The sequence below is a fragment of the Prionailurus viverrinus genome, chromosome F2 (assembly GCF_022837055.1).
Source record: "Prionailurus viverrinus isolate Anna chromosome F2, UM_Priviv_1.0, whole genome shotgun sequence".
Taxonomy (NCBI): Eukaryota; Metazoa; Chordata; class Mammalia; order Carnivora; family Felidae; genus Prionailurus; species Prionailurus viverrinus.
Genome location: NC_062578.1, coordinates 30,379,883 through 30,451,971, shown reverse-complemented (window position 1 = coordinate 30,451,971; position 72,089 = coordinate 30,379,883). Strand labels below are relative to the sequence as shown.

The 72,089-nt window shown below is 37.1% G+C and overlaps 1 protein-coding gene across 4 annotated transcripts; it reads left to right on the top strand.

Moving 5' to 3' along the window:
• The first annotated feature begins 18,831 nt into the window (after positions 1–18,831).
• Positions 18,832–60,928, top strand: SNX16 (sorting nexin 16). Of its 4 annotated transcripts, XM_047842779.1 has the most exons (9): positions 18,832–19,029; positions 20,771–21,018; positions 21,106–21,245; positions 29,643–29,729; positions 32,915–33,063; positions 46,752–46,821; positions 56,926–57,062; positions 57,811–57,930; positions 58,634–60,928. In XM_047842779.1, exons 2-9 carry the CDS (start codon positions 20,871–20,873, stop codon positions 58,728–58,730), a joined length of 948 nt encoding a protein of 315 aa, XP_047698735.1. In that variant the 5' UTR covers positions 18,832–19,029; positions 20,771–20,870; the 3' UTR covers positions 58,731–60,928. The 4 variants fall into 4 exon arrangements, with proteins under 4 accessions (XP_047698735.1, XP_047698733.1, XP_047698734.1 ...); XM_047842777.1 differs by having other exon boundaries at positions 20,771–21,245; XM_047842778.1 differs by having other exon boundaries at positions 18,832–19,257; positions 20,771–21,245.
• The last annotated feature ends 11,161 nt before the right edge of the window (positions 60,929–72,089 follow it).

Below are 72,089 nucleotides of genomic sequence, written 5' to 3'. Positions count from 1 at the left end.
ATTTCCTGTCTAGAGCATCAAAGTGCAGTGTAAAAGACTGCAGAAGAGAACTGAGTTGAAGGGAAAAGGGGAAAGGAACCGTAGGGTTATGAAATGAAATCAGAAATTTCAGTTCAAAACAAGAAAGATTTTGAAACAGTTACAACTATTTAAGAGTGAACAGGCTTGATGTGATTCTATGAGCATTTGATCCCAAATGCCTCTATTCTAAAAGTTCAACCTATTGAATTTTATACAAAAATTGGAAAGAAAAGAAGTATAACTGACACAGTTATATATATGTGTATCTGTGTGTGTGTGTGTGTGTGTGTGTGTGTGTGTGTATGTGTGTGTGTATATATATATATACACACACATATAAATAAGACAGTACCTACTTAAGAGAAAAAAGAGTAACATGCAGAGTATGTATACTGTAAATTGGTGACAGATGGACAGATAGGTAAAAATAGATATTGACAGGCAGATTAGTATTATCACATTGTTTTACCAAATGTGATAATTTTTCAATTTCCAAAATGTGGAAACCCAAGCAACACAAGACTCCAAGAGTTTTAAGGGCTATGCCTCATAATGAATTGCAGGGTCCACATATCAGTACAGACTGATATATACAGACTGGCTAACTCAGTCTGTACAGTGTGTAACTCTTGATCTTGGGGTTGTGAGCTTGAGCCCCACAATGGGGGTTTCCTTTACTTAAAAAGGAAAAAAAAATTTAATATATTTATACTTATATAGCATATGTATAGTTTCAGTTCCTTTTTAGGTAGTTTGCATCTCATGATAGCAAAAATGAAAATTCCAGAAAGGAATCAGACACCTATCTTCTAATGCTTATACATTATTTTGAAAAACAATGAATCCTGCAGATGAACAATAAAAATATTTTCATTTTTAAATCATTTATTTCAGCAGAAAGACAACCAAAAAGCTTTTTTTTTTTTACGTATATTTTTAGGTTATATAATGAACTCATTATTTCCAAAGAATAATTCTTCTTTCCAATTGCTTGAAACCACTGTCATAATAATTTGATTTAGATTGGAAAGTAACAGTCTTTTCAATTAAGAGACACACTTCATTTTCCAATACCTCCATTCTCTTCATTTCTTCTAAAACTCATTACAAACCAAATAATTTTATTCAGCCCAAGCAATTTCTGGAAACACAATCAAGGGTTACAGTATAATTGTGAAGTTTTGATGTCCTTTATCTTTTTCTTAGGAACATTTGATATTAATAGGTAGAAACTCCAACTTTTAAAAAATATTTCCTTAAGGTATAACATCAGCTCTGAAAATAAAAATAGGAAAACTAGCTTTCCTCCAGGATTAGCATGACACAGCACTACTAAAGCACATATTTTAGGACACAAATGTGTCAAGAAGCAATGATTATTATTATATAGCCAAAGAGAGCAATTAAAAGAAAGTTTTAAAAAACTACAGTGCCAGGTGTATGGCTTTTTAAAGTCAGCAAAATCAAAATGCATTTTTCCAAGTATATATTTTTTGAAATTTAATCTATAATTTCAGAAGAAATTATATTCTTCTGAAAATTTAGTTATTTAAGCTGGAGTTTGTAATAAGACATGTAAGGGCCCAAACAGGACTTACATTTTGAGGTATTAGATTTAAATAAAAATTTGATGAAGGAAAGGAAAAATAATTGAACATTATATAAGACTTAGCTCGTAGAAGTTCACCACACACTTTACATATGTAGTTGTCTTATTTATTACTCTTTCAACAATCCAGGAAGGTTGCTATCATTGCCTATATTTTATGGATGAAGAAAATGGAGGCTGAAAAAGAACAAGTAATTTAACCCAAGATCATACAACAAGTAAGTAGCAGAGTAAGAATTTCAAACCAGAGGTCAATTCAAAATCCTTCATTTATTGACATGGGGATTCTTTGACGTAATATACTATAATTTTCCTAGATCAATCACATCAAAGTCGGCATTAAAAACATACAGAGAAATATTGGTAGGAGTATATCCACATAGCCATTTTAGAGAATAATTTGCCAATATCTATCAAAATTTTAAACATTAAAAAGTATATCCTTTCATCCAGTAATTCACTTTCAGGAATCCATCCTCTAGAAATTCCAGCTCTGGAGCACCTGGGTGGCTCAGTTGGTTAAGAGTCCGACTCTTGATTCCAGCTCAGGTCAAAATCTCACAGTTTGTGAGTTCGAGCCCCATGTTGGGCTCTGCAGGGACAGGGTGGAGCCTGCTTGGGATTCTCTCTCTCTCCCTCTCTCTCTGCCCCTCCCCTACTTGTGTGCTCGCTCTCTCTCTCTGTCTCAAAATAAAATAAACTTAAAAGGAAAAAAGAAATTCTGGCCATCCACTAGTATGTCAATGCAACATTATAATTTCAACAAAACAAAAAAATAGGATCAATGTCCATGAATAGGGAATTGTTTCAATACAGTGTGCCCATACCACAGAACTATGGATAGTAATATAAGACTGTGGTAAATCTATATGTACTTACATGGAAAGATCTCTAAGACATATTTTTGAGAGTAAAAGCAAAATAAAATATTACAAGTAGCATAATATTAGTTATGAGTTATATTAAAATTATAATAGAGTGACATATTGAGGAGATTTTTCCTACCATGCAATGCTATATTTATTTTGACCTTGTGACCATGATTTACATTTATTCCTAGAAAACCAACCCATGCCACAGGTTAAGGACCAAAAATTAAACATCTCTATGTTTTCCTCACAGGTCTATCAGAGTTCCAGGACCAAAGCCACCATCACCCTTTTAATCACAAAGCACATTTTACATTTTAAACACTTTCACTTGAATTACCTAATCTGGTCCTCACAATACCCATAATCCAAGTATCCCAGAGCAGTTCAACAATAACAAAGTCACACTATTCTGCTATTTTATGCTAGTATGAACTGCTATTTTTAATTCATTTGCCAAGCATTTATTGAGAGTTTATTATGAGCCAGCTTCTCATAATAGGTGTTATCAGGGTAGAAAGATGAATCAAATTAGACAAGCTCCTACCCTGAATAAAATAAGCAGGGTAGTTATGTTGGTGGAGGGAGTAAGTTATAAGACACATGCACAAATAACATAATTAAAGGAAAAAGTGAATAGGTGACATTAGAAAGGTACAAAAAATAGGCACAAACCATTATCTTGGTGATCTGCAAATCTGGAAGCCTGGGGGTCTTCTGAAAGGTTCTAAACTCTGAATTAAAGTTGTTCATATAACTATTTTTGCTTATTTACATATAGTTTATAAGTAGTTCTTTTAAGCATATATATATATATATATATACATATGTATATGTATACATATGTATACATGTATACACGTATATATATATGCTTATTTATATATAGTTCTTTTAAGATCTTAATGATCTGGTAGCATTCTACAATGTGATCAAGTGGCAAGCACAGAAAGTTAGAGACAAGTAAATCTAATCTCCCATTGGAGCTGCTCCATTTACAAGCTGTTTGGGAGACTTATTTAAACTCTCTGAGGCTTTGTGTAGTCAACTGTCTTTTCCAAAAGTGGCTACATCGATATTTATGCTTCAGAACCTTGTGTCTCCTCTATCAAGAGAAGTCAGTTTCATCGCCTCTTGAAACTGGGCATTCTACATAGTCACACAGTCACTTAATAAACAGAATATGGCAGAACTTAACACTGCTATAACGTCCAAGGCTAATCATAGAAGTGATTTCTCTCTCTCCCCTCTCTCAACGCTTACCTTTAAAATCCACCTGCCATGCTCTTAGGAACTGCAAATTAGTCCACGTGAAAAGAGCACAGAAGTACTTACCATCCACCAGCATCAATGCCTGGACGTGTGAGCAGATGAGTCTTCAGGTGATGACAGACGCAGCCTTCAAGTGCTCCACCTGAGGCCTCAGACATTGCGAAGCAGAGATAAGTCATCCCCGTTTGAATCCCTGATCCACAAATTCACGAGCATAACAAATGTTCATTTTGGTGTAATTTGTAGAAAAGACATAGTAATGTGAACACTCAATTTCCTCATCTGGAAAAACAGAATAAGAACAGTATCTGAAGAGTTATTTTGGGGATTAAATAAGACAATATAAAGTGTTTAGTTTAGTATAGAGCCAGACACACTGCAGATTCTAAAAAAATGGATGTTACTAGTACCATGTTAGTCTCTCTCAAAGACTGCCCCCCTCTACTACATTACACATTACCCGGCCTCCTCTTTTCAACTCTCTGGCAAAAAAAGTACCCATTCTGAAATTGCACTCCTAGAAATATTCAAGAACTACATCATGAGTTCTTATGAGGAACTAGGTAGCTTTTAGCAAGCAGTTTGTATATTCCTAATCCCTTCCAGTAAACTTGAACTCTGAAGGTAGGAATCAGCAGGATGAAAGGAATGGTTGGAATAGCCAAGAGGGGGCAAAGTAAACAAAAACTCCTCTGTGATGAACCTGCTTTCTAATTTTTTTCTGTTGTCACTTCAGGCAGTAAGTACTTGTGTAATAACACACACATACACAAATACACATGCAAATTCACCATCTGAAATGAGCACTTCTGTGATAGTGATAGAATTCATGTGATAGAATTCTGTTATGAATTCATGACAGTTGGTATCCAGAGCATCAATTTAACATTTTATTTTTATATCCATTCATTCACTCATCCATTGGACAGACCTTCACTTAGCAACTTGTACATGCCAGATGCTGTGCAGGTACTAGTAATTCAAGAATATATTCTACATGGCTTCTGCCCTTGAAGATCTATAGTTTAAAGATATACACATAAAAGTTCTTTTTGTTTTTTTGAGTTCTTTCTGCCTCACAAAAAAACCCTTAATATTTTGCTTATGTAAAAATGTGTTTTAGTGAAAAGAGTAAAAATTTATTTATTTTTTAATATGAAATTTATTGGAAAATTGGTTTCCATACAACACCCAGTGCTCATCCCAACAGGTGCCCTCCTCAATGCCCATCACCCACTTTTCCCTCCCTCCCACCCTCCATCAACCCTCAGTTTATTATCAGTTTTTAAGAGTCTCTTATGGTTTGCCTCCTTCCCTCTCTGTAACTTTTTTTCCCCCTTCCCCTCCCCCATGGTCTTGTGTTAAGTTTCTCAGGATCCACATAAGAGTGAAAACATACGGTATCTGTCTTTCTCTGTAAGACTTATTTCACTTAGCATAACAAGGAGTAAAAATTTAAAACAAATAAGTTATATATTAATGCATTTTCAAGTTATATCGATATTCTCCTCCAGTTTTCACATTATCTTCACTTATCACTGTCTTCATCATTGGGATTTACATCAACCAATTCAAGTATATGTGAACAAAATTAAGTAATCACGGTATTGTCATATGGGTACGGATGCTACAGTGCACATGAAGTTATAAAGAGTATTTATATGTAGTATACTACACGTAAGAGTATGACAAGCAATTCATCCAGTATGTGGACTGAAGAGAGAGAAACACAAAATGAGGAATAAGGCTAGAGTGGTAGGCAGGGACCAGATCACAAAGGTTGTTGGGTGCCACTTGCAAGGCTAAAGAGTTTTGCATTTTATCTTCTAAGCGACTGAGCAATAATAAAGGATTTTCAGTAGGTGAATTATAATGCATCCAGATTTGTGTTCCAGAAGGCTCACTCTAGTAGCAAAAGTAGAGAATGAACGTCCTGTGTCAAGGATACCAATCTGGGGCTAATTGCATTGGTCCAAGGCAATATATGTGCATGCCCGAAGGAAGGTATTTGTTTGTAGTGGTAATGGAAGAGAAAACAGTTTTGAAAAGTATTTGGAAAACAAAGGACTGCTTCTGACAGGGTGTAAAGAACAGGATAAGTGGAAATATGGGACAATTCTCAAGTTTTCTGCTTTGGGTGATCTGGTAGGTAAGAATATCATCACCAATGAAAGTAGAGAGGGGAAGAAACATCAAGATGGGAGGAGGAAGGGCATTGAAGAAATGGTAGCTTTACAGTGCTGGCAGGACATTCAAGTAGAAATAGTCAGCCAACTTTTAGAAATAAATGTAAGTGGTGTGCCCCATCTTTTTCTGTTCCGCAGAGTATATTTCTTCACTTTTAAGGAAGAGAAAACCTGGGGTGGAGATCAACTTTCCCACATTTCCAGCTGGACTGCTGTCAAGAGGCAGATGTTCCTCATCACTAAACAGCCACAGTGAAGTTGATGCCTCTCCCTCTGATTGGCTAGAGAGGGACATGCACTTCCTGTCTGTATGAGGCACCACCTAACAGAACTCTCCACAATTGAATACAGATCCCAGTGGAAATATAAACTGATCTTTATTGATACAGAATTCTTCAAAACCATCCCAACCTTTCTCTAAAAGCTATATATCTTTACCTATTAACTGGGACACAATCTAAGTTCTTCGGCCTCTTATCTAGGATTTGCATGTATCTCCATCAATGAACACCCCTCATTGTGTCATTCACTCTCTTTGTAGAAAATATTATTTTTCAGCATTCCTGTTCCATTCTCTCTCCCTAACAGCATCCAGATTTTTCAGATAAACACCCCATCCCTCATCCAATCCATGTACTTGGGGTAAAGATAATTCAAGGTCTACCAGAGGTAGACTTAAGCCAGCAAACAGGTTTCATTCCCCTGGCTGCTGTCACTGATGTACTGTCGATCACGTGACTTAAACAGCCCAATCAGAATAAATTTCAGGACTCTTGCTTAGAACATTTAGATGGAAGTTCTTTTTCCCACAAGAATAAACAAGGAAACATATATACACTTGATTACTATTGGCAGCCATCCTACGTTGTAAGGCTAATTTGCCTAATACCACAGGAGACAAAACAGAATTATTAAGTCATCAGATCACCCTAAACCTAAAATCTGTCCTGCTTCTGGATTTTCTGGTAATTGTGCCAATACATTTTCTTATTAATGTTTCAGCAAGCGTGAGCCATATTTTCTACTAGTCCCACAAGTCATATTAACTATACTTGGTATTAAAATGTGAAACGAGCTGAATGAGAGAAGCATGGGTACATGGCATATCCTAAGCTAAGGAGTTGACCATCCTGATAAGGTTGAAAAACTGTTGATGAAACTGTTAGCTCTTGTGATGGGAAAGGAACAGCCTCTCTTCACAAACACCACATTCTCCACACCATCCTCTCTCTTTAGGCCTCTTCTAATACCACCTGAGTGAATCTGATGACTGGACCAATTCTTTGAACTAGCACCCCTCAATGAAAATTTTGAAGATTCCTGACTCCAGCTACTTGTGCACTGTACCCTTAGGACATGGAATACTTAGCAACTGGCATCCTCAGCTTTGGGATTTAGCTGCCATAGGTGATAAATCTCATTTATCATTTAGTTACATATCTTCATCTTTATGTATATCTCTATCTACACCCAAAGCCATAACCATCATCACATCTATACCACACACATGCTTATATCTGTATCGATATACATTTATACAGGCCTATACCTATGCATTGTCTAAATTTAAGTCAATACATCCACCTGCATACACAACACTATGCTGTTGTAACATTTAGGTTGTTATAGCAATTAAATGAGTTAACATATGTAGGTGCTCAATGAATATTTACTGAGTGAATGCAAAGTGCCCACAACATGTTAAGTTCTCAATAAAAGCTAGGCATTATTATTTGCATTCATTGTACTAAAGGTAGCAACAACTGAAAATCCCAACTTAAGCTTGTTTATCGATAAGTAAATTTATTATCTCAGAAAATTTTAAGATCAGAAGTAAAACAGGTTCTAGATAAAGTAAAATCAAAGGTTCAGTGATATCATCGAGATGCTTTACCCCTCTTCATTCTGCCATCCTCATATGGGGATGCATCATCCCAAAGTGATTCCCTTGCAGTTGCAAGATAACTGTGGATGGCAATCAGGACTCTGTGCCTCCTTGTTCATACCCAGTTGAAGAGAAGAAGAGAATATTTTCCCCCAAGCACGGGAGTTTATGTCTTTCCTTTTTCTCGGCCTTTCTTTTGGCCCTTCTCTTCACTTCCCTATATGGCAGGCAGCCAAAAGTGGCTCCATCCAATTTAAGGATAAAGAAATTTCAAAAAGAGATTGACAGCTCACAGACCATCCGGAAAGCCTGGGAACAATGCAGCCAAGGGAAAAAAAAAGCATAAAACTAGTCTTGTGAGGAAGCTGCCACCACTGAGCATTAGACTGTGTACCTTGGACCACCAACATGGAAGGCAGAGGAAAGGATTCATGTGATTAGCAACGCCTAGAGCATGTATCCATACGTTAGGAGCAAGGGAGGCTGAGAAAGCAGCTATCTGGCAGTTTAGCATTTTATAGTGGGAAGTCAACTCTGAACTCTCACTTAGATACATAAAGCAGGCATTCCCAGACACAGAGAGATTCAGATAGCTGGCAACCACTAAGGTCCACTATTGACAGAGCTATATTATAGGAGCACGCAGCCACCCACATGGTATGGTTCTCCCTGGGGAAAAGAGACTTTGTGAACAACACTGAAAGGGCTTGCTCACCAAACTCTGTAACACTTCAGAATCCAAGCAAAAGTAAAAGAAGAGTTCTCCATTTCAACTGGCACCCTGCTGCACCGTGGGTCCCCAGTCCAACAGACAGGCAGCATTACTGGAAGACCTCCAGTCTGCATTCGTGGTATGAAGAATTTGACTCAAGAGACACTGAATTAATCTCTGTTAGTGGAAAGGATGGTGTGAGGCTGTCAAGGCGAGCATGACTCAGCCAGCGGCAAAAGCAGTGACAGCAACTCATCCAACAACGGTGACAGGGAGCAATAACCAGAACAGATTCCCTGGAGCACAGAAGGTACCCCTTGAGGACTCTAACGATATGTAGGAAAGAATTCCTTACAATGAAAAGGGAGCTTAAAATGAGCAAGATTTCAGTGCTAATGTTAAAATCCAAGGTCTCAGAGACATGTGGATCACACATGTGATTAAAGAAACAAATGACATCTTATTTCCTGGAATCGGAGCTCTTAGAAGAAGGAAAAGGAAGCAGTTTTGCCAACTGGTTTCCTTTTTCCTCCAACTGATCATGTGAGGCAGCTTTCCTGGAATGCTCTGCCACCCAGTTGGTTCAACGCTGTTTTCTTCTAGACATTCAAATCTCAGCAATCAAGACACGTTCTCAGAGACGTCTGCTTTGATGCCTCAGTGTACAATTGCTGCACTTCTCCCTGGCCCCAGCCCAACCACTCTGATCATATTAGTTTATTTTCTTCAAAGAACATGAACCCAGCTAAATTCTTAAAACTTATTTCTTGTTTTGTTTATTGTCTGTCCCCATATAAACATTCACCAGAATGCGAACTCCAGAAGAGTGGCTTTGCATATTACTGTTACTGACAAATACCTGTATGCGTAGGACAGTACCTGGCACATATGGTAGGCACTCAACAAATACTTGCTGAATGAGCATGAGTATCTGGCTCCTCAGAGTTGAGGCTATTTGACACCATATAAAAATTAAAACTTTAGGGGCGCCTGGGTGGCTCAGTCGGCTAAGCCTCCAACTTTAGCTCAGGTCATGATCTCATGGTTCATCAGTTCGAGCCCCACATCGGGCTCTGTGCTGACAGCTTGGAGCCTGGAGCCTGCTTCGGATTCTGTGTCTCCCTCTCTCTCTGCCCTTCCCCTGCTTGTGCACTCTCTCTGTCTCTTTCTGTCTCTCTCTCTCTCTCTCTCTCTCTCTCTCTCTCAAAAATAAATAAACATTAAAAAAATTAAAACTTTATGTCTACAAGTCTTTAATTCAATTCAAACAACTTTGTCTCTCATTGTTAAGCAGTCTCTATATAAAATCCTCAACACCTTATCTGCCTGGGATACACCTTTTCCCAACTACATTCCTCACTTCCCCTCCAGACACATACTTCGCATGGCTAACTCCTTCCCAATGCCTCTGGTTTACACAGTCTTTCAATGAGGACTCTGAAAGAAGTGAAACATCAAAATCAATAATGCCAGAGAGTAAATGAGACTAACAACAGAGAAGCTGAGGATAGAACAGGCACAGAAAAACATTGGTTTATCAAGATCAATTATTTTAGGAGCGAAACCTAGGGTGCATACATTATACTAGAACTAGGTAATGGTCAAAGAGAAAAGAAAAAAAGAAATGAAATTATTTAAGCTAGCTACCGTAGTGTGACATGGGATGAAGACCCCAGGAGTTCCTAAAACTAAACCCAAAGACTTTGTTTTCAACCAACGTCTTGCCAAGTGTGGCTCTTTGAGGGTCTGGGATCTACCTGCGGCAATGACAGAGAATGCATGGCATGGTAGAAATCTGAGCATGGGCTTTGAAGACAAATAGAACTAAGCTTGAGTCCTAACCTTGCCAACCAAGACAACCCCTCAGAGAGTAACTGTCCATATAAAAAGGACAAGCTCATCAGCCTTTCGGAGATGCAATCTGTAAAGTATCACTTATAATAGTACCTGTTTCGTGGGATTATTGTGAGGATTAAATAAATTATTGCACATAAAATCAATAGTGCAATTCTCTGCCCACAGTTAACTGCTGTTCATTCATTCAGCAAATATCTGCACACACTATTATTAATATTGTCTATCTTTAAGCTATCTAGTTGACTCAAGAGATAATAATAGTTATTGTTTGCCAGGCACTGGACTAAGCACTTAAGAAGCATGATAATTTTTATTTTCCACAACTATAGGAAATAGGAAAAAATATTATTGTTGCATGTTATGGATAAAAAAAAGGTGGAAGTAATCCAAACAAAAGACCAGAGGTAACCTAGATAATTCAAGCCCTCCATGAAATGGTAAGAAGCTCACCTACAAGATGAGCCAGAATCCTGGTGCTGATGTAGGAGACTTGCTACTTCTTCCAAGGCTTTATTTTTCCCCTGAAGATGTATCTTTTTTAGAAGGATCCCTTACACACTAGGATGTTGAAATTTGGCACTGTGACCTCAGAAAACAGAATTCCTTCCCCATATTTATACCAGGAGTTGGAGCATATCTCAAACATAATTAAGATACAGACTTAAATGTACAATAATAATATCGATTCATTGGTCTATTTAACTTCAGGAGTTTAGCTTTTTTTTTTTTTTCATTCTATTTTTGCTCAGCCTAATGCCTTTTATAGATCTTAGCATTGTTAACCAGGTTGTGATATTCGTTCAGTTATCTACTTCAGGTTTCAAATGACACACATAAATTTATCAAACATTAGACCTTAAGTGGACCTTAGAAATCATCTAATCCAGCAGTCTACAAATTACTCTGAACAAATGAATGAATCCTTTCTCTTTAACCAAATGTTTCACTTTGTTTACAGAGCAAGTGTCATTTCTTTGAAATCAAATTCCACTGAGACTATGGATGCATTTGTTTGTTTTACATTAAACCACCAAGCTAATCCAATGAGAAAACTTTGGATTTTCATTCATTTATTCATTCAGTTTGGTCCCATGTATGCCAGAGTTTCTGCCAACCAGTGAAGAAGAAAAGGACACAGTCTCTGCTTCAAGGAGCACATGTTCTACTCAGGAAGGCAGACACACAGGGACAATCATATCCAATAGGAGTAAGGCCACAGCAGAAGCTTGCAGGGGGAAGTGTGAGGCCATGGGTGAGGGCGTTTCACAGAAGCTTCTGGAATGGTGGTCACCTAGAAATGGGACTCAGAAATGGGATGAGAGAAGATAATTCCCAGGCAAAAGCAACAACAAATGCTAGCAAGAGAGAAAATGAAGAGCTCAGAATGGGAAATAATTGATACGGCTGGACTTTGAGATTCACTGCATGTGATAGGTACTCAATAAATGGCTGGTTCGTTGATTAACTAATTAATTAAACTGGAGGAAATAGGCTATAAAAGTAGATAGAAGTCAGTTCACGAAGAGGCTCATAGGCTGACTCAAAGAATTCGATTTTATTCCCTAAAATAGAAGTTGAAAATGCAAATGTCTGAAGGGATTTTATAGGAAATGTGAATAAGTGGGCCAGGTTTAAAAATATATGGGGCGCCTGGGTGGCGCAGTCGGTTAAGCGTCCGACTTCAGCCAGGTCACGATCTCGCGGTCCGTGAGTTCGAGCCCCGCGTCGGGCTCTGGGCTGATGGCTCAGAGCCTGGAGCCTGTTTCTGATTCTGTGTTTCCCTCTCTCTCTGCCCCTCCCCCGTTCATGCTCTGTCTCTCTCTGTCCCAAAAATAAATAAACATTGAAAAAAAAAAATTTTTTTTTTTTAAATATATATATAGCAATTATGGGGACTATGCATGAAGTAACTGCCTTATTCAGGAACAATATAAGGTACTGTCAGCACACAGATCTAATATATGATCCTGGCCCTTAGGCTGCACATATAAATACATACGCAAAATATAATGTGATGATTACCTCTACAATAGGATACAATAGGATCATTGAGGAGAGGCTTACTTAATTCCATCTGAGGAAATCAGATAGGTTTTACTGATGAGATTCTATTTGAGACAACTTGAGGAATGAATATGAGCTCATCTTTCTACTTTTGGACTTTCAGTCCAATCATGTTGGTCTCCTCCTCACTGTCCCACAACACTCTACACTGCGTTAAGTCCTCTCTCAAGTCTTTGACTCTGTCTCATGTCCCTTACATTCTTTCTTTACTTAACCAATTCCTGCCAACTGTTAAAGGCCCATTGCATAAAATCCAGGAAGACTTCCCAGGCATCAAATGTTAATGGAGAATGTACCAGAGGCAAGAAACTATTGGAGGGCTGAAAGACGTTAGGACCCAACAGAGTGTAGAAGTGTTCAGGAAAGGGTGTGTTATTATTATGTGTGATGAGAAGCTTACTAGTTTGGGACTCCAGGATTCATGGGGTCTGTGATTACAGGCAGATCTTTTAGCATGTTTTCTTCAGCAGTCTTACCTCTAAAATGGAGGTTTATCCCCATTATCTTTATGGTCTCTTTCAGTTCTAAAATTATAACCGTGATTTTGTGAAGGAATGTGATCTCTTTGTTGTATTTCCAGTAGGACTTCCACATCTGCCTTCAAATTTTTCTTTATATAATATGATGAGTAGAAATCATTAATCAATGGTAGTAGTACTGAAGAGGATCTTCTCTCTGCCATTATAAATGCCATATAATTCCTACCATAGATTTAGGTGATTCCATAAGTCACAGGTTAACCGCAATAAAGGTGGCTATTGTGTTCCCCTGTTACTACTTTGGTCACCACCTATTAATTTAAGAATAGATCACTTGTTAGGGTTCCTGGGTGGCTCAGTCGGTTAAGCGTCCAACTTCAGCTCAGGTCATGATCTCACAGTCCGTGGATTCAAGCCCCACGTCAGGCTCTGTGCTGACAGCTCAGAGCCTGGAGCCTGCTTCGGATTCTGTGTCTCCCTCTCTTTCTGCCCCTCCCCCACTCACGCTCTGTCTCTCTTTCAGAAATGAATAAACATTAAAAATAAAAAATTAGAATAGGTCACTTGTGGTTCTTTCTCTGGACCCTTACAATTTCATGGCAGTGAGAAAATAGAAAATAGATTACAGATCCTGAATATTAAATCACAGAAACACTGCCTATGAAAAAGAACATTCATAGGCAGTGAACTCCTGAAAAGGAGTTTTTTTTAAATATTATTTTAGTTATTATAAATCTCTGAGAAAGAAGTGTTTGCATTTTATCCACTTTTAAAATTCATATTTAGTTTGCCTCATTCCAACTTGCCCTACTGGTTATACTTTTGGGTATGAGCAGAAGAAGCAACTCTGGCCAGGTGTAAGCAAAAAGCAAATCTAATGAAAGTACACTAGGGTATCTCATGAACTCCAAGTAAAAGTCAAGAATGGGGGGAACCAGCTCAACTCTAGTGACCTCAGCAGTGGGACTTCATTGACCCTCTTACCGTAGAATTTCCTTTATCTGACTTCACCTCCTATGACTTTCAGTCTGCATCTTCCTCCTACTTCTTTTAATTGCTAGGAGAGAGCATCCATTGGACACAATTTAGGTCAAATGTCCTCCTCAGACACAATCAACCATGACAACACATTTTAAGACTAACATATTACAAGGATGGCCACCAGGGGCCCAACCTTATAGTAGCAGAGAGTTCCAGAGAAGGGAGAAATGTGAGACTCTAGGAAGCCACCTCAAGAGATGTTTGCCTATTGCACATACTTTTTTCTGCTGTTCCTTTTTGTTTTTGTTTTTGTTGTTACCATTCTTCCCTCTCTCCCTAAACTCACCCCTTGCCCCATCATTACAAATATCTATATGACATTGTATAAAATTGTATCTAGAATGGGCTCAAAATATCCTGCTAGATGTATACATTTTACATAAAATTAAAGAAAGGGAAGGAAAATAGGCTGTTGTTACTCTGCAAACTAAAATGTATACAAATCAATTTGCTTGTATGTGCTGTATACAGTCATCCAAACTTAACTAAAATATTGCACAGAGACTAACCATTACATATGCACTATGATGATGTGACTTTTACTCTGACAACCACAGGACATTCTTTCATGATTAGTAAAGACATTCAGGAGCCCAGAAATAAAACCATATTTACACAATCAATTAATTTACAACAAAGAAACCAAGAATATACAATGGAGAAACGATAGTCTCTTCAATAAATGGTGTTGGGAAAACTTGACAGCCACATGTAAAAGAATAAAACTGGACCACTATCTTACACCATACACAAAAATTAACTCAAACTAGATTAAAGACTTGAATGTAAAACCTGAAACCATAACACTACTTAAAAAAAAAAAAAAAAACCCAAAAAACAAAAAACAAAAACATAGGTGGTAAGCTCCTTGACATGAGTCTTGGCAATGATTTTTTTGTAACCAGGCTCAAAAGCAAAGGCAACAAAAGCAAAAATAAACAAGTGGGCCTGTATCAAACTAAAAACCTTCTGCACAGCAAAGGAAATTATCAATGAAATGAAGAGGCAATTTACTGAGTGGGAGAAAATATTTGCAAATCATGTGGGATTTGTTAAGTGGTTAATATCCAAAATATATAAAGAACTCATACAACTCAATAACAACAACAAATCCAATTAAAAACAGGGCAGAGGATCTGAATAGACATTTTTCCAAATAAGGCATACAGATGGCCAACAGGCATATGCAGAAATACTCAGTTGTCACTAATCCTCATAGAAATGCACTTCAAAATCACAATGAAAGCAGGGCGATGGGGGAATGAGTTAAATAGGTGATGGGGATTAAGGAGTGAACTTGTGCTGAGCACCGGGTGTTGTATGGAAGTATTGAATCACTATATTGTATATCTGAAATTAACATTACACTGCATGCTAACTGGAATTTAGATTAAGACCTAAAAATAAAAATTAAAAAAAAAAAAAAAAAAGAAAAACCAGTGAGATATCACCTCACACTTGCCAGAATGGCTATTATCAAAAACACAAGAAATAAGGGCGCCTGACTGGTTCAGTCAGTAGAGCATGAGACTCTTAATCTCGAGGCTCTGAGTTCAAGTCCTACACTGGGTATAAAAATTACTTTAAAAAATTAAACTACACTCATGCATTACTGAAAAAAAAAAAACAAAAAAGACAAGAAATGGCAAATGTCAGTGAGGATGTGGAGAAAAGGGAACTCTCATGCCCTGTTGGTGGGAATGTAAATTGGTGCAGGCACTGTGGAAAACAGTATGGAGAGTCCCCTGGGTAGCTCAGTTGGTTGAGCGTCTTTTTTCTTTTTTTTTTTTTTAAGTTTATTTATTTATATTTGAGAAAGCCAGAGACAGTGTGACTGGGGGAGGGGAAGGAAGAGGGAGAGAATCCCAAGCAAGCTGCACACTGACAGCACAGAGCCTGATGTGGGGCTCAAACTCATAAAACCATGAGATCATGACTTGAGCCAAAAACAAGAATCCTACACTTAACCAACTGAGCCACCCAAGTGTCCTGAGCATCTGACTCTTGATTTCAGCTCCGTCATGATCCCAGGATTGTGGGATTGAGCCCCGTGTCAAACTCCGTGTTGAGCATGGAGCCCGCTTGAGATTCTCTCTCTTTCCATCTTCCCTTCTCTCCCACTCATGCTCTCTCTTAAGAAAAAAAAAAAAAAAAAAAAAAAAAAGGATAAGGGCACCTAGGAGGCTCAGTTGGTTGAGCATCCAACTTCAGCTCAGGTCACAATCTCATGGTATGTGAGTTCAACTCCCACATCAGGCCCTCTGCTGTCAGCACAGAGCCCACTTTGGATCTTCTCTCCCTTCTCTCTCTGCCCCTCCCCTACTCCTGTGCTAGCTCACGTGTGCATACTCTCTCAAAAATAAATAAATAGGGGCACCTGGGTGGCTCAGTCAGTTAAGCAGCCGACTTTTGATTTTGGTTCTGGTCATGATCTCACGGTTTGTAAGTTCAGGCCCGCATTGGGCTCTGCACTGACAGTGCAAAGCCTGCTTGGGATTCTCTCTCTACTTCTCTCTGCCCCTGTCTTTCCCCGTCTCTCTCTCTCTCTCTCTCTCTCTCTCTCTCTCTCAATAAATAAATAAACTTTAAAAAAAGAAATGTCTTTAAATAAACATTTTTAAAAAAAATGAAAAAAAACCAATATGGAGTTTCCTCAAAAAAATTAAAAATAGAATTACCATACAATCCAGCAAATCCACTTCTGGATATTTATCCAAAGAAAATGAAGATACTAACTCAGTAAGTATGGACTCCCATGTTCACTGCAGCATTATTTACAATAGCCAAGATTTGGAAACAACTAAAATGTCCATCAACAAATAAATGGATAAAGAAGATGCACAGGATACTATGCAACCATAAAAAAAAGAATGAAATCTTGCCATTTGTGACAACATGGATGGACCTAGGAGGCATTATGCTAAGTGAAATAAGTCAGAGAAAGACAAATACCATATGATCTCACTCACATACAGAATACACATGGAATTTAAAAAACAAAATAAAAAATGCTCATAGATACAGAGAACAGACTGGTGGTTGCCAAAGGTGGGAGGGGAGATGAGCAAAATGAGTAAAGGAAGTCAAAAGGTAAGGTATAAATTTCTAGTTATAAAGTAAGTCATGATAATATAATGTACAGTATGGTAACTATGACAACTAATACTGTATTGCATATTTGAAAGTTACTAAGGGGCACCTGGGTGGCTCAGTCGGTTAAGCATCCGACTTCGGCTCAGGTCATGATCTCACGGTTCATGAGTTCCAACCCCACGTCAGGCTCAGTGCTGACAGCTCAGGGCTTGGAACCTGCTTTGGACTCTGCGTCTCTTTCTGTGTGTCTCTCTCTCTGTCCCTCCCCCATTCATGCTGTGTCTGTCTCTCTCTCTCAAGAATAAATAAACATTAAAAAAATTAAAAAAAAAAAAAAAGAAAGTTGCCAAGAAAGTAAATCTTAAAAATCCTCATCACATGAAAAAAAAGCTTGGATCTATGTATGGAGATGATTGTAGCGATCATTTTCTCAATATACACAAATGTCAATTATGTTGCACACGTGAAGCTAATATAATATGTAAATTATACCTTCAATTTAAAAAATTATTTCATTTTAGGGGTGCCTGGGTGCCTCAGTCGTTTAAGCATCCAATTTCAGTTCAGGTCATGATCTCACGGCTCGTGAGTTCTAGCCCCGCATCAGGCTCTGACCTAACAGCATGGAGCATGCTTCAGATTCTCTCTCTCTCTCTCTCTCTCTCTCTCTCTCTCTCTCTGCCCCTCCCCTGCTCACGTGCTTGCTCTTCTCTCAAAAATAAACATTAAAAAAATAATAAAAATAAACTATTTTATATTAAAAAAAAGATGTTCAGATTGTTTTCTGTAAGTAAAATGTAGACATTTATCAATACCAAATAGATAAAGAACACATGGTATCTATATCCTGTATGCTCCTTTCAATAATCCGTGAAGGAAGTTCTTCCTGGACAGTTTCAATAAACTTTTCTAGATCCTTCCTCCTCTTAACTGTGGTATTTGTACACCTTTGCTTCTTGAAAGTTTAATTCGCCTTGGCTTCCTTGATATTGGACTGTCAGGTTTTTCTCATCATAAGTAACTTTTGCTACCACCTGCAGACCTATCCACAGGTGAAGGAATTACTCCAAGGTTCATTTTTTTCTTTTCTCTCTATACCCCTATTCACTTACAGAACCCATGAATATAACTGGCACTTCAGGGCCAAGACTGCCAACTCTATCCTGAAAACTACTTCATGTTTTAGTCTACTGTTTCCATTCAATTCTCTTTTTATGTCACACTCACACAAGAAGGGAAATATCAACCCCAAACCCTTTATTACACCACAAACTATATTATCTTTCTATGGTCATTTTGAAATTACAACTATCAATTTCTCCCAGTCTTGGGAATGTTCCAAAACCTTAGAAATCAAGGGATGATCTTAGCTCCACTAATTTCAGAAAACAATTTATAATCTAGTAGAACCAGCCCAAGCTAGTGATGACTACAAGTCCCAGGATGCAAAGCAGGAGCCTGGACCAATGCTGACTGTAGTTCCTCCACGGAACTGAAATCTGATCCCGTGTGCGGCAAACTAGGCGTCTTTGCCTCCATTTCTCAAAGTTAGTTTATAAAAATAAAGCTAGGGAAGAGAAAGTAGAATTCTTACCACAACACTAGGTCCAACCCAGCTGCCAAAGAGCCCTAGCCGCACGCACAATTCGAATTAGTGCCTCCGGGGGTAGGGGGCTGAGGAGGAGGGAGAAAAAGCTCTTTGCGTGACGTCACTTCCTGGAGAGGCCGCCCGGATTGGCCCCTCCCTCCACCTCGCAGGGATCCCGGGCCCCGCGGCAGCCGGGTAAAGCCGGGCTGAGGCAGAGAGCGGCTGCTTTGGGGGACGGAAGGTCACGTGAGGCTTCTTGGTCCCGTGGGTGGAGACGAAAAGCTGCGGTTAAGGAGGGTCGGATTTAACCGTCACGGGGAAGCGCGCTCTACGAGATCGCGGAGGGGGCTGAGGTAGGGACGAGGCGGCGGGCGCTTTCCCGGGCGCTCTTTCGAGTGACACCTGCGCCCCCTTGGCTGGCTGGCGTCTGGCGGACTCCACCGGAGGGTGGACGGGCCCCGCAGGAACCTTCGGGCCACCCTCAGGCCACCGCCGACTCTGCCGCGCGTCTGGAGGCGCTGGCCTCGCGCGGGGCGGCGGAGTTGGGACCGTCTTGGGGCCCCTGGGAGCTCCGGAGAGCGGTGGGTCTTCCCACCCAAAGAGCCGAAATCCCGTGGCCTGCTCACCCTGACAAGGCACTCCTGAGGTCGAGCTGCCCCTGGGTTCTCCACTTTTCCTCTCGCCACCCACTTCTCTCTCCTACCTCGTTGCTCAGGCTCGGGACACCTCACCTGCCTAAGGTTTTTCTAGCGTAGGACTAAGATGTCAGGCTTCGGAGCATCTCCATGCCAAGGCAAAAGTGAACACGCTATTAATGAGCCCAGTACGTTTTCTTAAAGTTTGGGTAGCGCTCACTTCTTTGCATGTCAGTGATTGTGTTGATACGCGCGTCCTTCCCCCAGCCCTGTGGCCTCAGGTAGTTAGTTGAGTAGCAAGGGGCAGGGCTATCCCACGGGCTTTGAAAAGGATAAGATTTCAGACTTTTATTTACTTGGGAGTGTGGGGGGAGCATCAGGCAGAACCGAGGAGCAGTGAATCAGCAACTCGAGTTTCTTGAACCTTTGATGATGAGGAAGGTTGCCCAGAGCCACGTGCTGGATTAAAAATCTTACATCAGCATCGTTTCCAAGCCCAAGCAGCTCCATTCCTACCTTTCTCACTAGTAGAGTTGCATAGATGTAGTTAAGATAGGCAGACCCTTTGTTATGTGCCATTTCACAGGTCTGTAGTTATTACAGTTTCTTAGTTTATTTTTTAACAACTTAGTGGTAAACCTTTTCTTCATTGTATAATTATGAGATTATTCTGAGACAAGATAAATTGGTCCTTTTGACAAAGATTATTGAGTATGAGTTGTAAAGATTTTTTGACTACCCTCAGTTTATAGCATAGCAGGATTACTGATGATCTGGAGACTGAAGAACATTTTCACTTTCAACCTTTTCATATTTTAGGATATAAGTTTAATGTTCATTGGGTTGTATTTGATTAGTTTAAATTGGACAGGAGTTTTTCCAGTACATTTCATCCTGTATTTAGTAAGCTAAAATTTTAAGAGCAGTTGATGTTTGCTTTGTAACATCTAAGCTTCTGGTTCACTGTTATTAGTCAGGGTAATTCTTTAGAGTTTTGCTAATTAAATCAAACGGAAATATGAATAACTCTCCTCCCTTTCTTTTCTTCCCTCCTTCCCTCCTTGTATGTAGAACTGTCAGGACCATAAGCAGACAGTAAAGTTTCAGAAAGGGCTTTACCACTCGTCCTGTTTCCAACTCTTCTATGTAGGTGAAATCACGTTAAAATGAACATGACAGAAATCTATCACAAGGAAATGAAGTAGAGATTGAAAAGAACCTGTAGTATGAAAGTCAAGAAAAAGACTATGGAGTAGTTTTACTCTCTTTACCTTGCAAATGAGAGTCCTTAGAGATGATATTTTGGGATTAAAGAAAGAGGTTTGGGGCATGTTTTCATTCCACATAAAGTAACCGAGTGTCACAAAACCAAAAGAAATGAATGTGAACATTCTGGGGGTTTTTGGGATAACGTTCCAAATTAAAGACTAACCTTTCAATATGTTCTTCTCATTTTTAGATAGTGAATTCCCAAGAAGAAAATAATGGATTTCATATTAGTTATTCTCTAAATGTTTGGACTCAGCAGCGTGTAGGTTTGTTGCAAAAGCTAAAAGAAGATGGCAACTCCTTATGTCCCAGTTCCCATGCCCATAGGGAACTCTGCTTCCACTTTTACAACCAACAGAAACCAAAGAAGTTCTTCTTTTGGGAGTATCTCAACAAGTTCAAACTCTTCCAAAGGCCAGTTAGAGGACTCAAATATGGGTAATTTTAAACAGACAAGTGTACCTGATCAAATGGATAGTACTTCATCTGTCTGTAGCAGTCCCCTCATTAGGACTAAATTTACAGGTGCAGATTCTTCCATTGAGTATTCTACTAGACCAAGAGAAAGTGAGGAACAAAATCCTGAAACAGTGTGTTTGGAAGATAGACCTTCTACACCTACTATATTGGGTTATGAGGTGATGGAAGAAAGAGCTAAATTTACCGTGAGTATTAACTTCTGCTGTATGTCAGTAGAAAGTGAAAAATTGGGTTTAATTGTTACCTATACTTGTAATTTCTTGAACATAAAATTCAAGTGGTTTTTACAACTCTAAATACTGTCATGCTGTAGTAAACCTTTGTATTATTTGAATGAATTTTCACAAACCAGAAATTTCTGTGAAATTAGCCCACAGATCAAGAAACAGAACAAGCATCCAAAATGCACCTCCCCCATGCTCTTTGTCAGTCAATACCCACTCTTCCTGATAGCCTGCATTAATTTTGCCTATTTTTGTACCTTATGTAAATGGAATTGCAGAGTATGTACTCTTTGAAGCGTGGTCTTTTCAATATTGTGTTTGTAAGATTTATCCTTAAACTTGCGTGTAATTATAGGTAGCTCATTTTTGTTACTGATCGTATTCCTTTTTTGTGAATATACTACAATTTATTAAACCATTCTACTGTGGAAGCATTTGTAGAATTTCCAGTTTGGGGCTCTTACAAATGCTACTGCAATGAACCTTTTGGTACTTGTCACTCAGTAAACACATGTACACATTTCTGTTTGGTATCTGCCCAGGAGTAAAACTGCTAGATTATATGCTAGCTTTAGAAGATATTGATGAACAATGTGCCAGAGTGGTTGTACTAATTTATACTCCTGTAAGCAGGGTATGAGGGTTCTAGTTACTCTACATTTTCCCAATGTGTGTTATTTTTCATCTTTTTCATTTTACCTATTCTGGTGGATAGAGTAAAATCACATTATGTTCTTAATTTGCATTTTTTAAATGGCTAGTTAAATTGAAGATGTTTTTGGCCATTGGATGGATGGCCAAAACATTCCTGTTGTGAAGTATTTGTTCCAGACCTTTATTCCTTTTTCTTTGGGAAAGTTTTTTCTACTTGATTTATAGTTTTCTCTGCATTTTGGACATAAGTTTTTTTCTTACAGCATGCATTGTGTTATCTCTCACTCTGTGGCTTGCCGTTTCACTTTCTTAATGATGCATTAGATAAACAAAAGTTCGTAGTAATAAATATGCTTTATTAATTTATTAATATGCTTTATATATACTATACAAATATAAATATCTTAATACTTGTTCTTTTACGGTTAACACTTTTTTTTAACTTTTCTTTTTAATGTGTTTTTAATTTATTTTTGAGAGTGAGAGAGAGCACAGGCATGGGAGGGGCAGAGAGAGAGGGAGACACAGAATCTGAAGTAGGCTCCAGGCTCTGAGCCTCACATGGGGCTTGAATTTGTGAACCATGAGATCATAACCTGAGCTGAAGTCAGATGCTTAACCAGCTGAGCCACCCAGGCATCCTAACACTTTTAAAATCTACCTATTCCCAGCTTACAAAGATGTTGGCCTATGTTTTCTTCAAAAACTTTATTGTTGGACCTTTCACATTTAGATCTGTAAAGCATCTGGAATTGATTTTTGTCTGTAGTGTGAGATAAGGGTCAAGACATTTTTTTCCCCTCCGTATAGGATAAAGTAATCCGGTTTTTATTGAAAAGACAACTCTGTCCACATTTGCACAGTTGCTTATGTCATAAATCAGGCAGTCATGAACATATGGGTTTCTGTGTTCCATTTTTCCTTCATTTACCAATTCCACATTGTCCTTAATTACTAATGCAGTATGAGAGGCCTGGCTACCTGCTGTCTTAAGTAGTCTAGCTTTGTTCTTATTGACTGTCTTGGTTATCCTTGGCTCTTTGCACTGCAGTTGTATCGAATCTATAGACTGGAGAGAACTGACATCTGTACACCACTGAGTCTCTGCATCTATGAGCCTAATCCATACACGGAAGTCATTAACTTCTTTTAATGTTTTGTACTTTTCAGAGCGGAGGCCTTTCATTTTTTAGTGTTTTTTTTTTTTTCTTTTTAAGTAATCTCTATACCCAACGTGGGACTCAAACTCACAACCCCAAGATCAAGAGTCACATACTCTAGCAACTGAGCCAGCCAGGTGCCCCTAGTTTTATTTCTGAATACTGAGAAATATGTTGTTTGATGTTCTTGATACCTTGTTTTGTTTTCTTTTTGTTAATTGCTAGTTTATATGTTATGGTCTTGTGTGTCGATGTGTTTCTGTATCTGGAGACCTTGCTGAATATACTTATAATTGAAATAGTTCTTCTTGGATTTTCTTGATACAAAGTTTTTATGTTTACTTCAACATTTCGTGCTATAAACTTATGACAGTATAGTAGGACCTCCAAGAAAAAAGTTGTTGTGATAATTTTTGTTGTTAGGGATATGTTTAATTTTTTTCTACGTTTTTTATCAGTATAGTTGACACACAGTGTTATGTTTGTTTCTGGTGTACAACATAGTGATTCAACTTTTCTACACATTATGCTATGTTCACCATAAATGTAGCCACCCTTTGTCACCACACAACACTGTTGCGGTGTCATTGACTATTTTCCTTATGCTGTACCTTTTTCCCATGACTTATTCATCCATAACCAGAGACCTGTATCTCCCTTTACCCATTTTGCACTTTCACCTACCCCTCTTTCCTTCAACAACCATCAATTCTCTATATTTATAGATCTGATTCTGCTTTTTGTTTATTCATTTGTTTTGTTTTTTTTAATTCCACATAGTGATATCATATGCTATTTGTCTTTCTCAGTCTGACTTATTTTGCTTAGCATAATACCCTCTAGGGTTCATCCATGTTGTCACATACAGCAAGATCTCATCCTTTTTTATGGCTGTGTAATATTCAGTTTTGTATATGTGTCTATTTGTATGTCTATATATGTGTGTGTATGTGTTTATATACACACCACATCTTCTTTATCCATTCATCTATTAGTGGACACTTAGGTTGCTTCCATATCTTGGCTACTATAAATAGTAATGCTGCAGTAAACAAAGGGGTATATCTTTTTGAATTATTGCTTTCATATTCTTTGGGTAAATACCCAGTATTTATGGTAATGCTATTTTTAAATTTTTGAAGAACCTCCATACTGTTTTCCACAGTGACTGTACAAATTTACATACCCACCAACAAATGTACAAGGGTTCCTTTTTCTCCACATTCTTGGCAACACTTACTATTTCTTACCATTTTTATTTTAGCCACTCTGATAGATATAAGGTGATATCTCGTTCTGGTTTTGATTTGCATGTCCCTTATAGTTAATGAAGTTGAACATCTTCTATTCATGTGTCTCTTTGTCAGCTGTATGTCTTCTTTGAAAAAATATCCATTCAGGTCTTCTGCCCATTTCTTTTTAATGTTTATTATTTATTTTTGAGAGACAGATTACAAATGGGGGAGGTACAAAGAGAGACGGAGTCACAGAATCCAAAGCAGGCTCCAGGCTCTGAGGTGTCAGCACAGAGCCCGATGCGGGGCTTGAACCCATAAACAGTGAGATCATGACCTGAGCCAGAGTCAGACGCTTAACTGACTGAGCCATCCAGGTGCCCCATAATACCCATTTTTAATTGGATTACTTGTGGGTATTCTTGATGTGGAGTTGTGTAAGTTCTTTATATATTTTGGATATTAGCCCCTTATCAGATACATTGCTTGCAAATAATTTCTAGTGTTCAGTAGGTTGTCTTTTAGGTTTTTTTTGATGGTTTCCTTCATTTTGCAAAAGCTTTTTATTTTTATGTAGTCCCAATAGTTTATTTTTGCTTTTGTTTCCCTTGCCTTGGGAGACATATCTAGAAAAATGTTGCTAAGGCTGATGTCAAAAAATTTGTTGCTTGGATTCTCTTTTTTTATTGTTTCAGGTCTCACATTTAGGTCTTCAATCCATTTTGAGTCTATTTTTGTGTAAGGTGTTAGAAAGTGATCCAGGTTCACTTTCCAGTTTTCCCAGCACCATTTATTGAAGAGCCGGTCTTTTTCCTATTGTATGTTCTTGCCTCCTTTGTCATAGATTAATTGACTGCATAAGTAAGCATGGGTTTATTTCTGGGCTGTCTATTCTATTCCATTGATCTGTGTATCTATTTTAGTGCCATTACCTTACTGTTTTGATTACTATAGCTTTGTAGTATATCTTGAAATCTGGGAATATTGATACCTACAGATTTGTTCTTGTTTCTCAAGAGTGCTTTGGCTATGCAGGGTTTTTTGTGGTTCCAATTTTAGGATTATTCTAGTTCTATGGAAAATGGCTGTTGGTATTTTAATAAGGATTGCATTGAATCTGTAGATTGCTTTGGGTAGGATAAACATTATAACACCATTCTTCCAGCCCATGAGAATGGAATGTCTTTCCAATTGTTTGTGTTGTCTTCAATTTCTTTTATCCTTGTTTTGTAGTTTTCAGAGTACAGGTCTTTCACCTCTATGGTTAAGTTTATTCTTAGGTATTTTATTCTTTTTGACACAAATGTAAATGGAATTGTGTTCTTAATTTCTCTTTCTGCTACTTTGTTACTAGTATGTAGAAATGCAACCAATTTCTGTGTATATATTTTATATTCTGCAACTTTACATAACTCATTAATTCTGATAGTTTTTTGGTGGCGTCTAAGATTTTTTGTGTACAGTATCATATCATCTGCAAATAGTGATGGTTTAACTCTTCCTTACAAAAATGGATACCTCTTATTTCTTTTTCTTATCTTATCGCTGTGGCTAGGACTTTCAGTACTATGTTGAATTAAAGTGGCAAGAGTGGACATCCTTGTCTTGTTCCTGATCTTAGAGGAAAAGCTCTCAGCTTTTCCCCACTAAGTATGATGTTAACTGTGGGCTTTTCATATATGGCCTTTATTATGTTGAGATATCTTTTTTCTAAATGTATTTTGTTGAGAATTTTTTCATGAACAGATGTTGGATTTTGTCAGATGCTTTTTCTGCATCTATTGAAGTGATCATATGATTTTTATCCTTTGTATTGTTGATGTGGTGTATCATGTTTATTGCTTTGTGGATGTTGAACCATTCTTGCATTCCCAGAATAAGTTCCACTTGATTGTGGTGAATGATCCTTGTAATGTATTGTTGAATGCAGTTTGTTAATATTTTGTTGAGGATTTTTGCATCTATGTTCACCAGAGTATTGAGATAATTTATGAAGAGAGACAATCTTTAGAGTTAAATTTTCATGAGACTGGTGATGTGTTGGGAAATCTGCATGGACCTGACTTTTTTTGGAAATTAAAATAAAGTGGGAACTCATTTTCTAGAGGGAAAGAAGTAAGTAACAGTTGTAAAGTTATTTTTATTCATTAATTCAACATTTGGGGGGTACAGCAACCCAAATGAGTGAATGATAAAGTAAGCTTTTTTAAATGCTGGTATGTCATATGGTGATAAGTGCTATAGAGGAAAATAAAAGAGTGAAGGAAGTTCCCCCACAACTGGAGTTGCAATTTAAATAACATTGTCAATCATGGCCTCATAGAAAAGATGTTAGCACTAAGAGACAGCGAACCATGAGAGTATGTGGGGAAAGAACTTTCCTGACAGGTGAGACAACTACAGAGACCCTGGTGGCTGATAGCAAAGAAGCCATGGGGAGAGATGTAGGAACTGAAATAACAAGTAAAGACAAGGGAGTGTGACACACAGATCATGTAGCCATTGTAAGGCCATTAGATTTTACTCTGCACAAGATGAAAATCTTTGAAAATGTTTTAAAGGATTTAAATGTTTAAATTTAAAAAGTTTTAAAGTCACATGATCTGACTTAATTTTTAAAAAAGATTGATCTGGCTGCTGAGTTGAAACTAGATTTTGTGGGGGAATAATGGAAACGGGGGTATTAGGTTCTTGCAGTAATCCACGGTAGACGACATGATGGTGGCATGGACAGGGTGGTGGGAGAATTTCTAACAAGTGATCAGATTCTGATACATTTTGAAGATAGAACCTTGAGATGTGGGAGAAAAAGAAATCAAAGATGATCCCAAAGTTTTTGGGTAAACAATGAGAAGTATAGGGTTGCCATTTAATTAGATATCAGATTATGAGGGCAAGATCAGGATTTGGTTTTGGACATGCTAGGTTTGGGATACCTAGTAGACATCAAAATGGAGATGTCATGTACGTGTCTGTGTACGTACACGTAGTGTGTACGCAAGCATGTATTATGTATATGTATATTAATATAAGTTGAATTTAGGGGAGAGGTCTGAGCTGGAAATACAAGCTTGGGAGGAATCTTAGGTTTGTAAGATAATGCTTCCTAGATATATTTCTTTTAATTGATCTCTTAACTAAACAAGTATTAAGAATGACTGGTAAGAGCTGGTAAAATAGAGAGCATCAAGTCTTTGAAAATTGTTTAAGAGGAAAAGTGGGTGTGCCTGGGTGGCTCAGTCAGCTAAGCGTCCAACTCTGATCTAGGCTCAGGTCATGATTTCCCAGTTCTTGAGTTAGAGCCCTGCATTGGGCTGTGCACTGACAATGCGGAGCCTGCTTGGAATTCTCTCTCTCTCCCCCTCTCTCTGACCCTACGTGATTCATGTGTTTGTGCGCTCTCTCTCTCTCTCTCTCTCTCTCTCTCAAAATAAATAGGAATTTTTTTTTTTTTTAATTTTAAAAATACAAAGAACAAAAGTGACTAGGAGGAGTGATGAGTCAGATTGGGAAGGATTGGGCTTCTTCAGTTGGTAATGTTTTCTTTCCTGCACTTGGTACTAGTTACCTGAGTGTGTTTGTTTTGTGAAAATTCATCAAGTTGTATACTTACAATTTCTGTGCTGTTCTATGTGTATTTTGTAATTAAGTATATGCTTCTGCATAATTTACTTACAAAGTAAATATGTACAAAGTTGTATATACTAAATTTCCAGTAAAGAGTAGAAACCATAAATGCTATTAAAACATAGAGGAGGGATGATCGGTAGTGTCCATAAAGTTTTCATTGAAAGCACTAAACAAATAGAAACATGGGAGAGCTTTCTAGAGAAGACAAAGCACAAAAATCTGTACTTTGTCTTTCTTAGAGAAGCAGAAGTGCTCAGGGGCCACTGTGGAGAGCAACTTAGAAAGGAGTGTTCATTTTTTAAAACAGGAAAATAAAGACAATATGGATTATGTGTAGGTAAGACTTATTACCATATGAGGTTGACTTTTATTATGCATCAGTTGTTCATACTCACAAGTTTGGAAGCTAAGTTATCCCTTTTGTTTTGATTAGTAACTCCTAAAAAATGTTTCTTTAGTATCTCCTTTACAACTATCTTAGATCAGGACTTTCTGCAGACCTTAAAGGGTATCCGAATAATCTTCGTCATCCTTATATGTTACCTTGAGATGTGGGACAGTTCAACCCTAATCCTTGCTGATTCCTCATTCCCCCCTTAAAAGCTGAAAGAGAAGTCTGGTAAGGGAGAAAATTCAAATGATAAGGGTGATCTAGCCCCTAAATAACGAGTCTTCTCTACAGCAACCAGTAGGACTCTGTGAGCCACAGAAGTAAAAAGCAGATGAAATTATATTTAATAATATAGTTTAACCTAAAACCATTTATGAACCTTTTTTTTCATTCTAAGTCTTTGAAATTTGGTGTTTATTTTACACTCATACCACCTGTCATTTGGGACTTGTCAGCATTTCACGTGTTCAGTAGCCACCTGTGGCTCAAGTGCAGCTCTAGAGCTCCAGCTGAACGTTATTCCACAGCTGACTTCAGGAAAAAAAGTTACTCATTATTAAGAGGGTTTCACTGGTTCAGCAGATGGGTATTTAGTACTTCACATGTGTCATGTATTTACTTTAGCCCAAAATACTGTGCCAAAACTATCAGGAGACATTCTCTGAGATTCTCTTATACATAGTACTTCCTCATAATAAGTTCTAAAATTATATTTACAAAAAATAGAATTGAGTTTGCTTATAATATGCTTTTTAAAAATATTGACTTGCCTCAACCAAGTTTTTTTTTGAAGCCTAGATAATTGTGCATAATTATAGAAATGTAAACTTTTATATAATATGGATATTTTTTTACCTGCATTTCAGCCTTGAAGATTGAAACAACATCAAATGTATTTGAAAACTTTGCTTAATAGTTATTGAATTTAGAAGTTAAATTGATTGTATAGGGCAAGAGTGGCTATTTTTCAAGCATGATTAAGTCTTTCATCAATTTTAGAATATTTTATCATAAAACATATTTTGGAACTGATGAGTTTATTTAGCGTGTGCCAGAAAAGCATTTGTCTCAAATTTGTCACACTCATGTTTCTTAAGACCTGAATCTTGCTTTTGATGCCTGCATTGTAATAATTTGTATATTTGATGGTCCAAGTGACTTCTGATATTTTTTACATACTAATTGTTATCCGGGTTTTCAAATAAAAGTTTTAAAAATATTTGATTTGAAGTTTTAAATATCTTATATACATTTTTTTTTCAGTCTCTCTCTCTCTTTCTCTGCACAGGTATATAAAATACTAGTAAAGAAAACCCCAGAAGAAAGCTGGGTGGTTTTCAGAAGATACACTGACTTCTCTAGGCTTAATGATAAAGTAAGTCCTTAGATAAATGTAAAATGGACTTTTCAGTTTTGCATTATTAACTGTTACTGACAGTTAAATTTGTGGTTTTTCCTCCTCATGAGTTACTTGAGTGAAGTCAAATCTTTGCTAGTTCCTAAGAAAATTAACTATTTCACTTAATTTTAATAGCCTAAAGACCCATCTCTACACACAACTTCCTTATTTTGGAAAAAAAAATTATTTTTAGTATAAAAACGTGAAAACCTTAAAATTGCTAACAAATATAAATGATTATATAACCTTGTGAATTTGAAAAAGGTATGTGTATATAAGATCTCCTAAACCATGTGACAATAAGAGAATGAACAAAAAAAGTATTTCTACCATGTTGTATTAGTTTTCTATTGCTGTTTACCAATACCACAAACTTTATGACCGAAAACATACCTTTTTATTATCTAGTGATGTAGGATCACTTCTCAGCCTTTTGGCTAAGATCAAGTGTAGTGATTTAGGTGGGCTCAGTTGGGTTTGCCACTTGGGGTCAGACAATGTCAAAATCAAGCTGTTGCCTAGACTGGGCTCTTACATGGAGGCTCTAAGAAAGTATCAGCTTCCAGGCTCATTCAGGTTGTTAGCCGAGTTCAGTTTCTTACACTTGTAAGACCAAGCTCCCTATTTCCTTGCGGTTGTCAAGCAGAGGTGTTCTGAGCTCATAAAGAGTGCTGTCCAGCCCTTGTACCTGGCCTCTCCACCTTTAACGTCAGCAATAGCCAGGTCAGGTCCTTTTTGTGCTTTGAATCTCTGACTTTCTCTTCTGCAGTCAGCAAGGAATAAAGCTGTACTTTTAGAGGACTCGTATGATAAGATTAGGTTTACCCAGATAATCCCATTTTAAGACCAATTAAAGAGTAACCCTAATTACATCTGCATACAAATCTCTTTTGTGTAACAAAACAAAATCACAACACCAGGAGCAAAGGTCATGAGGCCATCTAGAATTCTGCCTACTGCATTTATGAAACAGAATAATAATAAAAACTATATTAAAACTCTTGGGGCACCTGGATGGCTCCGGTCGGTTAAGCATCTGACTTCAGCTCAGGTCACGATCTCACGCTCAGAGCCTGGAGCCTGCTTCGAATTCTGGGTCTCCCTCTCTCTCTGCCCTTCCCCCACTCACACTCTGTCTCTCAAAAAATGAATAAATATTAAAAATAAAAAATGAAGGGGCGCCCTGGGTGGCTCAGTCGGTTAAGCATCCGACTTCGGCTCAGGTCATGATCACTCACTCTGTGAGTTCCAGCCCCATATCGGGCTCTGTGCTGACAGCTCGGAGCCTGGAGCCTGCTTTGGATTCTGTGTCTCCCTCTCTCTCTACCCCTCCCCCGCTCATGCTGTGTCTCTCTCTCTCTGTCAAGAATAAACATTAAAAAAAATTTTTTTAATTAAAAAAAACTCTTGAAAATAAAACAAAGTAAACAAAAAAGTAGAAAATACTAGAAATGGTGTGAACAAGGCAAGCCATAGAAGAAATATAAAGGGCCAATAAAGGTAGAAAACATTTAATATCACAAAGTACTCCAAAGAAAATTAAGGAACTATTTTGTACCCATCAGGTTGACAGACATTTAAGTGGTGTTATCCGTTGTTGGAAATACGAATCTGCCTAGGGTACATGGCTTCCTAAAGTTGTGCTTAATCACATTTCTGGGATATGAGAAATCATGGATATGGGCAGGCAATATTTAGTTCAAAGGATACTTTTCACCATGTTTTGTTCATTGTTATTTTCTTTGTGTTTTAATTTGTTTTTAATACTTAAAAATTAGAACCAACCTAGATTTCCAGTAGGGAATTGATTGAGCAAATGGCAGTAAGAATGTAATAAAGGAAGAAAAGCTGAGCTGTGTCCACAGGGCTAGAGGGAAATTAGAGGAGGTAGATGAAGGTAGTGATATTTAAAGTATTATTTGTAATGTAGTCCTGCCATTATATATGAATTTTATTTATTGTTCCTGAGTTCTTATATTACTGTAATATAAGAATTATAAAACCTATAATTATAATTTTATAATTTAAAATAATTTAAATTTATAATATATATAACATATAATATATAATATATTATAGTAATATTTATAATTATAATATATATTGTTATATTATACATAATATACATAATATATAAATTTATAATTTATAATTATAAAACCTATAATTATAAACCCAGAATTATAAAACCTATAATTTTCTACCTCTGTTGATTTTTTTAAAATAATTAAGCAAACAAGAAGATCAAAGTAATTTGTGAAGTTACCAGATACCAAAATGGAATTCTTAGCTTTCTTATGAAATTGTTATAATTTTTGTTCATGAAGACTAATTTCTAACAGTTTCTCTTTAGAGCTATATAATCCTTTATGACTTGCTATTTTTCTTTTCAGGGTTCAACTATTATTTAGTGTTTATTTCTCTTCATCTCTCTAGGTGCATCTTTATATTGCTGTGTTATTTGTTAGGCAAGTTGAGATTTAGATAACTCTTAAGTTTTTAAAGAAAGATTAGTAAGAATTTAATTTAAATTAGTAAATATCTCCTTGATATTCCAACTTGGGCACCTAAAATTAATAAGTGTCTATGTCAGTGTTCTTAGGTACCAGAAATAGCTCTACCCATCACCTGCTTTTACTTGCAAGAATCAAAAAATTTGTGTAAAAGTCAAGCCACAGCCTGGGAGAAAATATTTGTCATACCTGTATCTGACAAAGGACTTGTATCAGGAATATATAAAGAACTCCTGTAACTTAATAATAAAAGATAAATAATCCAGTTTTTTTAAGTGGAGGGGTTAAAAGATTTAAATAGATAATTCACCAAAGATATGCAGATCCAAATAAGCACAGAGAAGATAGTTAACACGATTTGTCAACAGAGGAATGCATATTAAAGCCACAGTAAAGTACTACTATGTACTCACCAGAATGGCTAACATTAAAAGGATGGACAAGACCTAGTATTAGCAAGGATGTGGAGCAGTTGTAATGCGTATGTACCCACAACTGGTAGAAATTAATAAGTAAAACACTTGAAGTAAGAAAAACTTAGCTGAATTTTATTCTTTATTTAAGTTTATTTCATGTAGTTAACAGGATAGATTTTGTAGCATTGCCATGATTGAGTTGAACACTGTGTTTTCTTTTTTTCTTTTTCAGTTAAAAGAGATGTTTCCAGGCTTTCGATTAGCACTTCCACCAAAACGCTGGTTCAAAGATAATTACAATGCCGACTTTTTAGAAGATAGACAATTAGGATTGCAAGCGTTTCTTCAAAATTTAGTGGCTCACAAGGACATTGCTAACTGGTATGTGACAAACTTAAATAAGAGGTTATAGGTGCATTCCAACAACTTGTTTAAACTGAAGAACAAACACAGACCATAGTTAATTGAAGCACAAAAAAATAGGGTAGGAATATAATGACTTAGCCTCTCCAATACAGCACTATTTGGAATTTTCTTGCTTTTTATTGGTAAGAACTTTATCTGGTGGGACGGACTCAGTTGGTTAAGCATCCAACTCTTGATTTTGGCTCAGGTCATGATCTGATCGTTCGTGAGATCAGGCTCTGCATTGGGCTCTGTGCTGACAGTACAGAGCCTGCTTGGGATTCTCTCTCTCTTTCTGTGTCCCTTCCCCACTCGCACACGCTCTCTCTCTCAAAATAAATAAATAAACATTAAATTAAAAAAAGAATTTTATTTGGCATTTGATTTGTATTAACACTTGTAAAAAGTCAGCAAAGTTAAAAATTTTTCAATGTAAAAAAATTTTCTAAGTTAAAAATTCAGTGTACCATATACTCAACCCAACTGTAAACTTGATTTTAGTATTTAGTATTTTAGCAATCATTTAAACAAAGTGGCCCACATATTAGAATTTTGGTTAATATGACACTATATAATTATATTTCTCCAAAGTAGTGCTAAATTTGAAGATTGGGAAGTTGGGTTAATTTATAAATTATATATATGCAATCATATATGCAATTCCCTCTTGACAAGGATATCTTTCAGATATCTCAAAGTGATCTCAAACTGGGTAAAAGCTTACTCTCTAGACTTTTTTCCCGATGTTCAGCAACATCATTTATCCAGCACCTGGTACTTATCGTTGATACAATCCTCCTACCCTTATCCCTTCCTTTATGTTTTAAATTCCATTCAAATCTGTCTACTTTTCTCCATTTCTATCATCACCACCCTGATCTAAGCAGTTATCTCTCACCTGAATTACTGCAAAAGCTTTCCCTCCGGTTTGCTTGATCCACTCATATTTCTGTAGCCCATTGGAGCCACAGTGCTCTTCAGCTATATTGGTCTTTTAATTTTCCAAAGTCACATTGCTCCTTGGTCCCTTAGGGCCTTCAAATATCGTGTTCCCTGGAAAGACAATGTTTCACACTACTATCCCACCCAGCCATGGCCTAGATAACACCTATATGTCCTTCACATTTCAGTTAAAAACTTCACTTCCTCACATAACTGGTTTTCCTGACCCAATTCCTCATGCACCACCACCACCACCAACAAAAACCAGTTTAGTTCTATTTCATAGTACCTGTACCAGTCCCTCTCAACTGGTTCTGAAAGTCAAATCCTAATGCCTTAAGTAAGACACACATTGTATCTATGAATTAACTTCTCTAGGCTGGTACTAGTTATGTGCCAGTCTTAAAGGAACTGAGAAAATAGTCAAATCATTGCCTTTAGCATCTAAGTCTCTCCTGGAATCCCAGCTAAGAAAGGCTGGTTGGTACTTGAATTTCATAGCATTTCAGTTTGTGACTATTTATCTGATTATTTGATTTTCGCCCACCTGGTTGTAAGGTAAATATGTAATAGTAGGTTATGTGGCTGTTTTACTCACCATTCAGTGTGCAGTGCTTAATATAGTGCTAACACAAGGTCTGTGCTCAATAAGTACTTGTTAAACAAATGGCTGAAATGTTGATGTTGCTACTGTATTATTATTACAAGAAAAATATTTTGGGGGTGCCTAGGTGCCTCAGTTGGTTAGGTGCCCAATTCTTGATTTCGACTCAGGTTATGATCCCAGGGTTGTGGCCTTGAGCCCCACATCAGGCTCCATGCTGAGCTTGGAGCCTGCTTGAGATTCTCTCTCTCAGGGCAACCTGGGCTCACTCTGTTAAGTAGCTGACTCTTGATTTCAGCTCAGGTCATAATCTCACAATTCGTGAGTTCAAGTCCCACATTGGGCTCTGTGCTGACAGTGCGGAGCCTGCTTTGGATTCTCTCCCTGTCTCTCTGCCCCTCCCCTGCTCATGCTCACTCTCTCCTCTCTCTCCGTCCCTCCTTCCCTCCTTCCCTCTTTCTCCTTTTGCCCCTCTCTACCACTTGTGTTCTCTCTCTCTCAAAAAAAAAAAAAAAAAAAAAAAAGAAAGGAAAAAAAAGAAAAAAGTTTGAAGTAAATATGATAACTCAGTGATTGTACACTCTAGGTAGTAGGAACACGGAGTTCCCTAATTCTCAAAATTTGTACATCTCAAAAGCAAAAAGGAAGTTAGTGTTAATTCAGACACACAGAGAAAGTATAAAAACCAAAAAACTCTCAAATCATAAAGATTTTGAAGAAATCTTTTGAAGAAAATATATTTTATATGATACCATAAAAGAAAATAAGAAGTCAACATATCTTATCCCCTTTTTCTTTTAGTCAGTAAACCTTTATGTCTTAGTATTGAAAATATCATGGTGACTTAAAATCACATTTATTCTATAAATAACTATATATAATGAAATATTAAATAACATAAATCATATTAATAAGCTGATTTTGTGGTATCTTGATTTTTTAGTGAAAGTGTATCTTAGTTTTACTGCATTTTTTAAAAATGATTGGTAATAATGGGGCACTGGGTTGGCTCAGTTGTTTCAGTGTCCTATTTTGGCTCAGGTCATGATCTTATGGCTCATGGGTTCAAGCCCCGCGTCAGGCTTTGTGCTGACAGCATGAAGCCTGCTTCGGATTCTCTGTCACCCTCTCTCTCGGCCCATCCCCTGCTTGTGTGCATGCTCTCTCTCTCTCTGTCTCTCTGTCTCTCAAAAAAAAAAAAAAAAAAAATGGGGCACCTGTGTGGCTCAGTCAGTTAAGCATCCTACTCTTGGTTTCAGCTCAGGTCACGATCCCACAGTTTGTAAGTTTAAGCCCCGCATTGGGCTCCGTGCCGATGGTGTGGAGCCTGCTTGGGATTCTCTCTCTTGGCCTCTGTCTCTGCCCCTCCCTTGCTTGTGCGCACTCTCTCTCAAAAAAAAATAAACTAAAAAAAAAAAAAAATTCCTAGAACAACATAGGGGAATGCTTAACTTTGGACCAAAGAAAAATTCACAGTAGGATTTATAATTCTACCATAGAAAAAGAAAAGACATACTTCCTGAAGTTATCCATGGCCAAGATTATTGTCTCATAACCTTCCTCTTAAAAGAAGTAGGAGGTTAGGGGCACTTGGGTGGCTCAGTTGGTTCAGCATCAGCTCTTGGTTTGGGTTCAAGTCATGATCTCACAGCTGGTGAGTTCAAGCTGTGCATCAGGCTCTGTGCTGACGGCAGGGAGCCTGCTTGGGATTCTGTCCCCCGCCCCCTTTCTGCCCCTCCACTGCTCTTGCTTTCTCTCAAAAATAAACACTAAAAAATATTTTTTAAAAATCTGTACTTTAAAAAACTGATTGATGATAGATTTTTGTCTCTGAGGTAGGCATACATGGGACGTTTGTGATCCTTTTCTTTCTAAACTGTGTACTTTAGTACAGTGGTAGTAGTCTTGCTCAATTCATAAGTAGGTATTTCAGGAAAACAAAGATTTCTTGGCCAAATAATTTGGGAAAGGTTTCACGTGGCATTCCTAGAATACTAGAAGTTCTAAGAAGTCTTGCATTAAAAAATGTAGTGTATCAGGTGTTGTCTACTTGATTTTGTCATGTAAATCATCATTTAGGGACTACTGTTAGATAAATTGAACTCAGAATGAAGTATTTATGCCTTATTTATTCTAGAGTACACTCTGTCTTTTTTGTGGGTTATGGGTAGCATTCTTTATTTCACAATTTAACGAGTTTCTTAATAAGTTTTTGTTTAAACCATGAATGAAGGGAAGGAAAGAAATTATTTATCTGTATTATCTTGAGCATTTGCTGTGTGTCATGCTAGGAAGGTTATGAAGGAAGCTAAGGTTGTAGTCACTGGTCTTAAAATTCATTTGAAGAAATGAGGCTTCAGGATGAACAAAATAAGGGAGTTTATGAAATGCTTCTTGGTATGATACATGTTACCTGTTGATATACTTGTTAGCCTCCTTTTATATTTGTAATGGGAACATAGAAAAATTGCTGTCTTTATATGGCCAACTAATTATTTGATATTCTTTATAGATTTATAATTACACTTTTTTTACTTTCCTTTTTTATATCCTTAGCACTTCACAACACAGTTACTTCTTAACCTTCATGTTGGCTAAGAGCTTTTCATTATACAACAGGCTGGTGGAGTCTTTTAATATTATTACTTCTGTAACTGTAACAAAGCAAAGGTAGAAGAAGGTAAGAACTGAAAGGACACTAAGGATAGTTGATCTGAAAGCTTTAAGATAATATTTTCAGATGCATTTAGAAAATACAAAGGAAACATAAAAAAAAGTTAATATTTTCATGATTTCAAAAAATCAAAGGATTTCTTATTGATTTTCTCTGTTCCATAAATATTTATGTAGGTCTTCCTGCATATAAGGTATTGTAGTACACAAAGGTGCTTTAGATACTGATCCTTTATTTAAGAAAACTGAATAGGAGGAAGATTCACCAAAAAACAACTATGATGAGTAGAGCTAGATCTCTTTCGGAGGAGAAAGAGAGAGGGAACTTTTGACTAGGAGAATTGCAGGAAGCTTCCTAGAGGGTGACATTTGAGCTGGATTTTAAAGAATTAGTGATATTTAGACCAACAAGAGAAGGTAAAGAAGGACCTTACAAATGAGAGGGAGTATTCTATCAAAATGCAGAAGCAAGACTCAGATCCTGTACCAGCAGCATGTGACTGTCAAGGTGAAGGCCACCTAAAGATGGATGGAGAGGGAAAGTCTTACATTGCACAATTTGTTATAGTTATTTACTACATAGTTATATTATTTATAAATTATTTCTATAAATGATTCAATGTATTTATAAATTGTATGTTATAAATTATATATAATTATAAATATATTTTATACTATCTTATGCTACTTTGAAATTGTTGCATCATTTAATCAGCACAGCAATTTTTTTACTGTTCTCTTTTTTCATAAGCATTACACATATATCATAAGTTACCAAATTTTTTCTCTTTTTTAATTCTTTAAAATAGAGGGGTTAAATTATATAGGGTTTTTTTTTTTTCATATTACCATCCATCTATAAGGACTTCAATACCAAAGTTCATGTGTTAAATTCTTTTTCTTTTCATTTTTAAAAAATATTTATTTTTGAGAGACAGAGAGAGACAGAGCATGAGCAGGGGAGGGGCAAGAGAGAGGAAGACCCAGAATTCAAAGCAGGCTCCAGGCTCTGAGCTGTTAGCATAGAGCCCAATACAAGGCTCGAACCCACGAACCATGAGATCATGACCTGAGTTGAGGTCAGATGCTTAACTGACTGAGCCACCCAGGTGCCCCATCATGTTTTAAATTCTATATGTGTTAAAAAAAAAAAAAAAAATTCAGGATGGATTTGCATTAACAGCAGTTAATAGTAAACAAACAAAATAAAGTATAGAAGTATTTACATAAAGGAGGAGCTGAAAAAAATGATAATATTTACCCTTTAAAAAACAAAAGTCCTTGGTGGGAGGGAGGGGGCGACACCTGGCTGGCTCAGTAGGTTGAGCATCTAACCCTTGATTTCAGCTCAGGTCATGATCTCATAGTCATGAGATCCAGCCCCACATCGGGCTCTGTGCTGGGCATGGAGCCTGCTTGAGATTCTATCTCCCCCTCCCTCTCCCGCCCCTCTGTCTCTCTTTCAAAAATAAAAATAAATACACAAAAAATTTTTTTTTAATTTAGAAAAACACAATAGTACTTGGGGGATAACAGAGCCATCTTCACATATTTGAAAGATTATGAGGGGGAGAAAGATTAATCAATACTTAACTTTAAAGCAGTGCTTCTTCAACTGTAGTGTATCTTATTAAAGTGCAGATCCTGAATCAGCAGGTCTGGAGTGAAGATTCTTCATTTCTAACAAGTTTTTAGGTGATGCTGATACTGCTGATCTAAAGACCTCATTTTTAATAGCAAGACTAACATGTAAAACTAGGAATAGTAGTGAAAAGTTAGAGGAGGAAGACCCTATCAGCTGAGATAAGAAAGAGTTACATATCATTTCAGGCTATCTACTGTAAAAATATTCTGGGGTGCCTGGGTGGCTCAGTCTGTTAAGTGTCTGACTTAGGCTCAGGTCACAGTCTCACAGTTTGTGAGTTCGAGCCCTGCGTCAGGCTCTGTGCTGACAGCTCAGAGCCTGGAGCCTGCTTCGGATTCTGTGTCTCCCTCTCTTTCTGCCCCTCCTCTGCTCTCAGTCTCTCTCTCTCTCTCTCTCTGAAAAATAAACATTAAAAAAATATAATACAAAAAATATTCTGCCTTTTGAGAAAGTGAGTTTCTCTTTACATAAGTATTTGAAAAGGCTAGATAACCATTAGTGGTATTGAAAGGGGAATTATTAAGTGGAATATATTGGATTAGATAGCTCCTTAGGTTTCTTTTAATTGTAAAATTCAGTAATTCCATAATTCTTGAACAAGATACTTAAAACTATTTTTTACACATTTTCAGCCTGAACTATCTTCTCACAGTAAATTTTTAATGTATATAAGTTGTTTTTATATATTAAGATATCATCAAGAGAAGCTAGATTAGTCTTAGTATTTTTATGAAATGAAAGAATTCAGTTACATATTCAATAGCTCATACAATGCCAGCTTGTGAGAACCAACACATTATTGATAAGTTTGGTCAAGTGGTTTTCATCACTAATGTTGGTTTGGTAGACATTCAATTAAGGACACTTTTTTAAAATGCAATAAAGCCAAGTATTTTGTATTCAGATCTGTGTAAACTCTTACCTAACTAAATTGGGTCTCAGAGATCTTCTATAAAATTCAGTTTTCTGGGCTTAATAGTGAAGTAATTTTAGTTACTTATGTGATTTTAATCAGTATCTTCATTTGGAAAATGAAGTATTTGAGCTAAGAGGCCTCTAAAAGTTCTCTTTCAACTCTAAATTTCTTATATCCTATTCTTTTTATTGTGCTTCTTCATGAATCTTGAAGTCAAACCATCAGAAACAACCAGATTCTGACCTTTTAACTAAGACTTTTGGTCTTGTTGCTGTCCAAAGTCTACCTTCTTATGAAAGTAAGATCAACTTATAGGGCAAATTTGCTCTGATAATGAAAAATGCTGAGGGATACTGTCTGAGGTCTCCTTATCTTCATGTTAAGTCAACAACTGATCTCAATTTTAAAGTAGAGTTTTCCCAGGTGCGTGGCTGGCTCATTCTGTTAAGCGTCCAACTCTTGATTTCAGCTCAGGTCGTGATCTCTCATATTCTGCACTGACAGCACAGAACCTGCTTGGGATTCTCTTTCTTCCTCTCTCTCTGTTAAGACGTCTGTTAAAACCTAAAATCCTTCTTAAATTAGAGAATTGTAGTATAGTGTTTACCTACAATGGTGGATAGAAATTTGTTATGATCCTTATAAAAGTCATTAACTTTTTTTTCTAACTGCATAACTCTTACAAATAAAGTCATTATTTGTGGGATGCTTATTCTGTGCTGTGCTAATTGGTTTGGATATGGTCTATATAGTCCAGAAATTTGTCATCTACCTTTTGGTGAAACAGTCTGCTTGGTAAACACAATACTAGTAATACAGTATAGTAAGTCCTATGAAAGGATCTCTTCAAGGTGCTGTGGTAATACTGAACCTAACATAGGGTAGGGGAAGAGGGTCTAGTCAGAGAAGACTCCATGAGGAGATAACAGATGAGCCGAGTCATGAAGAATAAATATGAGTTAGCCAGGGAAAGGTGGGAAGGATGGGCCAGGCTAATAGCAGCAAACATGACTAAAGGCATGGAGGCATGAAATAGACATGAGGTGTACCATCTTTGAAGTGTCAGGAAAGACAGAATTGGAATGTAGGCAGATGTTTCATGCCAACACTAAGATCTTGGCTTTGTTCCCTCTTGCCAGAGGAAGCATAGATGGGTTTTAAGCTGGGTTTTACCTAAAACACTTAAGCACTCTAGATTAGAGGGTGTAAAACTGAACATAGGAACACACCTGGGCTAGTAACTAGGCAAGAGAGCAGCAAGGTCTAAACTAGACCTCCACTGCCGGGCCTTCACATCTATCATAGGGATGTAAACGTGAGCCCTTCAACCTCACACCTAGTCAGCCCGTCTCCTCCAGTGTGACCCTCACCATCACCAGCCTTGATTCCTGAGTCCTTATCCTTCAGGTTGTATTTAACATCTAGTTTCTGTTACTGTCTTTTAGCTGGTAGAGAACACTGAAGAGAAATACTAACTGATTGAACATTTCTATCCCAAATCCCTCAGTAATGTTTTCATTCAATGACTTTATGTGCTTAATTTGATTTTGGCAGAATTGGTATCTAGTATTTTTAGTACATTTTTCACTTGGTTCTCGATTGACCTTTTAGTGAATTGTAGGCATTAGTTTTAAGGGTTTTTTTCCTTTTAAAATACACATTTTGAGGGGGGCCTGGTGGCTCAGTCGGTTAAGCATCCAATTTCATCTCAGGTCATGATCTCATGGTTCAGGAGTTCCAGCCCCATGTCGGGCTCTGTGCTGACAGTTCAGAGCCTGGAGCCTGCTTCAGATTCTGTGTCTCCCTCTCTCTCTGCCCCTCCCCCCACTCGCGCTCTGTCTCTGTCTCTTAAAAATAAACATTGAAAAAAATTTTAAATAAAGTATACATTTTGAGATAAATGGCACATTTAGCTATTAAATTACTAGTTTTTTTAAAAATTGTGAAGTGTAAACAGATACATAACTATGAAAGAACGTAAAATATAATAGTAAATAGAAGATGAAAGGTCAGCCAATGAAATAATTTTTTTATAAGTTTGAAAATACAGTAAAACGCTTAAAGCTTTTTTTAGAGTATCAGAGGAAGAGATCAAGTTATAGGGTAAATTTGCTCTAATAATAAAAAATGCTGAGGGATACTGTCTGTGGTCTCTTCATGTTAAGTCAACAACTGATCTCAATTTTAAAATAGAGTTTTCCCAGGTGCATGGTTGGCTCATTCACAAGCATCCAACTCTTGATTTCAGCTCAGGTCATGATCTCACAAATGAGATTGAGTTCTGCACTGACAGCACGGAACCTGCTTGGGATTCTCTTTCTTCCTCTTTTTCTGCCTCTCCCCCACTCGAGTGCTCTCTCTCTCAAAATAAATAAATGGATATTTTAAAAAAATAAAATAGAGTTTTCCCAAACATACCTGAAAGCTATTCTAGATAATAAAGGGAATAGAAAGGTACAGAGTCTTTTTTTTTTTAATTTTTATTTTTTTAACGTTTATTGATTATTGAGAGACAGAGAGTGAGCAGGGGAGGGGCAGAGAAAGAGGGAGACACAGAATCTGAAGCAGGCTCCAGGCTCTGAGCTGTCCTCAGAGAGCCCGACACAGGGCTCAAACTCACAAACTGTGAGATCATGACCTGAGCTGAAGTTGGACGCTTAACCCACTGAGCCACCCAGGCGCCCCTGTACAGAGTCTTTCTTTACCTTTTAATTCCAGATTGTTGCATTTTTCTTAGTCAAATAGATTTCTCTCTCTCTTTAAGTTTATTTATTTGAGAGAGAGCACAAGTAGGAGAGGAGCAGAGAGAGAGGGAGAGAAAGAGAAACGCAAGCAGACTCTGCACTGTGCCAATGCACGGCTCAAACTCACTAACTGTGAGATCATGACCTGATCTGAGATCAGACAGTTAACTGTCTGAGCCACCCAGGCACCCCCAAATAGGTTTCTCTTTTATCCTAATGTTTGTCCTACCTTTATTATCATGGCCAAATGGAAGCAAAAGTAGTAAAGATTGAATACAGATTGGGAGCTGTATTGAACCTATCAGTCAGTGAACAAGGCGGGGGGGCGGGGAAGTAAAATTTTTTTCCTTGGAAACTGACTTCTATTTTATTTATAAGCATTTAATAATATAGACTCTTTGATATTTATGTTTTATTTTAATTCATTTGATTCATTCACGAATCATACATTAGTGGGGTGCCTGGGTGGCTCAGTGGGTGGCTCAGGTGGCTTAGAGCCTCCCTGGGTGGCTCACTGAGACTTTTGACCTCTCAGTCCCAAGATCAACTTATTTCGGTTGAGCATCCCAACTCTTGATTTCGGATTAGGTCATGATCCCAGGGTCATGGAATCAAGCCTCATGTGATTCGCTCTCTTGCTCTCTTTCTCTCTTTCTGTCTTTCTGTCTGCCCCGCTCCCCAACTTGAATGCGTTCTCTGTCTCTCTCTAAAAAAGTAAAGTAATAAAATAAAAATTATAGAAAAAACAAATCTTGGTTTATAACATGTAGGAAATCGCTGAGCAGAACCATGACACACATAGGCAGTCAACTATTTATCAAATCTAAATAAAGGTCTCTAGTCAGTGATTCTCAAGCAGGGGTAAGGGTTTCCTTTTCCAGAGGGAAAAGAAAAAGGTATCTGAATGCCTGAGAAGAATTGTTTTCCCAAATACTACCATCTCCCAGAGATTCTTGTGTGTCCCTCTTCCATGCAATAGTGTTTGAGCATATTGACTCCTTCTCCAACACCTGAGTCCCATTGAAACAGAAGAATTGTAGTGAACAACTGAAAAAGTATTTTATAAATCAGAGTCATAAAGCCAGTTTTAAATTTCATTTTTCTGCTACAGATTAAAGAAAGTAGGGCATAGAATATAACCTTGAACTACACTGAAAAATAACTTAGGGGATCCATTGGATTTCGTTTGAGTAGAACTCTAGAGAGCTAGAGATCATAAAGATTTTTCTCTTTTTACTGAACTGTATAAATGGACATACAATACCCCATTAGGTTCAGGTGTATATCATAGTGATTCAGTATTTTTATACATTGTTAAATGATTCCCACAATAAGTCTGGCTACCATCTGTCACTACAAAGTTACTGCATTGTTACTGACCATAATCCCTATGCTGTACATTAGGTGAAGGGGATTAAGAGGTACAAATTTTCAGTTATAAAATAAGTCATGGGGATGTACTATAGATCATAAAGATGTTTAGGGAAGGAGAATGAAATAGAATAGCCACTCCGAAAAAGATTTCTACAGCTGGGTACATTGTCAACATCACTGTTGATCTTGGGCTAAATTTCTACTATAAACCAAAGGTATAAAAAGAGATACATATATTCCCTTACCTACTTTTTCTTTCCTAGCAGCAGCATTTCAGTAATTAATTTGTAATGTTACTAAAGAATGAGAAAATCTGGCTATAAGCCTATAAGAAAACAATGTCTCACATTGGGTTATCATATACTGAAAGCATTAAAAAGAAAAAAGACCCTTCTATAAACTTATGTGTACTTTCCTTATCAGTCTTAAAGGCTATTCTCAGGGTTTCATCCAGACTTTTGACCTCTCAGTCCCAAGATCAACTTATTTCCTGTGGCTCATTTTTGCCTAATAGTTGGTTCTCTAATATAAATAATAGCTGGATAGAAGTATAATATCTAAACCAAAAGAATCTATAGTGGTCCTATTCTCTTTTCTGTTAGACCAACTGCAATATTCTAGAGGCCTTGGTTAAAGGATGACAGACAAATTGAATGCGGTCTGAGAGAAGTGACCAGCAAGGGGAAAGAATCCAAATGAACCAAAACATAACTAGGAAAGAATTTAAATGTAGAAAAAGGCACATATATTCACTCAGAAGACAGATTTAAGGTCTTGTGACCTTGTATGAGTCATTTTAACTCTCTGAACTTTGGTATCATTTATAAAATGGAAATGCAATGCCTGTCCTCACCTCAAATGATTATTGTGAAAATTAAACAAAACAGAGTATGAGAGAGCCCTGTGTGTGCAATGTACTTTGAAAGTATTAGGAATGATAACCATGTGGCATGATGGGTATGTTAATTAGCTTGATTGTAGTTCGCAATTCACAATGTGTACTTAAATCGAGTTGTCCACCTTAAATATATACAGTTAGTTGTCAGTTATACCTCAGTAAAATGGAGGAAAAATGTTGCCTCCATGAATGCAGAGACCATATAGGCTTTAAGTACTCAATAAATTGTGTACAGGTTAAAAGAAAAGAAGATATTAGTGTATTAGTATTGTTTTGGAAAAATATAAGGTTAGAGGAAAGATAACATTTTTTACATTCTGTTAGGGTTATCATGTGAAAGAGGACTTAGATTTACCCTGAATGGCTCAAAAGCACAACTGAGATTCATTGAATAGAAGCTGCAGGGAGTAAAAGCCCAGCTCAGGGAAAAAAAAAATAATTCTCTAATTTTCAGTATTTTTCAAGCATAAGATGGTTTATTCTAAGAGGTGGAACGTTCTCTAAACCTGGAGGTGTTTAGGTATACTCCTGGCTGAACACATGTAAAGGATAGAAAGCATACTATGGATCACATCTTTTAGAAAGCAACTAGATCCCATTTAAGATCCTTTCCATCTGTATGATTTCATGATTAGGAGTACTCAGCTTTTTTTCTCCGTTTCCCTGAATGTGTGTCCTTTACTACCTATATTGTCAAGATTTTATACTCCACAAATTTACTCCTCTTTGGAGTCTTCTGGATCATTTTCTTAACACCGCTTCTTTGTATTAATTCATATTGCTTTTTCTTTTGGAAAGCTTTCACTGTTCCATTTAGCTCTTCATGACCATCCCCTGTCATCAACCTGTCTCACCTGCATGAACCCCAGCATTCCATTCCCTTCTCAGTATATGGGTGACATCTCCTGACATCTCCTTTATGCAGCACATCAAAAAATCATATTTTCCATATTACAGTTGCCTCTTGAGCAACACGGGTTTGAACTACATAGATCCTCTTATATGCAGATTCTTTACAGCATAGTACTATAAATGTATTTTCCTTATGATTTTCTTAATAACATTTTCCTTTCTCTAGCTTTATTGTAAAAATATAGTATATAATATAATATACAATGTATGTGTCAATTGACCATTTATGTTATTGGTAAAGCTTCCAGTCAACAGTAGGCTATTAGTAGTTAAGTTTTTGGAGAATCAAAAGATACGTGCAGATTTTCATCTGCACAGGGAGTCAGCACCCTTAACCCCTGTATGATTGAAGGGTCAACTGTATTTCATTATTTTGAAATTTATGGTAATTCAAAAATGAGTTCAGAATTTTTTTCTCTTAAACTCTTTAGGGAAAATATTTAACTAAATTAGTGTAGTAAACATGAGTCCAACAAAAATCTTTAACTTGTTTTAGAGTAAATACTTTTTAGTTGCTTTAGAAGCATCTCCTGAGGAAGAAACAAAGTATAAATTAGAAATGGTATTTCTTCATAACAAGATCATGACATTTTTAGACTACTTTAAATTGATATTGTTTTGGAAGTGATACTGTTTCTATTCATCACTTAGGTTGGTCTCTTATACCATTATTTTGACTTATATTTTATGTCTTGCAGTTTTTATATAGCATGAATTCATAATCTCTATCTTCATAAGATCTTAGAAAATGACTTAAAGTCTTTGTTTCTTTTATAGATTTTATATTTGTATTTGGTTGTTTATGTAAAAACACATAAACCAACTTGCTGCTTTTAGTATATACGCAAAACCGATTTGTTTAAAACACTGTAATGGCTTCAAAGTAACACTTGCTTTTTGCTCTCTTTTGTAAACTTATTTGTACCCCAGCTTATTTTTTTTTCCCCTTTGAAAAGCCTCGCAGTGAGAGAATTTCTTTGTCTGGATGATCCACCAGGTCCATTTGATAGCCTAGAAGAAAGCAGGGTAAGTGGTGTATTACATATCACATGGAAAGAGGAACAAATAATACAGTACAATAACCACATTGTTTCTTGAATGGAATAGCAAATAGCAAAATATTATAATTTCAGACCTTTGTAGTTTTAACACAGAAAGCTTTTAATGTTTGAGTCAAAGGTTTCTTTCATTGAAATACATGAACTAGTTCAGTCAAAAAATAAAAATTCATACATGCCATGCCATCAATGAAGCTCTAAAACTAAACGTTGCATTTTTCTCCTTATTTTTACTATTTCAAAGAAAAGAAAATCATCCAGAAATTTATTTTACTACATTTAAAAGTACTATTTGTATGCCAAGCTTCTAAATATCAAAAATAAAGAACCTACAACTAAAATCAATTAAAACTTACCTTCAGAAGTAGAAGTTATTCTCTGTTGTCAATTCAACTCAAGCTTGATGCTACTCAAATTACTTTAATTCATGTGTTAGATAGCAGCCTATTTCTTGAAGCAATTGGCCAGATGCACAAAATAGATATGGTAATAATAGATTAAGAAGGATTTTATGCAAGTTTTTTCCCCAACTGTTCAATGGCACTTAAATGGAACAGATTTAATTGGTAGATTTGTAATGTTTTTTGGTTAAACTGAGTCTGTTCTTTATATTAGAGTGAATGCCATAGCTTTTTGGAAACAGCTTTATTGAGCTAAAAGTTTCAGCATAAAATTAGCTATTTGCTATTCCATTGTAAATGTACAATTTAATAATTTTTAGTACATTTGTAGAAGTATGCCACCATCTCTATATCCAATTTCAGAAATTCCCATCTTTTTGACAAAAATTCCCTACAAGCCATTTTGCAGTCAGTCCATACTCCCAGCTCCAGACAACTATTGATCTGATTTCAGTTTCTACAGCTTACCTGTTCTGGATATTTTTTATGTGAATAGAGTCATAGTGTGTGTGTGTGTGTGTGTGTGTGTGTGTGTGTGTGTGTGTGTGAGTGATCAGTATTCAATGTACATAATCTTTTACAAATACAGTATGCATAACATATATTATAATCTTTACATCTACTTTCTTTCACTAGTGTCGTGTTTTTGAGGGTCAACTATGATATAGCCTCTGTGAATATTTCATTACTTTTTATTGCTGAATGATTTTCCATTGTATGCACATACCACATTTGTTTATCCAGTGACCAGTTATGGGACATTTAAGTAGTTTCCAGTTTTGTGCTATTTTGAATAATGCTGCTGTGAACAATCTCATAGAGGCTTTGTGTGCACATTTGTTTCCATTTCTCTTGGATTGATCCCTAGAGGTGGAAGGTTTGCTTATATGGCAAATAAAGTTTAACTTTTTAAAGAAACTCACGGTTTTCTAAAGTAGCTATACCATTTGACATTCCCACCACTAGTATATGAGAACTCCAGTTTATCCATGTCCTTATAAATATTTGATTTATCTGTCTTTTGGAGTGTAGCCATTCTTGTGAGTGTGTAGTGTGGTATTTCACTATAGTTTTAATTCACATTTCCATAATGACATGTTGGTCACTTTTTTAATCTATTGATCACTTCTTCATGTGTTTTTTAGCCATTCCTATGTTTTCTTTGATGAATTGTCTATTTACGTCTTTTACCCATTTTTTTCCAAGTTTGGTTGTTTGTCTTATTGAGTTATAAGTGTTCTTTATTTTGGATATAAGTCCTTTATCAGATATCTGATTTTCCTATATTTTCTCCTGATCTGTATTCATCTTCTTAATGGTGCCTTTTAAAGTACTAATGTTTTTCATTTTAATGAAGTTCATTTTATCACTTTTATTTTTTTAATTTTTTTAATGTTTATTTTTGAAAGAGAGAGAGAGAGAGAGGCAGAGCGCAAACAGGGGAGGGGCAGAGAGAGAGGGAGACACAGAATCTGAAGCAGGCTCCAGGCTCTGAGCTGTCAGCTCAGAGTCTGATCTGACACGGGGCTCAAACTCCAAACCATGAGACCATGACCTGAGCTGAAGTCAGATGCTTAACCTACTGAGCCTCCCAGGTGCCCCCATTTTATCACTTTTTTTAAATGGCTCATGCTTTTAGTGTTGTGTCACTAAGAACTCTTTCCCCAGTAGCATCTGGCTGGCTCAGTCAGTAGAGCATCTGACTCTTGATGTCAGGGTTGTGGTTCAAGCCTCACGTTGGGTATGGACCTACTTAAAAAACAAAAAAAAATAAAAAATTCTTTACCTTATACAGGGTCACAAAAGTTTTCTCCCTTTTTTTCTAGGAGTTTTATAGTTTTAGTTCTTACACGTAAGCCTATAATCCATCCTGACCTGATATTTTTGTAACAAGGTATGAGGTAAAGGTCTTAAGTTCCTACCGATATCTAATTGTGTCTGTACCTTTATTGAGTTGGCACCTTTATCAAAAGTCAAGTAAACATAAAAGAATGGGTTTGTTTCTGGGATCTTCATACTCTTCCATTGGTCTAGGTACCTATCCTTGTGCTAGTACCACACAGTCTTATTTATTACAGCTCTCTTATGGTTACTGTTTGCCTAGTATATGTCTTTCCATCTTTTTGCTTTCAGTTTGTGTCTTTCAGCCTTAGGTTCTGTTTTTTGTATATAGCATGTAGTTAGGTCTTGGTCTTTTGTTTAGTCTGACATCTTTACCCTTTACATCTGCCATTTTGCAATTTATTTTCTATCTGTCTCATCTCTTTTGGTCCTCTTTCTCCTTTACTGCTTACTCTTGTGCAAAAGAAGTATTTTTAGTATGCCAGTTTGATTCCTCTGTAGAAATTTTTATGTTTTTTATTTTTTAGTGGTTTCTGTATATGCATTATAGTATGCATCTTAACACAGTCCACTTCAGAGTAATACGTAATTCCAGTAAATTATAAACTTGATGTCCATATATCTTTCCCCCCCTCCTTTGTATTGCTGTTATTACATATTTTTTAAAGTAAGCTCTAGGCCCAATTTGGGGCTCAAACTCATGTTCCTGAGCCAGCCAGACACCCCTATTATTACATATTTTAAATCAATGTTATAACCCCAGTAAGACAGTGTAATAATTACTTCTATGTACAGTTTTTTCTCTTATAAAGAAATTAAGAAATGGGAAAAATATGTTATAAACTCTTATATTTATCTATTTATTTACTATTAACAGCCCTCTTGATTCCTTCCTGTGAATTGATGTTATCATCGGGCATTACATTCTTTCAGCTTCAACATCTTCCTTTAATATTTTTTGTAAGGCAGGTCTGAGGGCAACAAATTCTCAGTCTTTGTTTATCTGGGAATGCTCATTTTTGAAGGATGGTTTTATTGACAGGTTTTTTTCTTTCAGTACTTTGTGTCATTCCTGTCTTCTGACCTCCATCATTTCTGATGAAAAGTCAACCTTTAATTACATTGTTCCCATGAACATGATGAGAGCTATTCCACCCTTGCTATTTTTAAGACTTTTTTTTTTTTTTACTTTCCTTTTTTTTATTAACATTTATTTATTTTGAGAGAGACCGTGCACGTGTGAGCTGGGAGGGAGGGGCAGAGAGAGAGAGAGAGAGAGAGAGAGAGAGAGAGAGAGAATCTCAAGCAGGCTCCACACTGTCAGCTCAGTGCCCGATGTAGGGCTTGATCCCATGAACCATGAGATCATGACCTGAACCAAAATCAAGAGTCAGATGCTTAACCGACTGAGCCACCCAGGTGCCCCTTGACTTTCAGCAGTTTGATTATGATGTGCCAAGGTGTTTATCCTAATTTGGCTTCATTGAGCTTCTTGGATTTGGCAAATTAATGCTTTATGTAACATTTATGAAATTGTTGGCCATTATTTCTTCAAATAATTTTTCAGTCTTGTTCTTTTGCCCTTCTCCTTCTGGCATTACCATTACCCACGTTTGTATACTTCATATTGTACTACATGTTTCTGGATACTGGTTTGGTTTTTTTTGTTATGTCTTTTGTTTTTTGGTTTTTTCCTCAGCTCTTGAGATTAAATAATTTCTATTGGTCTATCTTCTAGCTCACGGACTCATTTTTGTATCATTTCCAATCTGCTGTTGAGCCCCTTTTGTTAATTTTTCACTTTAGGTATTGTGCTTTTCCAATTCCAGAGTTTCTATTTTCTTTTATTACTATTATTAGTATTCTATCTCTTTATTTACTGTGTTAATTAATTATTATGGCTTTATAATCTTTGTATCTGGCAAGGCAAGGTTTCCCTTCCTTGTTCTTCAAAATTGACTATTTGTTTTCCCATATGAAATTTAAAATCAGCTTGTGAGTTTTATGAAAGATCCTGGTGGCATTTTGTTTTGAATTATAATAAATTTACTGATTAATTTTGAAGATCAGAGTCATTACAGAATTGAATCTTTCTATCAATAGATCTTTGCTTAAAAGTCTTTAATGAAGGTGATTTTTTTTTCCTTAAACTTGTAGGGAAAGCTATAGAATTCTTTATGGATTTTCTTATCATAATTGGTATTTTTCTTATATTCTAATTTGTTACTGTTATTATTTTCTATATATTTTATGTTACATCTTTGATGAAATCTCTCATTAGTTTGTAGATCCTTTTAGATTTATATATACATAATCACATCCTCTGAAATATTAACAGCTATGTTTTTTCTTTCTTAATCCTTAATACCTTTCATTTCATTTTCATATTTTTTGTGTGCTAAGTAGAAACTTTGGAGTTAAGTAGGAGCATTTATGGTGAGCATCCTTTTCCTCTCTTCTAACTTTAAAGGAAATGATTTTGTATTTCACCATTAGTTACATACGGTGTGTCCTACAAGCTGTTGGTAATTGTGGGTTATGCTTGTCTGTCTGCGTTTTTAGGCTAAGGAAGTTCTATTCCTAGTTTGTTGAAAGGTTGTGGTATGTGTATGTTATTAATGCTTTTGCTTACATCTTTCAAGATAATCATATGGGTTTTTTTAATCTGTTAGTGTGGTAAATCACATTCTCAGATTCTTAGATGCTAAAACATTATTAATTTGTGAAATTAACTCATTCAGCATTTTTTTTTAATTGCTGGATTTGGATCGTAATGATTTTATTTAGAGTTTTTGCAGTATAATTTTCCTCCCTGTTATTGTTGTTGGATCTGGCACCAGGATTATACAGGTCTTACATAGGTTGAGGAATAGTCTCTTTTTCTTTTCTCCAGAATCATTTGAGTAAGATTAGTATCGTTGGTTCCCTGAGTATTCATTAGAACTCACCTATTAAACAACCTGAGTCTGTTATTTTCTTTGGTTGGTTCAATAGTTTTATGCATAGATTTTCAACAACTGATTACATTTCTTTAATGAGTAGAGTTTATTTGTTTCTTTAGGGATCAAGTTTGATGTATTTTCTTAGAAGATTGCCAATTTGTACAGATTTTAAACTACATTGATGTAAGGCTGTTTTCTCATGATTTTTAAAAATATCTTAACATCTTAATTACCAAAAGTAGTATACTTAATTCCCTCATTATGATTTATTGTTAATTTTTTTCTTTAGAATTCTGTAGTTGAAATATCCCTAGTGAATCATTCCTTTTATTAATAGTGACTGTTTTTGTGCCTGATGTTTTCCACTTGAAATGCATTGTTCTGATATTCATAGAACTATACCTTTTGTGGGGAAGAAAGAGCAGATTTGCCTGTTGCCTTACACTCTTTCCACTGGGGCTCAGTTAACTGCTCCTTGAAATACGTCATTTAATAGTTCTCTTTTAGTGAATGTGTGTTGGTAATGGATAGGTATTTAATGTCTGAAATTTTTAAAATCTTGCTCTCATTCTTGAAGTATGATATAACTGGGCCTAGAATTCTACCTTGATATCATTTTTCTTGGTGCTTCAAGGTCTTTTCCACTGCCTCTGCTGTAGACCGTTGCTGTGAACCATCTATTCTCAGTTCATTGTTGTCCCTTTAGAGTAAACTTTTTCTTTCCTAGTATTTTAGAGATCTTCTCTAAAGATCTAAATGATCTAAATGACTTTGGCATTTGCAATTTTACTATCTTGTGTGTGGGTGGTTTCTATTTTTGGTTTCCTTGGGATGCATTATTCTTCCCAAATCTGAAAGTGCTAGTATTTAATCAGTTGTGAAAATTTTCTGCTGTTTTCCCACGAAGTGTTGCTTCTTCTTATTCTCTCTGTTCTCTTTTTTAGGAACTCTATGTATAAATGTGTGTGTTAGTTTCTTTTTTTTTTTTTTTTTTCCTTTTCCATCTGTCTTAACCTTTCCTTCATGTTCTCTATCTCCATCTCTCTTTATTCTTCAATTTATAAATTCTGCAATTTTCTTTGTTCTCCCTCCCAGTTTATTGTATTGTCTTCAGACAGGATTATACTACTGTTTGATACTTCCATTAAGATTTTAATAATATTGACTATATTTCTCATGTCTTGACATTCTGTTTGTTTTGTCTCAGTTATACCTGATGTTTTTTTGATAGTGGCTTTTAAAAAATATTTTCAGGGTGCCTGGGTGGCTCAGTTGGTTAAGCGTCGAACTTTGGCTCAGGTCATGATCTCGCGGTTTGTGAGTTCGAGCCCCACGTCGGGCTCAGTGCTGACAGCTCAGAGCCTGAAGCCTGTTTCAGATTCTGTGTCTCCCTCTCCCTCTGCCCCTCCCCTGCTCACACTCTGACTCTCTCTGTCTTTCAATAATTAACATTAAAAAAAATAAAAAATAAAATAAAAAATATTTTCAAGTCATTATACTTGTTCATATTTTATGGTCTTTAGTAATATGCGATCTGAAATTTATGGAATTCTAATTTTTCTGTTTTTGGGGTCTGTTCACTTTCTTTTATGTTGGATGATTTCCTAGTGTGTTTTGTAATTTTGGATTATAAATTTACTTTGATTAGAAGTTTGTCTACAGGAAACCTTAACAGCCAAAGTTGAGGGTATATTCTTCCATGGAAATTTGTTTGCTTCTGCTGAGATACCTTGAGTATTGTTGATCCTGGACCATTTTTTATGCTGATTTCTAAGCTTGGGTGTTTCTGGCTAATTGTGATTATTATAAATTCAGTGCAAAATCCACATGAGGCATTATTAGCTCATGGTTGTAGATTCTTCCAGAAGACTTTAGCTCTCCCACCTAAAAGCCAAGATGAGACAGTCTTCCTTGATGCATTCCTATTTTGATGAGTGATTTTTATTAATGACTTAGCTTTTTAAAGTCCTTGTTTTATTCCTGAGTGTCTCATTTTTTGGTCACTAGCCCTTAAAATGTGCCTGACTCCTCATCTCTTGTCCCATCTTGGTGTTTAAGGTTCAAATTGACCAAAAAATAACCTCTCTTCAACCCTCCTCCCACTATCCAAAGACATAGTGTCGGTGCTTGTGGCACTTGTTTTCATTTCTCTTGATTTTTGTTCCCTGAGACTTACCTCTATTTCTTGCCCACATAGCTATTTTAAAAGTCGGGTTTTTAGCTAGGTATTTCATAGCCAGAGGCCTTATTTTGTTTAGTCACCCCCATGCTGTGATCAATGGAAGTTATGTGTGGTTCATTTTTTTTCTTCTTGTCTGTGTTCCCAGTTCTATTTCCATTATAGTTGAAAAGTATTCGGTTTTTTCATAATGTGAATATACTATATTCTGGGAATATTCTGGGTAAATCTGGGAATGTTTATAAGGTTCATCTTATGTCATTAGGTAAAAATGCAAGCCACAGAATGTTAGGTATTATATACTTCACTTATATAAAGACAAATATTTGAGAAACTGAAAGTAATTCAGTTAGGCGGAACATGGGGTATGAGGAGGATTAGAAGACTGGAAAAGGAAGTAGAGCAAAAGCTATGAAGTTGGGGTGAAAGGCATATGTCACATAATACTTCATTTGTCAAGGTAAGATATTTGACCTTATTATTTAGGCAGTAGTGAGTCAGAGGTAGCATTATCAGATCTGTTTTTTAAAAAGCCAGCTTAGGGGCACGTGGCTGGCTCAGTCGGTTCAGTGTCTCACTTTGTTTGGCTCAGGTCATGATCTTGCGTTCCCGAGTATAAGCCCCGCGTCGGGCTCTGTGCTGATGGCTCCTCGGAGCTTGGAGCCTGCTTCAGATTCTGTGTCTCCCTCTTTCTCTGTCCTTCCCCCACTCACGCTGTGTCTCTCTCAAAAAATAAATAACGTTTAAAAAATTTTAAAAAACAACAGAAAAAAAGAAAGCCAGTTTAGATGAGCAGAGTGCCTAAGTGAACATAGGTAAACCAATTAGTTTACTGGTGGTGTAGTTTGGTTAACAATTAAAGACTGTAGAAATGAGAACAAATGACAAAAATACAAGCAGTGTTGATGAGGCAGTGGGGGGTAAGGGGAAGGGAGAGTAGAAAAACTGAGTTATCCTTGGGTCATAGAAAGTAAGTAGGGAAATGGAGTGATCTAAGATGCCTGCCCAGTGGCTTGGAAGATGAGGAGGTAGAGTAGGTATTCCTTTGTGAACACCATTTGACTTGCCATTGGTACATCTAATTCTTCTGAAGAGGACCAGTAGGTATATGAATGATGTCCATGCACTCAGGAAAGGTGTGGGCTGGAGATTAACAACAGCAACAACAAACCACATTGGAAGTTAGATAGAATAAACATGAGAGCTGACATGTTAACAATAAGTGCAATTGCCTAGGGATGGCATATAGAGCAAGAGATTATGTAACCAAGGGCAAAACTTTAATGAATGCCCACATGCAAAGAGCAAATAGAAAACTAAGAAGTAACTGTCAAAGTTAAGAGGCCAGCCAGGAAGTTTTATGGAGGCCAGTGAAAGAGGTTTCCATTAATTTTTTTTTTTAATTAAGTCACTGGTGAGTGACATTCAGTGTAGTTAATAAAAACAGTACTTTGGATTTTCCAGTTAGAAGGTCATTGTTAGCCTTTGCCTGGGCATGGTTAGTAGAGAAAAAGAGAGCAAAACTTCTCTAATTTAGTGATTTTAGAGGTAAATTGGGGGCTCAATTTGAGTGAGAAGTACTTTTTTTTGTGGAAAACTTCTTTGTTTTGAAAGGAAGGAGATTGCGTTAGTAGCTAGAGAGACTCTTGATCAAGTGGGCGGTGGAGATAAATTTTTTTAATATGGAGAAATTTTTAGGCTTCATCAACTTGAGTCAACTTTATCAGGTAAATGCAGGGTCCAGAGGAAGGGGAAAAGTTGAAAATTTAAGAGAAAGTATGTGATAGAGCATGCTTCCAGAGGAGGTAGGGGTACCTAGGCTAGAGCATGTTTCCAGAGGAGGTAGGGTACACAAGATGACTTGAGTCATTCAAGGACATTCTTGAGGACAGTGCAGGATGCTAATGTAGTCGGGGAGTCGGGGATTTGGTTTTTCCTGGTATAGGAATCAGGATCATCTGGGTTTGGAATCAGCAATAGTAACATGTCATAAGTGGACTTGCCAAGATTGAAGGTTTAAAATAGTCACAGAGAAGACAGGGAATGATATAGACAACTAGGAATAATTAGAAGCATTGATCAGTTTCACTGAAAGCCTCATCAAGATAAGTGACCCACATTTTTTCATGACATTTTTTATAGTAGTATGATTTTGTTTATTTGTTTTAATCTTTATTTCAGCAGGATTTAGCATCTGGGTATGATGGGTAGAATGTCAGTTTTGAATGAATATGGTAAAAGGAGAAGCAAGAGGAAAGCAATGTTGGGGAAAAATAAATAGGTGCTATTGAGGAGGTTGTTATAATAATATACCTGCTGAGCTAATACAAATGAATAGCCACATTTTTCAAAACATATTCATCTAGGACCAGGCAAAAATAGATGAAGGAGAGTAGAAACTTTAACAGTGGTTACTGGTTATTTTTTCCCAGTCCTACACTAGAGGGTTATCACATACTCATTTCAAGCACCATGGCCTACTACTTAACAATTCTCAGGAAAAGGGACTTGTAATTATAAGTCCACAAGGTAGGTGAGGATTGAGTGTCAAGATAGCAAAGACCAAAAATAAAAATGCAGGAAGAGAACAAATTGTTTGGGCTGCATACATATTATTTTGATTATGTTCTTTGACTCTTTAGTAATGCTCTTGAGGGAGATACTGCATAAGTAATTAATTTTTTCTTCATTTTTTGTTTGTTTTCAAGGCTTTCTGTGAAACTTTAGAAGAGACAAATTACCGTTTTCAAAAAGAACTACTTGAAAAACAAAAAGAGGTGGAATCACTGAAGAAACTGCTCAATGAAAAGCAACTTCATATAGATACTCTAGAGAACAGAATTAGGTATATTGTGATACTTGCATTTTTGGCCTTACTAATTCAACTCAATACTCTGGGCTAAATGCCCTTTGTATTTTAATATGGTTTAGGAAATTTCTGATTCCAAAAGTCTTAGACTCTTGGTATACTTCCTTGTAGGTTGGAAAAGTTGCCTTTTGATAATTTATTTAGGAGGCTGAACATTTGAAGGATGGGAAACATCAGAAAAATAAGCCTCTAGTTCAACAAGATAAACATTATTCGCTTTACCCTATTTAAGTGGCGTCTTTGTTTCAAGGCACTTACACTAATTTTTCACATGTGAAAGTTGTAGTTTGCGTTCCCATCAGCATATATTGAATTGATGTTGAAATCACTTTACATTAATCATAAGTACTAATTTCTCTGTTGACTCCCAGAGTCAGCACTTTATTAGCCATTTTAAGAATAGCTGAAGACTGGGGCACCTGGGTGGCTCAGTCAGTTGAGCATCCAACTTTGGCTCAGGTCATGATCTCACAATTCATGGGTTCAAGCCTCGCATCAGGCTCTGTGCTGACAGCTCACAGCCTGAAGCCTGCTTCAGATTCGGTGCCTCCTTCTCTCTCTACCCCTCCCCCGCTCATGCTCTGTCTCTCTGTCTCTCAAAAATAGATGTTAAAAAGAAAAAAAAAAAAAAGAATAGCTGAAGACTGCTAAAGCTACATGTATTTACAAAAACAAACCAGTATTTATTTGTAGAAAATAACTTGTTGCTATAATTTACTTTTAGAACATTGTCTTTAGAACCTGAACAATCACTGCTCATATGTGGAACGGAAGGTGGACACATCCCAAAGGTGGAGTCCTCTGCACCTGAGGTTGATAGAGATGATTTACATGATGAATCTAGGTAAATAATATTTGGTTTATTGTAGCCCAATCATCTGAATAACTAGAGGCAAATAGGCACTAATACTCTATAGAGTACTTTTTATGAACCCAGTGTTATTGTATCATAAATCTGAGCAGAGAAAGACTTACAGATATTCTAAGCTGTGCCTAAAAATGAGTGTTTACAATCCAGGCTGTAAATGTTATTACTTACTTTGAAGATATATCTAAATTAAGTACTCAGTTAATTTATTAATTTTGTAAAGCTTGACAAATTAATCTCTCTCAGTCTTTTTCCATTCAAAAAGTGGGATACTGTAATAGCAACCAGCCTGCCTACCTACAGGAATGATAAAAAGATAGTATATTTGAAAGCACATAGAATATTTATTACTTATAAATCCAAAGTCATTATTAATACTTTAGTGGTAGCAGGTAAGCTGTAATTATGAGAACAAATTTTATATTGGTGAAAGTCACTATATTTTATTGGTAAATGATAGTTGAAAGAGCTGAAAGAATTAAAAATATATCTCCAAAGGTGTTGTAACAACAACTTAAAAATGATTAAATTTCTGATCAAATATTTAAATATTCTTTTCCATGAAATATTTCCCATTAATATTTAAATATTCTTTACATTAGGTAAAATTTGAAAGGTGATAGTGAAGGGAAACAGCATGTATCTAATCTCTTTATTGACATGTTTCTCTTTTTTGCAGAGCTGATGATAAGCCATGCTTAAGTTTGAGTGAACCTGAAAATTCTGTATCAGACATAGAAGTAGCAGAAGTGGCATACAGTGCTGAGGACGACTAACTGCGAGCAGTTCCTTCCATTTCTATGTTTCAGCAAATTTAGAATAGAGTGGGAAATAGTTAAAAATAAAAGAAAGACTGAAGCATTTACAGAAAACAAAAAGATTGCACATGTATAAAGTTTACATAAAGAAAAGTTTTTTAAGTTATTGGGATAGGAAATGTATTCATTGCTGCTTTAAACTATCTTTTATCCAACCTTTGTATTTAATACACCAAAAAAAAAATCTAGTTAGAATTCTGTTATCAAAACTAAATTCTTAAATAATGTGCATAAATTATTTTGGCTTTTTGCCAATATATTGCTCCAAACTAATGTGTGTATGCGCGCTTGTGTGTGTGTGTGTGTATGCGTGTCTGTGTTTGTGTTTAAATTGCCAATTATATCAGTTAAGTGGACATTAAATGCATGTTGCTATCTGGTTGATATATACTTCTTTGTATCTCTGACATGATATATTTTCATTAGTGGTTTAAATCAGTGGTAAAGATGAATTAAGTTTTAAATATTGACATGTTTGCCATCTGTAAATAAAAATTGCCTGTTTCAATGTTATTGCTATTTAAAAAGAAGAAAACTTTCTAATACCAAAGGAAAACTATTTGAAAGAGCTATAGTAACATATAATAGCATAGCTAAAGTGATAAAATAGCCTTGATTTTAAAAGCTAACTCATTATCAGAATAAGTGTCCTAGTTTATTATAATATGTTGTACTGATTTTCCACATAATCTTTATCTTAAATCTCTACCTGTAGAATCAGTGAGTTTGCCTCTTTCAGAATACTACCTCTTTTTGCTAATCAAAATATACTCTTTTGAAAATACTGATTCTAAGCAAATAGGGAGTTATACAAAAAAAACACAAAATAAAAAGCCATATATACTATAAAGTTCCTAACTATGTTGACTCCTGGGATTGCATTTTTATCTCTGCATATGTGAATATGTTGCTATAATGTATTAAGGCTGATTTTCCTTTTAATATATTTAGCCAAGTGATGCACTTTATGATAATTAAACTCTTTTGTGCCAAGTTTAATTGGTGAATTTCTTTAGTAAGTGGAGTTAGGAAAAACTTATGTAGTGCCTTCACTGTTTCACTTTTATACACCAGTCTGCTAGAATCTGTGAGTCAGCTTTATGAAAAAGTGTTTATTTCAGATTTGCTTATAGTTGTTCAAAGTGCCTTGTTTCGTTTTTATAATATGTAGTTACTCATTTATTTTCTATTTCCACTGCTTTGCATATTGCTGTTAATAAGTACTGTGATCATGCTAGCATTCTGAAATTCTACTTGGTTTTTTGAACTGCATGTGCTTTCTAAAAGCTGAGGGAAACTTACTAGGGAAATAGAATAACGATCTCCAATTTTGTTTTCTTCACCATCTAAAAGTTTATTGGTATCTTGATGTACATATTAAAATGTGGTTGTTTAAAATTCTACTTAAGTAGATAAAAGATCAATTGGCTATTGTCAACTTTTGATCTAAAAAGGGACTTTTTACCAAAGGACCAAAAATTGTAAAAAAAAAAACCTTTGTCCAAATGCACAGGTATGTTTTGTCTCAAAATATATTCCACAAAGTATACTAGAAATGTGTTTACTATCTTGGGAGATAGAAAAAATGTAATAAACTATTCTATCTGTTCATTTCAAATATTCTAGGCCTAAAAAGGCGTAAAAAGAACAATCATTTAAATTAATATCATTTTTAGTCGAATAAAACAAGATGATCTTTGCTGAATTTTAGACGTTATAGTGCTATATTCATGTCTGCTTTAAAGTGAACCATATATTTTCAAAATCTAGCCTTTAAGAACATTGTATGTAAAGTTTTGGATGAGTAAAGAAAAACCCTTGTTGATAAGCCACTATTATTTATATTTAGAATTTACTTTTTTTTTTTACTTTTGTGATGCATTTTATTCCCAGTATTCATTTAATAAATTATTTTTTCAGTACAGCAGTAGCTATGTTGTTTAGATCTTGAATACCATTTTCCCCCTTCAATTTCAATGTTCTCTCTATCCCTTACAATTATTGTAAATTTAATTATACTTAACTGCTGCATTTCACAGACATGGAATGAGTTTATGATTTTTTTAAGTTTATACTTCATATTACTGATAATTTTAAGTCTTTGTGAATAGGTGCAGTACACTTCATATGTAACCAATATTAATAAAAAAATTGAACATAATTCAAGCAGAAAATACTTTTGTGGATAATCTTTTAACTTAAGCTTCTAAAAATTAAGTTCATGTATAGGTAGTAAAACCATAAAACTTAGCATTTTTTTTTTAATTTTTTTTCAACGTTTTTATTTATTTTTGGGACAGAGAGAAACAGAGCATGAACGGGGGAGGGGCAGAGAGAGAGGGAGACACAGAATCGGAAACAGGCTCCAGGCTCTGAGCCATCAGCCCAGAGCCTGATGCGGGGCTCGAACTCACGGACCGCGAGATCGTGACCTGGCTGAAGTCGGACGCTTAACCGACTGCGCCACCCAGGCGTCCCAAAACTTAGCATTTTAAAATGCATTTTATTTGTCTACTATCCTGAGATTACACATTTAAAGCACATTTATTTAGAAAATCATGTTCCTCAGATAAATTATGTATGTAGTCTACTCTAACCATCTGTGATATCAGAAGGGAACAGTGGCCTTCAGTCTGCAAATAATTTGTCTGGTTTTGAAATGAGTTTTGTTACTTACAGGAATAGAGGAGTTTGGGGATTATGTTAAAAACAAGTCTGTATTCCTAACTAGTAGGGAGAAGAATCTAAATTTTATCCTCTGGAAGATTTTCAAAGAGCCACATTGATTATCCACATTTTACTTCTTCCTAAAGATAATAGAATTATCTTTACTGTATTGCACTTTGCTTCTGTGCTGTTGGCTTCTACTAGCAAAACAATCATTAGAACTTGTACAACACAAGTGTTTTTAAGGTTGATGTCTGCTATACTACATAGTGTACCCTTTATGAGGACTCATGGGAGAAAATTCTCTTAGGTCTCAGTAGCAGTAAAGCCTGTTCTTAAAGAATTGGTTTGTTTTTATCCTAAAGACTCTGTTACTGTGTTTCTCTTTTTTGATTTGTTTTTGGAGCAGCCTTAAGCCAAATTGTAGGTCACCTGTAACTACCATATAGAACCTTAGGAGTTGTGCTTTTGTGTAGTAAACATGATTTTTTTTTTTTTTTCTTACTTTCTCAACTCCAGTTTTCCTCCCTGTTTAAGGTCTTCAGTTAGGACAGATGTATATTTCTGTTCTGATAAAATCTCAGATTTGAATGATATTTTAGGCTACATTAGATAAGAACTTGTCATAGTCTGTGCTAACAAAATTACTGCACCAGTATGGATGGCAGTTCTTAGGGTGCCTGGTGGCTCCGTTGAGCGTTAGACTCTGTGCTCACGGTGCAGAGCCTGCTTGGGATTCTCTCTCTCTCTTTCTCTCTGCCCCTCCCCCACTTACACACATGCACTCTCTCTTGAAACAAACATTTTTTTTTTAAAGGATGGCAGTAATTACACAAAGCTAAATTCTTCCCTTTAAAAGATGTCTTGAAGTAGAACATGTGAATATGGAATGTAAACTTAGACAAGCTAGCCAAGGGCAATCTATGGGTATGTTCGTGGCTAAAGCACAATATTAATTAACTCAGATTATGGTTTTAACCATAACCTTAAATTAGAAGACCCACTTGCCACTTTCTTATTTATCATTGACAGAAAGGTTAGAATAGTGTCATTAGCTCCACACAAAACAATAATAAAAATCAATACAGGTAATATATACTCAATAGCCAAAGGTAGTGTTTTATTGTAATAGATACAGGGTAAGACCTGGTATACGTCTAATGGAATGTTTGCAACCTAGCTAATTGTAATCAAAGAAGTATTTGATGCTGGCTAAAGTGCTTTGCTAAGGTGAAATGAAAAGCACGCCTTGCAGTGATTAAGCTTATATCTAGAAGATTTCTTAGAATTAGGTCATAGCAGGGGCGCCTGGGTGGCTCAGTGGGTTGAGCCTCCGACTTCGGTTCAGGTCATGATCTCATGGTCTGTGAGTTCGAGCCCCGTGTCGGGCTCTGTGCTGACAGCTCAGAGCCTGGAGCCTGCTTGGGATTCTGTATCTCCCTCTCTCTCTGCCCCATCCCCGCTCATGCTCGCTCGCTCTCTCTCTCTCTCTCTCTCTCTCTCTCTCTCTCTCTCTCTGTGTCAAAAATAAATTCTAAAAAAAAAATTTTTTTTTAATTAAAAAAAAAAAAATTAGGTCATATGCCAGTCCTGTCTTCCAGTTCCCTGTATAGCAAATACCATTCATTGACTAACCCGAAAGATTCTTTGCCCCCTCCAAAGTAGGAATGAGATAAGCTGAATACTTATTTTCTCAGCTCCCCTTGCAACTAGGTTTGAACTTCTGACCCAATTATGGGCAGTGAGATGGATAGAAGTATGCTGGCAATCCACTTCTGGAAATCACTTGCTTTTCCTGTAAGAAGGTAAGCATGCTGCTGATACAGCCTCTCCTCCCTCACTTCCCCCCCCCCCCACCCCTTGTTTTGATCTCAAGGAATGTCTGGAGGTGCTATGAAAACCATCTTGCAAATACAGTGTGACAAGTGTGAGTGAAGGGTAAGGGAATCACAGAGAGTCTAGCCACTTGTTAAACCACTAAAAATTGTTTTTTGTTAGTTGTACCATGATAAAACCTATTTTTTTAATTTGAGCTGTAGGTTTAACCACAGGATAAAAAGCTTATCAAACAAAAAGGCTTTTCTTCCTGTGAAGATATTGTATATTTTGTTAGTAAAGAAAAAAGATTAAAGGAGAAAATTTTTTTCTTGAAACCTGAAAGGGAGAGAACCATCTATTAGACATACCAAAGATCGCTTACTTCTGAGGCTCCTTAGGCAAACCAAATACGAAAGAGAAGGCAGCCTGTTCTACACATGTGGACTAGTCTTCTCAGACTGCTAGAACAAAATAACTGCAGACTGGATGGCTGAAACAAGAATTTGTGTTCTCAAGGTGCCAGCGGAGTGGGTGGTGCCTGCTGAGGGCGCTTTCTGGTGTCTCATTAGGACATCAGTCCTGTTGGATCAGGACACTACCCCTGTCTCATTTAACCTTCATCACTTCCTTGGAGGCCCCATTTCCAAATACAGCCACACTCGGGGGTTAGAGCTTCAACATAGGAATTTGAGAGGGACACAGACATTCAGTCCCTAACAGTATAGGACAGATGTAACATCATTCTATGGTTACAAAGATATTTTGTGGTTCAAAAGGTTAAAGTACATAGTGTATTCCTTCATTTGTCCATTGGACAAACATTGAGCACCTACTGTGTGTTAGCTCTGGGTTATAAAAATTGTTGAGAAGCACATGATCCCTTCAAGTAGTTCACTGATACAGTTTTTTATACAGGCTGATCTGTATGCTGTATGGCATTGTGGTGAGCGTGGTGATAGACATAGCAGTTGTGATGAATTACAGGGACAAGAGGGCTGGAAAGGAGGACAAGTATTGGCCAGTGTAGAAGTATATAGCTTTAGCTGCTTCTTAAAAGTAGAATAGAAGGGCATGCCAGGCAGAAGAGGGAGTCCACTTCAGGCTGTGCAAGTGGCAGGGATCATTATTATCCATAATTCCTTTTTCCATCCAGCACGTTAATTCTACCTCCGAAGTCGAAGCCACTTACTTACCTGATGTGATAGGTCGAAAAGGGACACACAAACCACACTACATACCTTAAACATTTTATTTTAACTTGATGCACGTATATTCATTGCCAATGTTTAAATAGAGGTGCAAAGCCTTTCTTTGTTTGCTATGCTTTTACTAATGAGCACTCTGGTTTTCCCTCTAGCTAAGCCATACCCCTGATGCATTTTCTGATACCTAGCTTTAGTTTCTGTAGAGTGAAGGCATGAGATGTGTATGAAGGAATCTATGACAGAAAGCACATTTTTACCATTTTGTTTGCAGTCCTGTATTGCTATCTTGCCTATACTGTTACGAAGTCTTTCCAAATCATCTGACCTAGTTTTCCCTAGAAATGATCATTAATTGTCATATTTCATTGTTTCATATAATATTAATAACCTTATTTCCATTTAATTTTAAATACAGCTGTTGTATACAAATTTGGAAGCAAACTGATGCTTGGTAATCACACAATTCTCTTGGGAGGAAACAGGAGTGTGCAGATGTTCTAAGAAGGAACCAACTAGCCACAAGCATTCAGGGTGTCCTGGATGTCAGTGAGCGCATTTTATACAGAAGATGCAGAACTTTGGCAGATCAATTATGAATTCTAGAGTTGGGGTGGAGGGCAAGGGGATGAGTTACCCTATACTTTGAATCTGTCCAATTCTCTTTATCTTCACTGCCAGTCACCCTGGTCCAGATCACAAGGATCTCCCCGCTTCCACCTTCACCCCTACAATCCAGTCTCCCAAGGCAGCCATGGTTTTCTTTTTGAGAAACATAAATCACTGCATGTTTGTTCTCCACTTAAAAACTTTCAGAGGTTTCCCATTATGTTCAACATTGTAACATTCTTTTTTTTTTTTAATTTTATTTATTTTTGAGACAGAGAGAGACAGAGCATGAATGGGGGAGGGTCAAAGAGAGGGAGACACAGAATCCGAAACAGGCTCCAGGCTCTGAGCCGGCAGCACAGAGCCTGACGCGGGGCTCGAACTCACGGACGTCGAGATCATGACCTGAGCGAAGTCGGCCGCTCAACCGACTGAGCCACCCAGGCGCCCCCAACATTGTAACATTCAGATATCTATATGGCCTACAAACATGATTTCACTCTACCAGTTACTCTGCCTGATGCCAGCCCGCATGGCCCCCTTTTGTTTCCTTGAGTCTTCTGCCTTCTTTTTTTTTTTTTTTCAACGTTTATTTATTTTTGGGACAGAGAGAGACAGAGCATGAACGGGGGAGGGGCAGAGAGAGAGGGAGACACAGAATCGGAAACAGGCTCCAGGCTCCGAGCCATCAGCCCAGAGCCTGACGCGGGGCTTGAACTCCCGGACCGCGAGATCGTGACCTGGCTGAAGTCGGACGCTCAACCGACTGCGCCACCCAGGCGCCCCAAGTCTTCTGCCTTCTAACCTGGCTGTATCTCCTCTCTAGATTGTTACTCCCAGAATCCTATCAGGCTCTTGTCTTAAATCACAGGGTACACGTTACCTCCATAGGCAACCTGAAATAGTACCCAAAACAATCACCTCCATCTTAGATTTATTATTTACTTTTTTATTGTCTGTTTCACCTGCCTACCTCCTCCGTGCTTCCCCTAAAAGGCAAGGCGTCTTTTTCTCCCTCTCATCCTTGCTCTCCTCCACCACCACCAAGCTTAGGAGAAGATCTGGCACATAGTAGGTACTCAAAAATATTTATTGAATGATTAAGATAAAGGCCTAAATTACAGAAATATTAGAGAAAATAGAGGTATTTGAAGGAAAAGTAAGTCTTGTAGATTGATAATCTCTGGGTAGACTGATATGCTACTAACTGAGGAAAAGAACAGTGAGAAGCTTTAGGGAGGCAGGGGGTACATTCAGTTTGGGACATGCTGGATTTGAAATACTGTAGGCAATCCCAAGTGGAGATCTCCAGCAGGCAGGTGTATACAATCATCCAAAAAGTGAGGGGAGGGGTCTGCTTTATAGAACTCAAGTCAGATTAATTAAGATGTATTATATCTCTTGTTCTTCATATCCCTTGCCCATAATTCAATGGTCTAAAACCTATTAGGAACTCCCGTGTTAGGAACTCCAGTAATGCATGACCCCATGTGTACTATGGTGACAAGCGTCATGGAAATATGTCTGATGGGCCCAGGTGTCTCATTCAGTTAATTTGTTTTTCATTCCAGAAGTAATTTGTTATTGGAGAAGATCATGTTTTTCTTTTTCCTTTGAGGAGATACAATAATAGCACAATATCACAAAGGTGGTATTTTTTCGTTTATTTTAATATTTCACATTTAAAGCAAAGTTTAAGAAAAAGAAGAAATGCAGGTAGACAAAGAATGGAAAAGTTTTATTCCACTAGTAATCAAAGAAATATAGTTGCAATATATACTTTTTTTAAAAATAACTTTTCATGTTTATTTTTGAGAGATAGACTGTGAGCAGGGAAGGAACAGAGAAAGAGGGGGACACAGAATCCCAAGCAGGCTCCAGGCTCTGAGCTGTCAACACAGAGCCCGACAGGGGGCTCGAACTCACAACGGTAAGATCATGACCTGAGCCAAAGTTGGACACTCAACCAACTGAGCCACCCAGGCGCCCTGCATTGGTGGTGGGAATGAGAACTGGTTTAAGAATATTTCTGGAGCTGATGTGGCTACGTATGTGATGTGTAAAGATTTACTCGAAGGATGTACATCACGTTTATCACAGATATTTCAACCAAAGTTTCTAGTGTCAAGGGGATTTATTAAATGGTGTATTAAGAAGTGGACTCTCTTGTATTCAATAAAGTGTGATGTTGCAAACAACACTTGAGGATATTTATGATATACTACTAATTGCAGAAAGCAACTTATAAAACAGTATTATCTCACTTTTATAAGTGAAAAGTCATGCATTTATGCATTTGTATACAGAAAGAATAAATACAGTAAAATAATAGCCATGGTTGTCTACTTGATGGAATTATCAAGGAATTTTATTTTCACGAATCTGTCAATTTTCTACCACAAGCATATATTACTTTAACTTTTAAAATTATTTTAATTTTTTTAATTTTTTTTTTAATGTTTATTTTCAAAAGAGAGAGACAGACTGTGAGTTGGGGAGGGACTGAGAGAGAGACACACACACATAAAATCTGAAGCAAGCTCTAGGCTCTGAGCTGTCAGCACAGAGTTCAATGCGGGGCTCAAGCCCAGGAACTGTGAGATCATGACCTTAGCTAAAATCAGACGCTTAGCCGATCAAGCCACCCAGGTGCCCCAAAATTATTTTTAAGCTAACAATAACTACTATATGTATTGCCCCACCATCTGCTCTCTGTTTGACTCACTGCAAATTCCTCAACCTCTCTGTCTCCTGTAAGAGGAAGATAATGCCTTCCAAACTACAATATTTTTGTGGCCTAAATGGAGTATGAAAATGCTAAGCCCAGTCTATCACATAGTAGACATTCATAAATGAGCAGAATCTGGCATCCAGTCTCCTGACCTAAATACCACATCCTTGGCCATTCAGAAATCTATCTGTTAACCTAAAATACAGTGGAAATCTTTTATTAAAAAGTGACTTTGGGGGGCATCCAGGTGGATCAGTCAGTTAAGTGTCTGACTCTTGATTTCGACTCAGGTCATGATCTCGCAGTTCACGGGATCACGCCCCACATCAGGCTCTGTGCTTACAGCCTGAAGCCTGCTTGGGATTGTCTCTCTGCCCTGCACTGCTCCCATGCCCGTGCATGCTCTGTCTTGGTCTCTCTATAAATATAAACTTAAAAAAAAATGGACTTTGGGGGAGCCTTGGTAACTCGGTTGATCATACAACTTTGGCTCAGATCATGATCTCACAGTTTGTGTTCGAGCCCCACATCAGGCTCGCTGCTGTCAGTGCAGAGCCTGCTTCAGATCCTCTGTCCTCCTCTCTACCCCTCCCCCACTCATGCTGTCTCAAAAATAAACAAACATTTTTAAAAAAATGACTTTGGTGGACAGACTGAATTCATTAACCACGTTATTCCATCATCTACCCTTTATTTTAAATCTCAAAGGCTTGAATGGGCTTTATCCAATTTCCAAATGGTTTTTGTTCTAACTATATTTCCAAGTGGTGCATCAAATAAATGGTGGTTTATCAAACTAAACTTAAAATTCCTTTTTAATCCGGGGCACCTGGGTGGCTCATTCAATTAAGAGTCTAACTCTTGGTTTCAGCTCATATCATGATCTCACGGTTTGTGGGTTCAAGCCCCTTGTCAGGCTCTGTGCTGACATAAGTGCGGGGCCTGCTGGGATTCTCTCTGTCTTAAAAAAAAGTAAACTTTTAAAAGTAAAACATTAAAAAAATTCCTTTTTAATCTATAATACACTAGAAATTTGTATAATGTTTGCAATAGGACAAAATGGTTTTGAGCTTGTAATGAAACAACATAGTAACAGATATTTACCTGGACACAGGGCTTGAGGGAAGCAATTTAACCAGTGATGTAAGTAGAGACTTTTGTAAAGAATATAGTCAGAGATTTCAAAGTGAGCCGGGCCAAACACAAAGAGATGATGCAGTTTTGAAGTGTGCTAAAAAATGTCAGCTCTGACCACCTCAACTAAACAGGCCAAAAAGCAGTGCAAAAGATGTATGCCATTAGGATATAAGTGAGCGGGGAGATCGCCGCCCCCCCCCCCAGGCCTCCCCAGTTCCTCATGAAGGCCAGTCTCCCGTGTGGTAGTTCATGCACACACATGGGACGATTAAGTGCACCAGGTCACAAGAGCAGAGAAAGCACTGGCTTCCTCCTGGCCTTCTGTGCCGCTAGGCTGGAGTGGGACCATGGCAAGCCCTGAAGGCCTAACTAATGCCACATGAAGAAATTCCTTGCCATTCCGAAATACCTGACAATTCTATTTTTTTTAAGTGTCTTCTTGCATGCGATGGGCCAAGTCCTGACCCACCACAAACGAGCTCGTAAGAAGGTGGCTGGCACTGGATTTTTTCGTTTGACATTAGTCTGTCAATCATCACCTCTCATCTTATGCTTATGAATCAAAAGAAGGTCTGTGTTTTTGCTTAAAACAGTATAATGATTTTCCTGTGGTAACTGGACAGGAATTAGAAGACAGAGGAAGAAATGAGAGTTGGCCCACATTCGGATTAAAGTTTACCTGGTAAAAGAAGACGAAGCGACAACAGCACATGGACTCAAGCCCCTGAAGGTGAAGAAAGGTGACCAGAGGAGTGTGGTGGATGAAGCCGGACCGCAGGAAAGCAGCCAGGCAGTCTGGAAGCTCCATTATCCGGTATGTTGCAGACATCTACCCCTCAAATACTCAGTCAATGATTTATTTAATTGGGTCTCAGAGAAATTGGTTTTATAATATGCAAACAACTTTATGTTCAAAATAAGACTTTTACCGTATGTGCTGGAAGAGAAATACATTTAGAAACACCTTTCATTTTTAAGCTAGATAATACATGAATGCCTCACTAAGAGTTGATGTAGCTTACCTGGATATATATTTACAATGCCTTCCTCAAAATATTTTTTAAAAATCTGTTGGTTTTTGCTTTTCTGAGCATTCCATCTATAAAACATTTCATAATTTTCTCCAGTGCTAGTTAAGAATATACTTTAAAATTGAACAGACTTAAGTTTTAGTTTTGGTTCTGCTTCTTACCAAGTGGGAGAATTACTTTGCCTCTCTGAGCCTTGGTGCTCATTTAAAAGGGAGATAATGATAGTGTTCACCGATCTGATATGCTGAGAGGAGTACACGCGTAAGCATGTGTCAGGTGCTCAGAAACATTTCAGGCATTGCACTCAATTACCCGACACGTTGTAATGTGTATACATTCAGGCATTAATCAGCAAACATTGTCAGCCATCCACTGCGTGGTAGGGCATGTGCTCGACATGCTGCAATGAACTAGGCTCTCATAACCCAGCTCTTTATGTGACATTCCTCCTGGGGTGCCCAGGAATTTAGACCCACAGCATCTGGTGCATTCCTCTAGCAGAGTACTCAGTACTTTGGGTTGTACTTTAAGTCCACCCACCACATAGACCCTAAGCAGCCCTTGACTGTCTATGTCATAGTGCTGACATATACACATCAAGGGCTCATTGTATTTGTTGCACAGGAATGCATTGTGACCAACTTTGGATATAACATTTCAAAATAAGGTATTTGGAACTCTTAGCCCCCAGGCAATTAATACTTTATAAACTACTCACAAGTAATATGGACCCAGGGGATCTATCTATTCTAACTAGAAGTACTTTAGAAATTAGCTGGTCCGAAGAGCCTCAGACACAAATCCCCTTCATAGAAAGTCTGCCATGCCCACAGAAGCAACTGGGATTAGGAAAGCTCTCCTGCAGTGGTTGTTGGGTGGCAGTTTGTAGACTGCCTCTACTTACCTAGATACAAATCCTAGAATGTCTATGCTTGTGAGCTCATCAAGTCGTCTGCTCCAAACCTCTCATTTTGCAGACAAAACCTCAAACCAGAAAGATTATATGAATACACCGAGCAAGTGTTGGGGCATCATGGAAAACAAGCTTCTTTGGCTCCCAGTCTAGTGCTTCTCTTTCCTGTGTTTGGTTACATCCACAAAGCCTCCATGAATGATGGATCATAGCCATTGTCTGTGAATTTTTCTTCTCCACAGCCAGTGAAGGAAGAGTTCTCAATTTTTATCCCTGATCCCAGGTTCCAGCTGTACCTCTTGGGCTTAGGTTGACAAAGGAGGTTAGGGAAGAAGGCTCACGAGTCACACTTTAAAACCAACAGCCACGATGAACGACTTCTGGCATGAGTGTAGCTGCATGCATTATAACAACCTCCCAAAAGTCGTCAAAACTCGCTGCCCATTCCAATGCCTGGAACCTCATAAGTAAAGAGAGACCTGCTTCTTCAAATTAATGGAAATGTGAGCCCCCTCAGTCACTGCTACCTACAATCATGCAGTCTTCCTTTCTGCCAGTGAGCAGTGAAAACACTTCCCTCTGAGGCTGCTTGTTAGACAAGTTACCTCTGTTGTGCATATGGCTGAGCAAGGTTGTTGGGTCCTCTAAATTCCTTGAGTAGACCAAAGCGTCTCCTGAGGGCCACCCCAGGCATCACTGCAACCCCAATATTATCCCTGGCAATCTTTGCCTTACTGGTCCGCAAGACGCACTGGAGTGTGAGAGGAGGCAAGAGCAGGGATTCCAAAGACTGCTTACTTTCAGTTAAACCATATGGCCTATCCTGTTGTCTCATTTATAAGAAACCATTTTCAATTCTAAAGTTTCAATTAATAAAATCCAAACTGCTATCAATTTCCCACAAAGGGAGCAGCCTGCGGCAGATTTCAGCAGGCGCCTCGTCTTTGCCTTTCCCATGAGCTTAGAGTGTCGCCTAGTGGGAAGAATGTGAAGTAGCACTTGATAATATTCCCGTAGAGGAAAAAACTACCAGGGGAGATGTCAGGAAGGCAACTAATTGAAAATACCAACGGTCTTGGTATTTGGCTGCTGTTTTACCGATTTGTCAGACCTAAAGTAGATACGTTCGAAGCTTTTTCTCAACTGACTATCTCATCTAAGAAAGTGTACTACCCGAATGAGGGTATTCATCCCATTAGATGTCAACTA

What these genes read in the sequence shown, in the direction of transcription:
- SNX16 (XM_047842777.1), top strand. Translation starts at nt 20,871, where the DNA reads ATGGCAACTCCTTATGTCCCAGTTCCCATGCCCATAGGGAACTCTGCT. An exon ending in TCTCTAGGCTTAATGATAAA is followed by an intron (nt 29,730 to 32,914) that starts GTAAGTCCTTAG and finishes TTTCTTTTTCAG; the next exon opens with TTAAAAGAGATGTTTCCAGG. An exon ending in CACAAGGACATTGCTAACTG is followed by an intron (nt 33,064 to 46,751) that starts GTATGTGACAAA and finishes CCCTTTGAAAAG; the next exon opens with CCTCGCAGTGAGAGAATTTC.